General features: G+C 42.6%; 1 protein-coding gene across 2 annotated transcripts; it reads right to left on the minus strand.

Annotated features, from left to right (window-relative positions):
- Nucleotides 1–518: 518 nt before the first annotated feature.
- FBLN1 (fibulin 1) lies at nucleotides 519–60,414 on the minus strand. Of its 2 annotated transcripts, XM_069763310.1 has the most exons (17): nucleotides 60,298–60,414; nucleotides 40,687–40,798; nucleotides 32,102–32,240; nucleotides 29,036–29,183; nucleotides 28,892–28,954; nucleotides 28,288–28,389; nucleotides 23,346–23,483; nucleotides 23,002–23,139; nucleotides 21,375–21,518; nucleotides 20,818–20,946; nucleotides 18,908–19,033; nucleotides 18,649–18,768; nucleotides 17,433–17,564; nucleotides 17,199–17,322; nucleotides 8,990–9,126; nucleotides 7,441–7,575; nucleotides 519–1,117 (listed from the first exon to the last, which is right to left on the minus strand). In XM_069763310.1, exons 1-17 carry the CDS (start codon nucleotides 60,353–60,355, stop codon nucleotides 978–980), a joined length of 2,085 nt encoding a protein of 694 aa, XP_069619411.1. In that variant the 5' UTR covers nucleotides 60,356–60,414; the 3' UTR covers nucleotides 519–977. The 2 variants fall into 2 exon arrangements, with proteins under 2 accessions (XP_069619411.1, XP_069619413.1); XM_069763312.1 differs by lacking the exons at nucleotides 519–1,117; nucleotides 7,441–7,575; nucleotides 8,990–9,126 and adding an exon at nucleotides 12,252–13,320.
- Between the last annotated feature and the right edge of the window lie 534 nt (nucleotides 60,415–60,948).

The following is a 60,948-nucleotide window of genomic DNA, read 5'->3' on the forward strand; positions in this document are numbered from 1 at the left end:
TCTTTAAATTTTTGTTAGAAATAACAAAGCTCCAAAATAGGGGAGCGGTGATGTAACTTGACCCCTCACTGCACAATCTTAACAAAGATCCAAAATAGGGGAGCGGTGATGTAACTTGGCCCCTCACTGCACAATCTTAACAAAGATCCAAAATAGGGGAGCGGTGATGTAACTTGACCCCTCACTGCACAATCTTAACAAAGATCCAAAATAGGGGAGCGGTGATGTAACTTGACCCCTCACTGCACAATCTCCAACAGTGTCGGCCAACTATAACAGGCATTGGCCTATTATTAGGAACCAAAATGGCTTTTTGGCGCCCCCTAGGATCCAGGTCTCCGGCGCACCTGCTGTCCACTCTACCCACTCTAGAGGGTTAGAAAAACTAGTACAAATTTTGGTGTTACCAATGTCAGCCAATCATGTCGTAGCTGTCCTTCTGCCAGCTAAAAATGACTAGCAGACATCCCATGGGGGCAACGCTTACATTTTTCCAAGCATTAGGGTTTTTTTTTAAATTCCCTCCAACGAGTTTTGGCCATGATATAAGGGGGTCATTTTCATATGTTGACCTTGTACAATAGCGAACCAGATTCACACCGGTTTAGAAGTTTTGGTTAGTTACGGTAGGTTGTACCAAAAATTTGTAAAACTAAAAAAATTAGGCCCATTATTTGACCAAAACGTAAAAAATAAAGCTCGTATTATACTTACGACGATCAATTGTTTTGGTAGGGATGTTGTACACGCTAATTTTTGTAGGTTTATTTTATGATTACGAGGATCAACTGTTTTGGTAGTGATGCTGATCTTTGTACGTGTGAGGAGAGAGGCAAAAGAAAAGGTTTGAAGGACCCTATGGACCCCTGGTGCAAGAGGCCGGAAGGTAGAACATATTTAGAGTCACAATGTTAGGATTTACAAGACAGGTGAGGAATTATATGATTACTGGTGGAAGGAGAAGATTCTGATATCACTTAGAACCAGAATTCTGATACAAATATGTTGACGTTGACAATGTTCTTGTGGGACACAACTCCACCCATGACGTAACTCATCTCCAGCTTCAGGACCGTATGGAATGGACCTACGATGGGTTTAACTTGACGAACAACACCTGTGTAAAGAGAGGGAAAAAAAAAGCTGGTGAGTGAAGAAGTTCTGTTCTCGGAGAAAATGTGTCCTTGAAAAATTTATAGGCAGATTTTCAGGGTATTTTCCGAATGGACCTGTTGAGGCTGAGGAAACATTAACTTGGGAGAATGTTCCATTACTCTCTCTGAACAGATTTTTTAAAATTAAAGTCAAAGGATACTAGAATCTTTGACCCGAGGTCTACTTTTCCTTGTAGTTGAGGGTTTGGTCATTAGAACATAGCCAACCCTGTCATTCTAGGATTCTAGAATTGTAGGCCAAAAATAATGTTCTTCTTAATTGGAGATATCCTAAACGCCAAATTAACAGGGTCTGGCTAAACTCCACACTCACCAGGTTCAAGTTCTGATAATGTCTGGAGGAACTAGTAGTCCTCATGCTAATGAGATGATTTAGCGAGAGCCATTAGAATGTGGTGACTTCTTCAAACATTTTCCACTGCCCAGTTGACATTAATGGGGGGTCCAGTTGTAAAGCAATTGATTTGGAGCAGAGGGCGACAGTACGGTATATATTGTACTCTAAATGTAAAAATAAAGACTCCAAAGATTAAATAAAGGAACACTTCACTTTTCTACAACAATAAATATGGCTCATTACGGTATATCAGAGCTGTCAAAAAGAATATAGAAAGTGGAGGAGGGTCTTTGTCTCTCTACAGGAAGTGGGGGGCGTGTCTTTGTCTTCCTTCAGGAAGTGGAGATGGGTCTATGTGGTGTCTCATCGGGAAGTGGAGGCTGGTCTTTCTTTTCAAATGAAGGGGGATGGGTCTTTATTTCTGCTCAAACTGGGGATGGGACTTTGTTTTTCTACAGGAAAGGTGGGTGTGTCTTTGTCTCTCTACAGTAAGGGTACACTGGTCTTAGTTTCTTTACAGGAAATGGCTGCTTGTCTTTGTCTCTTTACAGGAAATGGCTGCATGTCTTTGTCTCTTTACAGGAAATGGCTGTGTGTTTTTGACTTGCTACAGGAAGTGGAAGCGAGTGTATATCTCTGTACAGGAAGTGGGGGTGGGTCTTTGTCTCTCTACAGGAAGTGGAGGCAGGTCTTTGTCGCTCTACAAGAAATGGGGCGGTTCTTTTTCTCTTCACAGGAAGTGGCTGCATGTCTTTGTCTTGCTACAGGAAGTGGAGGTGAGTCTATGTCTCTCTACAGGAAGTGGGGGTGGATCTTTGTCTCTACATGAAGTGGGGGTGGATCTTTGTCTTTACATGAAGTGGGGGTGGATCTTTGTCTCTACATGAAGTGGGGGTGGATCTTTGTCTCTACATGAAGTGGGGGTGGATCTTTGTCTCTACATGAAATAGGGGTGGGTCTTTGTCTCTACAAAAAGTGGGGGCAGGTCTTTGTCACTTTACAAGAAATGGGGCGGGTCTTTGTCTCTTTACAGGAAGTGGCTGCATGTCTTGGTCTTGCTACAGGAAGTGGAGGTGAGTCTATGTCTCTCTACAGGAAGTGGGGGTGGGTCTTTGTCTCTACATGAAGTGGGGGTGGGTCTTTGTCTCTCTACAGGAAGTGGGGGCAGGTCTTTGTCACTCTACAAGAAATGGGGCTGGTCTTTGTCTCTTTACAGGAAGTGGTTGCATGTCTTTGTCTTGCTACAGAAAGTGGAGGTGAGTGTCTCTCTACAGGAAGTGGGGGCAGGTTTTTGTCTCTCTACAGGAAGTGAGGATGGTCTTTGTTTCTGCCCAAACTGGGGATGGGTCTTTGTCTCTCTACAGGAAGGGTGGACTGGTATTTGTCTCTCTACAGTAAGTGGAGGTGGTGCTTTGTTTTCACATAAACTGGTTACGGGTGTTTGTCTTTATACAGGAAGTGGGGGGCGTGTTTTTGTATTACTACAGGAATTGGGTTCCAATTGTTGTGTCTCTACAGGAAGTGGGAACATGTCTTTGTCTTCCTTCAGGAAGTGGAAGTGGGTCTATGTCTCTTTACAGGAAGGGTGGGCTGGCCTTTGTCTTGCTACAGGAAGTGAGGGTGAATCTCTGTTTCTCTACAGGAAATGAGGGCATGTCTGTGTCTTCCTTCAGGAAGTAGAGGTGGGTCTATTTCTCTTTACAGGAAGTGGGGGACTGGTCTTTCTTTCCACCCAAAGGGGGATGAATGTTTCTCTTTCTACAGGAAGTGTGGGCAGGTCTTTGTTTCTGCAAAGCGGGGATTGGTCTTTGTCTCTACATGACGTGGAGGCATTGCTTTGCCTCTCTACAGGAAGGGGAGGGGGCTCTTTGTTTCAGCACAAAGTTGGGATGGGAGTTTGTCTCTCTAAAGGAAGTGGGGACATGTCTTTGTCTTGCTACAGGAAGTGGAAGTGGATCTCTCTATCTCTACAGGAAGTGGAGGCATGTCTTTGTCTTGCTACAGGAAGTGGGGTGGATCTATGTTTCTCTGCTCCTATTTTTTTTTCTTTTAAACTGCATACAGGCAGAACAGAAATGAAAACTTTTAGTTCAGGGCAAACAAGCCATTGGACAATAGCATAATCAATGCATGCTAGGTAGTGAAAGCAAGTAAGTTCCAGCACCTATAGTTCTGGCAGAGTTGTCCACTGAAAATGAATGGATGGCAATTTACAAACGAACAAAATAGAGACTGTTCCTTGACATATTAGATGAATTGATAAAAACAATAAAAAAACAAAAAGGCTTTCAAGAATGGAAATTCACTTGAAAAATGTAGGAAGCCATAAAGAAAAGAATAGCTGAGTCATCAGTGAGGGTCAATTAGTCTATATATTTGACAGTTGGGTATATTTCTTGTATACATGACACAATTTATTGAAAACCTCAGTGAATTTGAAGCTTGAGGCCAAAACCCAAGCAGACATTGTTAAGTTCACCGGCAACACACTGGACATACAGAAGTTAGAGCTGAAATTGAAGTGAGGTTTGGGCCTGGGACAAGCATTATGATCCCAATAAGGAGTAGTACTAACCTCAGAGGCGTATACGTATCTTTAGGGTTTGGCGTGTGTAAAATGGATTCAGAATTCGTCTGCTTTGGCAACCGGGGAAAACCAAAGTTCTTTAAACTGACAAAAATGCAGCTATCTGGAATCACTCAAACTTAAACAAGGTTTAACAATGTCTGGCATTAATGCTTCTGGGATCAAACATCTGGCCCGGCTTCCATCGGAGGCTCGGCACTGTGGCCAGAGACTTCTCTGTAGCTTTCCAGGGACAGCGTGATAAATGTGTCAGCAGCTATACACTTACAAGTCACTAATAAGTAAATTTAAAGGGGAGTTCCATAAAAAAATATGTTGAGATCATGTGAGCCATGTATAGAGTCCTTTTTTATTGGATTCTCATGGGGCCTCTTTTGGATTTTCTGAGTGGTTAATTGAGAGAAGGAGCGCATTAACTGGCACCCACAATAAGTGGATCTGTCCCTTTAATCAGGTTGTCTTACTATACAAGCCCTTTCTATATGGACATCATAGACAAGGGCCTCCTGCTAAGAACACTCCCTTTATGTGTCAGGGTGGGGAGCTTCTTCTGCTGTGGTGGACCCTCCTTGCTCTTGTGTTAAAGGCTTAAAGGGGTTTATGTAAATTTGAAGAAGGAAATTGTGTAGATGTGAAGGAAATGCTGCTGAGGTGTTTGCCAGCAGACTGGTCTTAAGTCTGAGCAAAGTGTCATCAGTGCTAGCTCCTCTCTGTAACTCAACTTTCCACGTCTGTTTAACGGGATTATCTGGGATTTTTATATTGATGGCCTATCCTAAGTATTGTGATCGTTGGGGGTGCTACCGTGGAGATCAGCTGTTCCCGGTGCCAGTGGTGGATGTATGTGCTGAGTTGCAGAGCTGCAAATTAATAGAAGGTAGCTCCAAAGCTCAGTACATTCGGCCCCTGCTGACATAGGGAACAGCTGATCGGCTGGGGTGCCGAATGTAGCAATCCCACCTAAGGATTGTCCATCAATATAAAAGTTCCAGACAACCCCTTTAAACAGAGGTATAAAGTTTGTTTACATAGACAGGCTTTAACACTGATGAAACTTTTCCCAGACTTGCGACCGGTGTGCTGGCAAACACCTCAGCAGCACTTCCTTCACACCTACACAATTTCTTTGTCTTCTTCACATTTGAATAGGATAGATACCAAATATTTAAAACCCAAAATTGGGAAATTTAGGTACCACCACCAAAACTGACACTTCAGGGCAAGTTTACTAAAAATCTTGCCCTGCTTTCGGTTTGGATCATTAGAGTCTCCTGGCAAAATAGTGACATTACTTTCATCCAACGAAGGCTCAACTGTGTGGCTGATTGTCATTTTGGCTCTATTTCAAAAACAGTTGGTCCTAATGTCGCTACTCATTTAAAGAGGACTTTCATGAAAATTGATGTCCTATCCCTAGTATTGCCCATCAATTTAAAGGGGTTGTCTGGGATTCTATAAAAGTATCCTCATAGCAGCATGGAAGCTTTAGTGCCCCCCACCGGTCTTTGTATAGTTGTTCTACATTCCATCTTGATAGAATATGCTTTTTTTTGGCATTATTTCTTTTTTTACGTTATTGTGATTACTAGAAGGATCACTGGACTTTTATAGTCCTCAGTGGTGGAGGATTCAGGGTGATTTACAGTCCATGAAGTCATACAGAAGTATGTATTGAGTCCTTCATTGTCTTTTAGGTCCTGATAAGGATCTCAGACATTTCTTAACCTGGGAGCTGTCAACACTTGCGCTACTTAAAAGGGCTGAGACGTTACTTTGGCTAAGAAGAAAGGACATTTTTCCATCCTCTGGTAGCCAAAACATGAACTTTAACCTCCGTGTCAATTAGTAATTGTATTTATGAAGGCCTCGGGTACAAACAAATGTTTCCCCCTGTGTGGGCTACTCTAATGTTGGTTATGATAGCCGTATGGCTTTTTGAGCAAAGAGTAAGATGTTGTCACACCATGTAGGATGATATAAGTCCTCATCGTAAATTATAAGCTTATTACAAGACACTGAAGAGTCTTGGAAGCTATGAAGATGCCACCATCTTCCCATGGTATCATTTAGGAACTTCTACATTGGGGATTATTTTTGCACTATTTTGTAGCATCATGTGAGTATGTTACGGTACTATTATTTAGCAGAAAGTGGCAGTATTATTTATTTCCCCTATTTAAATAATACTTGCCTGGATCTTCTGGGAGAATTTTTGGAAGAGATATAAAAGTTCCTAGGGTTACCAAGAACCTCCAGACATCTCCTAAGGAAGCAGTGCTTTCAAAAGATTTCTTATGTGGGACATGAGATCATGACAAGACAAAGACCAATCTCACATTCAGGGGGCAGGTAACAGGCTGCACAGGAAGAAGGAGCATAAAGTGGTGTAGCATAGAATTGGGAACGTGGCCTCAAGGAAGTACTGATACCAGTATAAGAGGTGCAACACACTGGCATGGCAAGCAGCAACCTCAGTATAATTTACAGGATGGCCTAGGCTAAGGATTCGGCTCTCGGGGTGCCGTAATGCCAACATGAGACAGTGTTTGGACAGTGGTATCTTTACTTGATATGAGGCACAATCATGAGCATAACTTAAGGTATTTTCAGTTCTTGGAATAGGCAGTGGCCAAACACACAATTCAGGGCTTCATCCGGCATCCAGCGTTTTGCTCACACTCTTCTTCAGGAGTTTCTTCCTTTTTCAGTCCACCTACGGATCGATCTCACTCTGGTCATCTCAGCAACTTCATCAATCTCATACCTCAGGCACTAATCCCCATAGCGGCACACTCTTCACCTACAGTATGGTCACTCCTGTTACGCACTTGTCCCAGATCCTGGGTGTGGTCCCCTCACTCCTACAGCACTGTACATGGTGTCAATTAATGATAGAGAATGTTCCTTAATCTAATTGGACCAAAGATTGCTTTTACTAGGTAGACATGCCTCCACGATCTAGAATTAGGTACTACGTACTATATATTTTCCATACCACAAATTTACAGACGTCACATCTGTATAAGCTGACATGGTGGTGGGGAGTGGGGGATGAATGACCCCCTAAAATTTAAAATTGGTCCTCCTGCTCCATTCATCTGTTCTAGGTCTCAGATAACTAAGAAGTGGCTGAGTGGCATTTTATCAGCCTGACAGCTAAAAAAAAATCATGTGTAATACTACATTTCACCAGTAGTGGCCACTGTAGCTGACTACCAGAAGTTAGAGAAGCCAAATCGGTGACAATAATTTGATCATGACCGTGCCCTTAATTGTGGTTTATCTAGATTTTTGTAGGAAATGCCCGTTGATCATCTTGGTGGAAGGGAAATAGTACTTACCGACTATGTTTCCATCCATATAACGTTTTTGGATATCAAAAGAGTCTCTTACATTTCCCTCTGTGATATGAAATATAATGTCAGGCTGAGGGCCAGGTGAATATGCAGGAGTCACGGCGCGGAGGAAGATAATCTCTGCGGAGAGACAACAGGTTAGGTATGTTATAAGAAGGAAATGTGAAAGAGAACTGCACTGAGATCCAGCCTTGGGTCGATTGGTGCCCTCTGTTGGCAACCCCCCCTAAGTAATGTAATGTGTGCTGATTCTGGCCAAGGTGTATCATTAGCTGACGTCTGGTTGGCTGCAAAAAAACATTCATTTTATTATCTGTTCTGGTTCTGAGAACTACACATATTCTTGTGACAGACTGCTGGCAATCACTTCAGCAGCACTTCCTTCATACAAACACAATCTCTTTGTCTCCTTCATAGTGCAGCACAGCACACAGCCACATTGCTGGTCATGATAACTTCTTATGGTCACCATTCTTGGTAGTGGTACGGTACCCTGTAATAGGTCATGCATACTTGTACCCTACTCACTCAGTTACTGCTTGACAGTTTCTCACACAGGAACCTTTATCTGGTTGTCTCTGATGTGGTAATTTTCCCACCGCTACAGGGCAAGTGGCAAGAGCCGGGCAAAGAGCCAGAGTTGGCGTATCTAATAGATGTGCCTTTTCTGGGCAGCTGCGGGCTGCTATTTTTAGGCTGGGGGGCCTATATCAATTGTCCCTTACCAGCCTGAAAATACCAGCCCTCAGCTGTCAGCTTTAGCAAGGCTGGTTGTCAAAAATGAAGTGGGACCCCACGTCGGTTTTTTTAAATTATTTATTTAAATAATTTAAAAAATCAGCGTGGGGACCCCTCTATTTTTGATAACCAGTCTTGCTGAAGCTGACAGCTAAAAGTTGCAGCCCCCAGCTGTGAGTTTTGCCTGGCTTGTTATCAAATATACAGGGGAACCCACACCAGGTTTTTCATTCATTTATTTTGTTCTAGCGCAGGCGGCGGGTGAGGAATACGCCCATCATCTGTTCTTGCTGTTACTGTTATTAGTAGCAGCAGGTGTAGGTTGATGGGAGTAATAATCCCAAAAGCCCCCACCTGCTGTCATTGTTCAGCGATCGTCGCGAGCAGGGGAGAATGATGAAAGCCATCTTCAGCACCCGGTGCCGGGGAACAGCACTTACTGTAGCGCTTCTTCCCTGGTGCCGGTGTGTGTCACACGAATGAGATCAATGCGTGTTCTCCATGTGCGGGACGTTTTGCGACTCGTGCTGACTGTAAAAAATGGACATGGCTACATGTGGGGCACACAGTCCATGGAAACATACTGACATGTGTACAGACTCATTCATTTGAAAGGGTCTACGTGTGTCATTGTCTCCGGTACGTGTGTAAACTGTCACTACACGTACTGGAAACATGGACGTGTGAAAGAGGCCTATGACATCACTACTGCTACTGGCCCGTTGCCCGGTCAAGTGAGGCCCGTAGAATTTCTCCTATAAATGTACTGATGCACAACACAATTCAGCGAGCTCACCTTCTGGGCGACTGAATTCCCGAGAAGTGGGCAGAGAAAGGACAGTGTTGGATATGGAGTGCACGGGATCTGTTATGCAGCTGAAGTCGGTCGGTTTGCAGGATTTAATACAGCGGCTGTTGTCTGATCTCTCATATCTAGAATGTGGAAGCAGAAGAAAATGTCAAGCAGGGCCCATATTATAGTTATAAACATGTTCGAAAACATGGCGTGGCCATTGTCAGTGCCCCCATAACATTGACAGCCCCCATCAGTGCCCCATAATAATGACAGCTACAGTCAGTGCCCCATAATAATGACAGTCACAGTCAGTGCCCCGTAACATTGACAGCCCCAGTCAGTGCCCCCATAACATTGACAGCCCCAGTTAGTGCTCCATAATAATGACAGCTACAGTCAGTGCCCCATGATAATGACAGCCACAGTCAGTGCCCCATAATATTGACAGCCCCAGTCAGTGCCCCATAATAACAGCTACAGTAAGTGCCCCATAATAGTGACAGCTGCAGTCAGTGCCCCATAATAATGACAGCCGCAGTCAGTGCCCATATTAATGACAGCCGCAGTCAGTGCCAAATAACAATTACATCCAGTCAGTGCCCCATAACAATGACAGCCCTACTCAGTACCCCATAACAATGACATCCCCAGTCAGTGCCCCATAACATTGTCAGCCACAGTCAGAGCCCCATACCAATGACAACCACAGTCAGTGCCACATAACATTGACAGCCTCAGTCAGTGCCCCATAATAATGACAGACATAGTCAGTGCCTCATAACAATGACAGCCACAGTCAGTGCCCCATAACAATGGCAGCCACAGTCAGTGCCCCATAATAACAGCTACAGTAAGTGCCCCATAATAACAGCCACAGTCAGTGCCCCATAACAATGGCAGCCACAGTCAGTGCCCCATAATAATGAAAGCCACAGTCAGTGCTCCATAACATTGTCAGCCACAGTAAGTGCCCCATAACAATAGCAGCCACAGTCAGTGCCCCATAATAACAGCTACAGTAAGTGCCCCATAATAACAGCCACAGTCAGTGCCCCATAACAATGGCAGCCACAGTCAGTGCCCCACAATAACAGCTACAGTAAGTACCCCATAATAACAGCTACAGTCAGTGCCCCATAACAATGACAGCCACAGTCAGTGCCCCATAACAATGACAGCCAGTCAGTGCCCCATAATAATGGCAGCCCCAGTCAGTGCCCCATAACATTGACAGCCCCAGTAAGTGCCCCATAATAATGACAGCTACAGTCAGTGCCCCAGAATAATGCCAGTCACAGTCAGTGCCCCATAACATTGTCAGCCACAGTAATTGCCCCATAACAATGACAGCCATAGTCAGTTCCCCATAATAATGACAGACCAGCCAGTGCCACATAATGACAGCCACAGTCAGTGCCCCATAATAATGACAGCCACAGCCAGTGCCTCATAATGACAGCCACAGTCAGTGCCCCATAATAATGACAGCCACAGCCAGTGCCACATAATGACAGCCACAGTCAGTGCCCCATAATAATGACAGCCACAGCCAGTGCCACATAATGACAGCCACAGTCAGTGCCCCATAATAATGACAGCCACAGCCAGTGCCACATAATGACAGCGACAGTCAGTTCCCCATAATAATGACAGCCACAGTCAGTTCCCCATAACAATGACAGCCACAGTCAGTTCCCCAGAATAATGACAGCCACAGTCAGTTCCCCATGCTAATGACAGCCACAGTCAGTGCCCCATAATAATGTCAGCCACAGTCAGTTTCTTGTAATAATGACAGCCACAGTCAGTGCCTCTCTCATTTTCTATATACTCCACTCAGAAAACTGAGTAACGAGGTCTATATTGGATGTCTCACTGGTGGGAACCCATAGTCTTACATCTATGAGCCGTCACCCATAGCAACAAAATACGATCCCAGCCCTCACTATTCCGAGGCCCTTTGGAAAATGAAAGTAGTGACCTGATTGGTTGTTATGGGTGACTACTACACTTTGCCATGCACCAGTTTGGACATAGGGCTCCCATAGGTCTCCCTGACAGGCAGCACTAGACCCCTAGGCCTCCATTATACATGGTGGGCCTGCAGCCTCCCTCAAGTAACAGACATTTTACAATATATACTGTGGACGACCCCGGAGTATGTCCCTTCTCTCTCATATATAGACCCTTGAAACATCCTCACATTGCTAAAGAATGACTTATTTATGTCATCCCTATTTTTTGGAAATGTAGTTGATGATCAAAATGGCCATTATTCCTCTACAGGTGCATAGATACCAACAGTAGTGTTGGAGGAAAAGGGACACTAAGGTCGACCAAAAAATCCGGGACCTTCTTGGGAATGCTCCGACCCCATGGACCACACACTTTTGGGGCAGAGTTTATGCAAACCCCACCACTTTTAGGCCAGGGTTGGCCCTGAATTCTGGGCTCTTTGTGAGATCTAAGTGCTAACGTTTCTCCTTGCGGAGATTGACATGCCAAGCCTGACATGTCAGAGTGAGGAGACTTATAGGCCATGCAATGCTCCTCTAGCAAATTAAATATGCAAATTGCCTAAGGAGGAGGAGGACTAAAACGCTAGCGCCACCTATTGGAAGCAGTGATCCTAAAAGTTACTACTGACCCTTTATCGAGCCTTGCCATATGACTTGGGATAAAAACCAAACCAGAATCTCAGTTTTCAGCACGGTGTTTAGGGGTGTTGCCCCCTCATCAGTGCAAAGAATAAGATCTGATTTGGCGCAGTGAGAGGCTCTGGACTGGAGTCTAAGGGTTAACATTTCTCCTTGTGGAGAATGACATGCCAAACCTGGCATGTCAGAGTGAGGAGACTTATAGGCCATGCATGCTCCTCTGGGAAATTAAATATGCAAATTGTATTTTCAGAGAGGAAGAGGACTAGAATTCTAGCGCCACCTATTGGAAGCAGCGATCCCTTCTGAAAATGTGGGAAAATCCCAGCAAATTCAGGACAGTTGACATGCATGTAGGTGGTCATGTAACTTTTCCTACCCCCATAGTTATCAACTGTCCCAGAGGCTCAGGGATACCTGGGTGTCATGGGGGGGGGGCGCAGATTCATGTAAACCCCACCCAAAAGTGGCTTATTCAGGGCAGGTCGGAGGAGCCGGGGTGATCTAAAGGGGGGATTTAAACACCTTCAATATAACAGCTATGTCAGGAAAGAGGACAGATCCTCCGTGTGCATGAAAATGAAGAAATTATGATATGTCGCATCTTCCCATCACAAACCAACAACCTCATGCAACTTTATTGAATCTGAGAAAAAGTGGGAAAAAATATATATCACAGAGTCACAGAGCGCACGTTGTTTCAGAATTCTAGTTTTCAATTTCCCAGCAGCGCCCCCACAGGAGAAATGAGGTATTACACAATATAGGTCCTCCTCATTAAAACAACTTTTTTTTGTAAAAAAAACTTTTATTTCTAATAAAATATGGTAATGAATACCATCTCTGATGTTCCTCTTTTATTTCTCCAGGAAAAAGCTGAAAAGTTGGGTGTTACAATTTTTCTTCTTAATAAAGGTGGTGTCCCAACACACCGACACTGTGGACAGTGCGGATAGTACATATGCAAACTACTGTATATTTCCAGAAGGAATAACAGAGGAACTGTACAATTCGTAATTCGAAGGGGAACGCCCTGCTCATATATATATATGGGAATAGTGACACCCCTTTATCCCTTAATTTTTTACATTTGCAGGAGGTTCAACAGAGGAACTGTACTTTATTTTCTTTTTTACAATTCACAGGGTCAACACACAAAAAAGCAAAGTTCTAAGGAAAGATCTTTGCCTTTTTTCCAACCAGACCAACAACCGCATGCAACAAAGTCAACTTTATTGAATCTGGAAAAGTGGAAAAAAAAACGAATTAAAATAATAATAAAAAAAATAATAATGAGGACGAGGCGCGGAGCGCAGAACGCTTCAAAGCTCCGCCGTGACAAAGACGTGCAGTTTGGCTATAAACGTGTTCAAGGTCCCATGTCGAATGAGATCCATCTGGATAATTAGGAGGAAGTCCTGGGGCTCTGTGATTGGCTGCTGGACGGCCACAAGGCCGCTGTGCGAGTTCACGTTTTTGGTGACGAAATAACCCTTCTCGTTTCCGCTGGTTATGGAGAGCTGAATGTTATCGCCAGGAAGAGCATGAGAGGGGCCCATGCGGAAAATGTCGGTGGGGACGGGGACGTTGGTGGGGAAGGAGAGGTGGTGATAGGTAATTCTCAGGGGTTGGCTCTGGCACTCATTGTCAAAACAAGGCAAGCGCTCGCAGCGGCTGCAAGAAAAGTGAGAGACAAGAGAAGAGAAGAGTTAGTGTGGGCGAAGCGAGCGGGGCAGCGGAGCAGAAGAGACCACCCATCAGGGGGCCTAGAATAAAGCAGCTCAAGCCATCGGAATACTGGTTCTACACTTATTTTACAGGTCACATGTCGTCCCCCCCCAAAAAAAAAAAAACTCCAAAAAACATTCTAACTCTCTACTCACATCCAGAGCTGCAATCACAAAGCTACTAACTCCTAAGCGCTATACAGACAGTGAGGCAGCGGAGAGGCTCGAGGGCATGTAGCGGATGGGCTAAACGGAAGCTGAAGCTTTGGATGTGAATGGAGTAGAAGACAGGAAACGAATCAAAAGAATCAAGAGGATTCACAAGAAACGTCCCCGAGCCCTGCAAATGTCCTCCGACCTATGGAGAGGTGGAGGGGGGGGGACAAAATCCCAGCCCCTCTTCAGACCGGGACATGCCCAAATGTGTCCGAATTTTTGGAAAAATTTAGACAATCCCCCCAAAATGTAGGACACTTATGGCATCCACAGTCTGCAGTAGTGATCAGAGATCTGGCTGGAGAGAAGTGACCTCACACTCACCACTGTGGGATTATATATATATATATATATATATATATATATATATATATATATATATATACACACTGTATATATATAGCACCTAACTCCACAGGAAAATATGAAAGTAAGAAAAACTATTGCAAGAATTGAAAAGGAAACATCAAAAAATATAATAAATATATATATATATATATATATATATATATATATATATATATATATTTATACATATATACAGGTGCATCTCACAAAATTAGAATATCATCAAAAAGTTAATTTATTTCAGCTCTTCAATACAAAGTGTGAACCTCATATATTATATAGAGTCATTACACACAGAGTGATCTATTTCCAGTGTTTATTTCTGTTAATGTTGATGATTACGGCTTACAGCCAATGAAAGCCCAAAAGTCATTATCTCAGTAAATTAGAACACTTTATAACACCAGCTTGAAAAAATGATTTTAAAATCTGAAATGTTGTCCTCCTGAAATATATGTTCAGTAAATGCACTCAATACTTGGTCGGGGCTCCTTTTGCATCAATTACTGCATCGATGCGGCGTGGCATGGAGGCGATCAGCCTGTGGCGCTGATGAGGGGTTATGGAAGCCCAGGTTGCTTTGATAGCAGCCTTCAGCTCGTCCGCATTGTTGGGTCTGGTGTCTCTCATCTTCCTCTTGACAATATCCCATAGATGACATGGCTCCCCAAAACATCCATGATTGTGGAAACTTCACACTAGACCTCCAGCAGCTTGGATTGTGGCCTCTCCACTCTTCCTCCAGACTCTGGGACCTTGATTTCCAAGGTCTAGTGTGAAGTCTCCACAATCAGTGATGGTTTGGGGAGCCATGTCATCTGCTGGTGTAGGTCCACTGTGTTTTATCAAGACCAAAGTCAGCGCAGCCGTCTACCAGGACATTTTAGAGCACTTCATGCTTTCCTCTACCAACAAGCCTTTTGGAGATGGAAATGTCATTCTCCAGCAGGACTTGGCCCCTGTCCACACAGCCAAAAGTACCAATACCTGGTGTAAAAACAACAGTATCACTGGGCTTGATTGGCAGCAAACTCTCCTGACCTTAGACCTATATAGAATCTATGGAGTATTGTCAAGATGAAGATGAGAGACGCCAGACCCAACAATGCAGACGAGCTGAAGGCTGCTATCAAAGCAACCTGGGCTTCCATAACCCCTCAGCAGCGCCACAGGCTGATCGCCTCCATGCCACACCGCATTGATGCACTAATTGATGCACAAGGAGCCCGACCAAGTACTGAGTGCATTTACTGAACATACATTTCAGTAGGCCAACATTTCGGATTTTACAATCATTTTCTCAAGCCGGTGTTATAAAGTATTTTAATTTACTGAGATAATTACTTTTGGGTTTTCGTTGGCTGTAAGCCATAATCATCAACATTAACAGAAATAAACACTTGTAATAAATTACTTTTGTCTCCTACCTTTCTGTATTTGTAATGACTCTATATAATATATGAGTTTCATTTTTTGTATTGAAGAACTGAAATAAATTAACTTTTTGATGATATTCTAATTTTGTGAGAATCATCTGCATATATATATATATATATATATATATATATATATATATATAATATATATATATATACATACACACATATGCTGAACATACACACATATATATACACACATATATATATATTTATATATATACACACACATATATCTATATATGTACAGTATATATTCTTGTCTATTTATTTTTTCTCTTTCTTTTTCAGATTTGCCAGATTTATTTATATATACATACATATATATATATATTGAATGTAAATCTGAAAAAAGATATTAAAACGAAAAAGAAAAAATAAAGAAAAAAAAAATATTTTTTCTTTTTAATTATCATTTGTTTATTTTTCTTTAGAATCGTCAGATATTTTTTCTTATCTTTTTTCAGATTTGCCAGTTAGGTGTTGTATATAAATATTTTTTTCCCTTTCGTTTTAATATTATTAATTTATTTTTTCAGATTTACATTCAAAATCATGATATATATATATATATATATATATATATATATATATATATATATATATATATATATATATATATATACAGTATAATATATATGTATATCTTTTTTTATTTTCCATTTGATTTATTTTTTTGTAGATTTTCCAGTCGAGTTAGGTGTTAAAAAATATTCCGGAGAGATGGCTTGGCGTGGCACTTAGCCTGGAGAAACGGAAGTGAAGCACCTATAGGATATACTCTATATACGCAAGTGAGGCGTCTAACACAAGAATTAAAGAACCAGGGGAATAGGAATGGGCATTTGGACTACAGATACCAGCAAACCCCAATAAGGTAACATTGTGGGGTCAGATGTGCTGCTCCCGGCAGTCAGCTGGCGATTGCCCACTGCTGCGCTGCCTGCAGCCTCTCCTGTGCCGCACTCCTACATCTGCCCTCTCCAGCGTCCTGATGGCAATTTTTGGTATTAGTTACGTAGCTTTGGCTTCTAATGTCACTCGGTGCGGCCTGGACAAGGCATCCTGGGACATGTAGTCCCCGAGCTAAAATCTGCAGCAGTGATTCCTATTCTCTTCTGGAAAAGTAATGGGAGGAATTGAAGACCCCTGTTATAAGGTGGCGGGAAGGATTTACTGTGTCTGTTGGAAGTTTTAGGCAGAGCTAAGTATACACTCTATGGGAAAAAATTAAAAAAAAAATGTGAAAAATTTGAATTTTTCATGTTTTTTTTCCCCAAGGTTTAATCAGTCAGTATAAAACAGATGGGCCGGTGGTTAGCTATGTCACATGCCATCACCATCTATATAGTATAGTCCAGTCCTCATTTACATATAGTATCTATAGGAACGGACAGATCACTGCCTCCTATAACATCAGCATAATTCTCTCCTGAAATACTCTGTGCTGCTGCCTCCCACAAGATTAACTCACTAATTTCCAAAAATGCTCTGTGCTGCTTTCCCCCCACCATTCTCACCCAGTAACACAGTCCCTGTTCACATTTAGCCCGGTAATCACTAACATAACCAAATAAGTGGACAGGTCACTGCCCCATACAAAACCAACACACTCTTCTCCCGCCGCTGCTTCTCATGATTTGATTGGTTGCACATACTCTCGGAAAAGAAGTACTGAGTTAAAAAAATACTTTGACTTGGCCCCTTCCCTGTCAGCATCCATCGCCTTTCATGTGAGTTTCCGTACAGCAACAATCAATCACATGTGTCTATTACGATCCTATGTATCAGCTAAAATCCGCCGGATATGATGGATTTTACTTACGTCTCTATCGCTTTGCGGTAATTCTTGGGACATTCGAACAGCAGGCACTTGTATCCTCCCTGGACATTGAAGCAAGTCTCAGAACCGGAGCAGTTATGTGTCCCGGTCACACACTCATCCACATCTGGGAAAGAGATGACAAGTAGGAGGAGTATACACTGCCCAGAAATATATACACAGTATATACTGCACTGAATATTGATTCTTTCAGAGGTTTCTTGCCCTTGTTCTTACCTTGACAGTTTCGGCCATTAGGGGCCAGTGTGTATCCGGTGGCGGGGCAGGTGCAGCGGAAGCTGCCGGGGACATTGCTGCAACGGTAGGAACATATGTGTCCACCGGTGGGGAGAGCACACTCATCAATATCTGTACAGGGGAGAATAGTATTAATCAGGATAGGCAGATAACAGATAGATAGATAGATAATAGATAGATGGATAATAGATAGATAGATAGATACAGATATTGGATAGATAGATAGATAGATAGATAGATAGATAGATAGATAGATAGATAGATAGATAGATAGATAATAGATAATAGATACATAGATAACAGACAGATAATAGATAGATAGATAGATAATAGATAATAAGATAGATAATAGATAGATAGATAGATAGATAGATAGATAGATAGATAGATAGATGATAGATAATAGTTAGATAGATGATAGATATAATAGATAGATAGATAGATAGATAGATAGATAGATAGATAACAGATAGATAGATAGATAATACATAGATAATAGATAGATGATAGATAGAAGGTAGATAGATAGATAATAGACAGATAGATTATAGATAGATAATAGATAGATAGATAATAGATAGATAATAGATAGATAGATAATAGATAATAGATAGATGATAGATAGATAATAAATAGAGAGATAATAGATAGATAGATAGATGATAGATAGATAGATAATAGATAATAGATGATAGATAGATAATAAATAGAGAGATAATAGATGATAGATAGATGATAGATAGATATTAGATAGATAATAGATAGATGATAGATGATAGATGGATAGATAATAGATAATAGATGACAGATATGAGATTTATAGATGAATGATGAATACATTGTATGTGCTCTGTATATCTTTCATTAACCCTGCTGTTCTGTTGGTCAAAAATGACCGACCTTGAACTTCAATATTCTTTAAAATATTCAAGATGCGGCTCTGAAACCCGTGGCCGACCGACCCATCCTCATTTAAGTCAATCAACCACAAGTTTCAGAACCGCATCTTGAACACCCCAAAAAATACCAAAGTTCAAAATAGGTCTCCCCAGACCGAACAGAACAGCAGGGTTAACAGTCTAATGCCCCTGTAATAAACAATAGTTTTCTGCTGTACAATAGACTGCCTCCCTGTGCTGTACAGACTTGTATTAGGTCCTCAGCATTTCATCTACAGGAGCCAATATTCCTTTACCTTCACATGTGATTCCGTCCACATCGCTCAGCTGATAGCCTCGGCGGCAGTAGCACTGATAGGAGCCATAGACGTTGGCGCACTCCTGGCTGCAGGGATTGCTGCCACATTCATCCACATCTAAAGAATAAACAAGAAAAAAAAAATGAACAGACTTGTCTCTGGCTGTAGGACAAGTGACTGCAGCAGGAGCCTCCTCCCACTTCTCTGCCATCAGTCACCTGTAGCTGAAAGCTGAGCACCTTCCTTCAGCACTCACCTTCACAATTTCGACCGTCCAAGGCTAACTTGAAGCCGGTGGAACAACTGCAGTAGAAGGAGCCATCGGTGTTTTCGCACTTGTGGGCGCAGATGCGACCTGAGTATCCTCGGCACTCGTTAATATCTGGAATTGAAAGGTAAGTTAATTCACAGAACAGTGTTATACTGCATGCACCTCCCACAGTCAGAAGCTAAAAGACTGCAGCTGCATCTCCCTCCTCCATTCACTGCATAAATATCATAGGCAGAAGCTGAGAGGCTGCAGCTACATCTCCCTAATCCATTCACTGCATAAATATCATAGGCAGAAGCTGAGAGACTGCAGCTGCATCTCCCTCCTCCATTCACAGCATAGATCTCATAGGCAGAAGCTGAGATACTGAAGCTGCATCTCCCTCCTCCATTCACAGCATAGATCTCATAGGCAGAAGCTGAGAGACTGCAGCTGCATCTCCCTCCTCCATTCACAGCATAGATCTCATAGGCAGAAGCTGAGAGACTGCAGCTGCATCTCCCTCCTCCATTCACAGTATAGATCTCATAGGCAGAAGCTGAGAGGCTACAGCTGCATCTCCCTCCTCCATTCTCAGCATAAATATCATAGGCAGAAGCTAAGAGACTGCAGCTGCATCTCCCTCCTCCATTCACAGCATAGATCTCATACGCAGAAGCTAAGAGACTGCAGCTGCATCTCCCTCCTCCATTCACAGCATAGATCTCATATGCAGAAGCTAAGAGACTGCAGCTTCATCTCCCTCCTCCATTTACAGCATAGATCTCATATGCAGAAGCTAAGAGACTGCAGCTTCATCTCCCTCCTCCATTCACAGCATAGATCTCATAGGCAGAAGCTAAGAGACTGCAGCTGCATCTCCCTCCCAGTTTTACAGCATAAATCTCATAGACAGAAGCTAAGAGACTGCAGCTTCATCTCCCTCCTCTATTCACAGCATAGCTCTCATAGGCAAAAGCTGAGAGACTGCAGCTGCACCCTCTATTCCATTCAGAGCATAAATCTCATAGGCAGAAGCTGAGAGACTGCAGCTGCATCCCCCTCCTCCATTCACAGCATCGATTTCATAGGCAGAAGCTGAGAGACTGCAGCTGCATCCCCTTCCCCCATTCACAGGACATATCTCATACTCAGGAGCTGAGAGACTGCAGCTTCATCTCCCTCCCCAATTCACGGCATAGACCTCATAGGCAGAAGTTGAGAGACTGCAGCTGCATCCCCCTCCTCCATTCACAGCATCGATTTCATAGGCAGAAGCTGAGAGACTGCAGCTGCATCCCCTTCCTCCATTCACAGGACATATCTCATACTCAGAAGCTGAGAGACTGCAGCTTCATCTCCCTCCCCCATTCACGGCATAGACCTCATAGGCAGAAGCTGAGAGACTGCAGCTGCATCCCCCTCCTCCATTCACAGCATCGATTTCATAGGTAGAAGCTGAGAGACTGCAGCTGCTTCCCCTTCCTCCATTCACAGGACATATCTCATACTCAGAAGCTGAGAGACTGCAGCTTCATCTCCCTCCCCCATTCACGGCATAGACCTCATAGGCAGAAGCTGAGAGACTGCAGCTGCATCCCCCTCCTCCATTCACAGCATAGATCTCATAGGCAGAAGCTGAGAGACTGCAGCTGCATCCCCTTATTCCATTCACAGGACATATCTCATACTCAGAAGCTGAGAGACTGCAGCTTCATCTCCCTCCCCCATTCACGGCATAGACCTCATAGGCAGAAGCTGAGAGACTGCAGCTGCATCCCCCTCCCCCATTCACGGCATAGACCTCATAGGCAGAAGCTGAGAGACTGCAGCTGCATCCCCCTCCTCCCTCTCTTCTAGTATATACATACAGATATATTTTTTCCTATAGTCCTGGTGGATCATGCGACACTCACCAACACACGATCTGCTCAGGGTGTCGAAGTGATATCCAGCTCGGCATTCGCATCGATAGGATCCGGGCACATTTAGACAAGTGTGCCCCTCACCACAGGGGTTCTGGATGCTGGAGCACTCATTTATATCTAAAATTAACACCAGGGAATTCCGCATTAATAAAATTCATTTGGGTGCAGCATTGCCAAGATCTTTGCTTGCTGTCAGTGAATGGAACGATTCTTCTTTACACCTAGGGGTTAATAGTTCTCACAGCTGAGTGTTTGGCGCAATTGTACCCAGTGTAGACAATCCTCCATAAGGTATATACTGTAGATACAGATTCTGGATCAAGACAGGATGGATGTCAAATGTATGATTTCTGGCGTCCCGGCTGCTAAGACCACCACCAATTCCGAGAACTAGAGGATCAAAGTCTCCTTGTGACTGCAGCAGTAGTGAGCATGTGCGAACATCAAACCTATAGACAGACGCACATGCTCACTGCACAAAGGAGATTTTGTGACCCCCCATATGGCCACTGCTTGCATGCAAGGAAAAAAATGGCGCCACCTACCTTCACATTTTGTTCCATCAGCATTTAGGTGATATCCTCGTCCACAGTTGACCACGTGCCGCTGACAGGTGTAGGAGCCTTCGGTGTTGATACAGGTCTGACCCGGGGGACATGGCGCACTGTTGCTGACACATTCATTAATATCTGGAGAGAAAAAACACAGGGTAATAAAGGGTTAAAGGGGCTTTTCAACCATAGAGATCTGACCACTGGGATTCCTCAATAATCTTAAAAGTGGGTCAGTTATAGTCAAAGTTATAGGCAATTACTGCACCAGGAACCTCCCCCCCACTTTTTTGCTGTAGACCTAATAATGAGCCGGTTATAGTTCCACTTACAGGTGGTAAGATAGGCAGCTAGCTGCACCAGGAACCTCCCCCCATTACTTTGCTGTAAGGGACCTAAGAATGGGCTGGTTATAGTTCCACTTACAGAAGGTGAGTAAGGCAGCTAGCTGCACCAGAAGCCTCCCCCCACTTCTTTGTTGTAGGAGATCTAAGAATGTACTGGCTATAGTTCCACTTACAGAAGGTGAGTAAGGCAGCTAGCTGCACCAGAAGCCTCCCCCCACTTCTTTGCTGTAAGAGACCTAAGAATGTACCGGCTATAGTTCCACTTACAGAAGGTGAGTAAGGCAGCTAGCTGCAGCAGGAGCCTCCCCCGCTTCTTTGCTGTAAGAGACCTAAGAATGGGCCAGTTATAGTTCCACTTACAGAAGGTGAGAAAGGCAGCTAGCTGCAGCAGGAACCTCTCCCCAATTCTTTGCTGTAAGAGACCTAAGAATGGGTTAGTTATAGACCCATTTACAGTAGGTGAGTAAGGCAGCTAGCTGCAGCAGGAGCCTCCCCCCAACTCTTTGCTGTAAGAGACCTAAGAATAGGCCAGTTATAGTCCCAATTACAAAAGGTGAGAAAGGCAGCTAGCTGCAGTAGGAGCCTCCCTCCACTTCTTCGCTGTAAGAGACCTAAGAATGGGCCAGTTATATTCCCACTTACAGGTGGTGTGTAAGGAAACAAGCTGTAGCAGGAGCCTCTCCCCATTTCTTTGCTCCTGAATGGGCTGGTTATAGTCCAACTTACAGAAGGTGAGTAAGGCAACTAGCTGCAGCAGGAGCCTCCCCCCACTTCTTTGTTGTAGGATTCCTAAGAATGGTCTGTTTATAGTCGCGATTACAGGCGGTGAGAGAGCAACTAGTTCCAGCAGATGCCTTCCCTGACTTTGCTGTAGGAGATCTAAGAATGGGCTAGTTATAGTCCCACTGACAGGCGATGAGTAAGGCAACTAGCTGCAGCAGGAGCCTCCCCCCACTTGTTTGCTGTAGGTGGCCAAGCACGGTTTTGCTGCTGAGGACACCACTTATTTCCCTTGCCACTTAGCAAGAAAGGGAAACCAAGTAAAGCTTTGGGCATGGTATCTGGTGAGCTTTGTGGAGTCAGCAACGTGGCATCACAGTAGGGGGGGTCTGAAGGTTTCTAGGTAGCCAGATCACCCACCCCTTTTGGATTCATGCAGGACTTTTGAGGTCATGTGATTTCGGTGGGTCAATCAGTGGCACGTCACCATGCAGGAGTAGTAGTTGACGTCCAACAAATGCCCAGTAACACAAAAAAGCGCTGTGCGATCTTACCAATGCAATTGCCCAGTGCATCTTGAATAAACCCAGTGCTGCACTGCACTTTAGGGCGACAGCGGAAAGATCCGGGCGTATTCTGGCAATTGAAGGTTGGGAGACAGTTGTGGATCCCGGTGGTACACTCATCGATATCTGCAAATCACAAAATAATACAACTTTTGGGATTTTTTTTTTTTTTTTTTTTTTTAGTAAGGGTCAGTTCCAGTCCACAGCCACTAAGGGGCGCCAATGCACTGCGGAATAGAGATAATGACTCTTGCCACCAGGGGGCAGTGTGCTAACGGCTTTACTATGGATGACATTCTAAATGTTGGACCAACCTCCCTCTCCCCATATACCTATACAGTTGTTATCATCGGTGAGCTCGTAGCCGGTGCCGCAGTTCGCCTCTCTCTGACAGCGGAACGATCCGTGGAGGTTGATGCATCTCTGCCCGACCTTACAGTTGTGCGTTTGCTCGATGCATTCATTTATATCTGTGTAAACGGGAAGAAAGGAATGGGGTGGGTGCCCAAGGGCATGCACACTTTCCCTCCCCTAGACCACCAGGGACTATTTACTCATTATTTAGGCATTATATGGCGGTATTATTTATTGAAGGGCAGTTTTATTTTGGCATTGGATAGCAGTATTGTATATGAAATATAATGCACTGTTATGTGAGCACTATATGGTCCGTTTTTATATGGGATGCTGTAATATAATATTATTTATGTATTGTATGGCGGTATTATATGGGCACTGATTAGCAGTAATGTATTTAAAAAAATATGGCGCTATTATGTGGCCATTTTAATGTAGTATTTTATAATGGATACTATGTAGAAATATTATATAGGCATTGTATGGCAGTATTATATGGGCACTGATTAGCAGTAATGTATAAAAAAACAATATATGGCGCTATTAATGTAGTATTAGATAATGGATACTATGTAGAAATATTATAGGCATTGTATGGCGGTATTATTTAATCATTAAAGGGCAGTTTTATTTGGTCATTGAATGGCAGTAGCGTATGGGAAATATGTAGTGTTACGTGGGCACTATATGGCCCTTTTTTGTATTGAATACTGTAAGACAATACTGTAATAGGCTGTAATATAATATTATTTATGTATTGTATGGCGGTATTATATGGGCACTGATTAGCAGTATTGCATAAAAATATATATGGCGCTATTACGTGGCCATTTTAATGTTGTATTAGATAATGGATACTATGTAGAAATATTAGATAGGCATTGTATGGCGGTATTATTTAATCATTAAAGGGCAGTTTTATTTGGTCATTGAATGGCAGTAGCGTATGGGAAATATGTAGTGTTACGTGGGCACTATATGGCCCTTTTTTGTATTGAATACTGTAAGACAATACTGTAATAGGCTGTAATATAATATTATTTATGTATTGTATGGCGGTATTATATGGGCACTGATTAGCAGTATTGCATAAAAATATATATGGCGCTATTACGTGGCCATTTTAATGTTGTATTAGATAATGGATACTATGTAGAAATATTAGATAGGCATTGTATGGCGGTATTATTTAATCATTAAAGGGCAGTTTTATTTGGTCATTGAATGGCAGTAGCGTATGGGAAATATGTAGTGTTACGTGGGCACTATATGGCCCTTTTTTGTGTTGAATACTGTAAGACAATACTGTAATAGGCTGCAATATAATATTATTTATGTATTGTATGGCGGTATTATATGGGCACTGATTAGCAGTATTGTATAAAAATATATATGGTGCTATTACGTGGCCATTTTAATGTTGTATCAGATAATGGATACTATGTAGAAATATTATATAGGCATTGTATGGCGGTATTATTTAACCATTAAAGGGCAGTTTTATTTGGTCATTGAATGGCAGTTGCGTATGGGAAATATAATGCAGTGTTACGTGGGCACTACACGGCCCTTTTATGTATATGATACTGTAAGATAATACTGTAAAATACTGTAATATAATATTTATGTACTGTTTGTCGGTATTATAGAGGCACTGATTAGCAGTAATGTATACAAATATATATGGTACTATTACGTGGCCATTGTAATGTAGTATTAGATAATGGCTAATACAGAGAAATATTATATATTCATTATTTGGCAGTATTATTCGATAATCATTGCAGGGCAGTTTTATTTGGGCATTGAATGGAAGTAGCATATGGGAAATAATAATAATAATGCAGTGATAAGTGGGCACTAAATGGTCCTTTTCTGCATTGGATACTGTAATATAATACTGTAATATACTGTAATATAATATTTATGTATTTTATGGCGGTATTTAATGGGCATTGATTAGCAGTATTGTATAAAATATATATGGCACTATTATGTGGCCATTTTAATGTAGTATTAGATAATATATACTATAGAGAACTAATATGCAAACATTATATGGCGGTATTATTTGGGCACTAAATGTCAGAATCGTGTGGTAATATTTGGTAATATCATATGGACACTATACGGTAGTATTTTTATATTGAACGTTGTGGAGAAGTTTTATTTTGCGGCTGTATAGTAGAATTATTTGGGCGGTATTGTGTGGGAAATACATGGTAGTATTAGGAGAGCATTATATAATAGTTCTCACTACTGAATAATGGGAAATATTTCAGCATTGTATGGCGGCATTATTTGGACACTAAATAGCAGCATTGTATGAGAAATATGTGGCACTATTACGTGGCTATTTTAGTGTAGTATTAGATAATGAATATTGCAGAGAAGGATTATTTAGGGATTGTTTGACAGTATTGTTTAGGTACTGAATATCGATATTGTGTAGGAAATATATGGTAACATTATGCCAGCATTATATAGTAGTATTACACATAGAATTCTATCAAAAGTACTTAGGGATTGTATGGCGGTATTATTTGGGCACTGAATACCAGTAATGTGTGGAAACATTTGCTAATGTTATGTGGACACCATATGGTAGTATTTCATATCAGACACTGAAAGGAAGTTTTATTGTTGGCTGTATGGTGGTATTATTTAGACAGTGAATGGCGGTATTGTGTGGGAAATATTTGGTATCATTCTCTGAGCATTTTATAGCCTTAGTGATAGATGTTGTATACTGTAAAAATATATATTTAAGGTTGTAAGGTGGAATTATTTGGCACTGGATGGCAGTACTATGTGAGAAATAGATGGCGGTATTATGCACTTATGTTATAGCAGAGTATTAGATAATGGATACTTTAGGAAATATAATTTAGTGATTTGGTCACTGAAAGGCAGTATTGTGTTCAAAATATATGGTAGCGTTATATGAGCACTATCTAGTAGCATTAGATCTTGGATATTATAAGGGGGTACTATATGAGTATTGTTTGGTGGTATTATTTGGATGAGAAATAAACGGCACAGTTATGGGGCCATTTAGTGTAGTATTAGATATTGATTACTGCAGGAGAGTATTATTTTAATATTATATGGTGGTATTATTTGGTAGTGTTGTGGGGGAAAATATATGGCGGTATTACGTGACCATTATATAGTAGTATTAGATATTGGGTATTATAGAGAAGCATAGCTTGGGGACTGTACGGTACTATAGTATGGGTACTGAATGGCAGTATTGTGTGGGAAATATATGGCGGTATTACGTGAGTATTATTTAGTAGTATTCGATATTTATATCATAGAGAGGCATAGCTTAGGGACTGTACGGTACTATAGTTTGGGTACTGAATGGCAGTATTGTGTGGGAAATATATGGCGGTATTACGTGAGTATTATATAGTAGTATTAGATATTTATATCATAGAGAGGCATAGCTTAGGGACTGTACGGTACTATAGTTTGGGTACTGAATGGCAGTATTGTGTGGGAAATATATGGCGGTATTACGTGAGTATTATATAGTAGTATTAGATATTTATATCATAGAGAGGCATAGCTTAGGGACTGTACGGTACTATAGTTTGGGTACTGAATGGCAGTATTGTGTGGGAAATATATGGCGGTATTACGTGAGTATTATATAGTAGTATTAGATATTTATATCATAGAGAGGCATAGCTTAGGGACTGTACGATACTATAGTTTGGGTACTGAATGGCAATATTGTGTGGGAAATATATGGCGGTATTACGTGAGTATTATATAGTAGTATTAGATATTTATATCATAGAGAGGCATAGCTTAGGGACTGTACGGTACTATAGTTTGGGTACTGAATGGCAGTATATAGTTTGGGTACTGAATGGCAGTATTGTGTGGGAAATATAAGGCGGTATTACGTGAGCATTATATAGTAGTATTAGATATTTATATCTTAGAGAGGTATAGCTTAGGGACTGTACGGTACTATAGTTTGGGTACTGAATGGCAGTATTGTGTAGGAAATATTTGTTATTATTCTGTGATCATTTGATGATATCACTAGTGTTGGATCCTGCAGAAAAGCATTTTTTAGGGATTGTATGGTGGTAATATTTGAGCATTAAGGTTAATGTCATGTGGGGATATTATAGCAGTATTATTTGCGCATTATACAGTAATATCAGATATTGGCTACTATATGAAGTTTATAAACTGTTTGGTAGTTTCATTTAGGCACTAAACGGGCAATGTATGGCAATATTATATAAGAATGATATAGTAGTGTTAGACATTGGATTCAGTAGGAAAGTATTACTTAGGGATTATATGGTGGTATTATTTGGGCACTGAATTTCAATAGCGTGTAGCATACATACGGGTGTATTATCTGGGCACTATATGGTTGCATTAGGTTTTGCAGATGTATGAAAGTATTATTTAGGGATTATATGGTGCCATTATTTTGGCACTGAATTTCAATAGCGTATAGCATACATACGAGTGTATTATCTGGGCACTGTATGGTGGTACAAGGTTTTGTAGATATATGAGAGCATTATTTACCAAGATAAAGTAATGAAGAGGTTAATCCTCTAGGACCACACAATGGAAGCAATGAGAAAAGCAGATGTAAAAAAAATATGTAAATAGCGCCTCCGGGAAATGAAGATACCTGGACCCCGTCCAATATGTCTTCAGAACCCCCCACCCTCTTCGCTGACCCCAGGTTAAATTCCGGAGCAACTGGAATGAGCCCAAGCGGTTGGAAGGTTTTATATTACAAGGGTAAATGAAAGAGTAATAAAAAAAAAGGTGACGGGAGCTCTATAGACATGCACAGCACTGCGTTGCTGGGAGTTGTAGTACATCCCTGCAGTTGGTTTGGTTTATACCAACACACATCCATAAAACTGATACCATTGCAGGTGACTCCATCAGGTTGGAGCTGGTAACCGGCGTAACAGGAACAGATCACACTGCTTCCGGTATCTCTGCACTGCTGGGTACACCGTCCGCCACCTACAGGTAGAAAAGCATCAAGATTACAAAATTAAAGGGGTATTTCCATTTTCATACATGAGCATATTTTGGATAGAGCTTGTAAAAACAAGCACTTTTGCAATTTATTGCTTGTTAAAATTTGCAGCCGTTCTTGAGATATTAACACTTTTCTGTTGCGTATAGCTCGTTGCCTAAGAGACCGACCACCGCTGCTGTCTAGCTTCTAAGCACCGTGCTGAAGCTAGGGAGTAACAGCGCGCTCCAGGGATCCTGTCCAACTTCAAAACAAGGCATAAAAGTTCAATAGTCAAAAGCTTGTAAGCTCTGCTCATGTTCTGCTGTTTAGAAGCGGTGGTCGGTCTCCAAGGCAACGAGTTGTAAGCAAAACAAAAGTGTTGATATCTCAAAAACGGCTGAAAATTTTAACAAGCAGTAAATTGCAAAATTGATTGTCTTTACAAGCTCTATCCGAAGATACCAATTTCTTAAAAATTGAAAATGTCCCTTTAAAATTTCTCACCTCTGCATCTGTCATTCAAGGAGGGGTCTTCATTGTCCGTGTTGGAACCTAAAGGTTTGTTGGCTTTGGGAATAAAAATATGTATTTTAGTTACGTCTAGCAATGACACCTTTTTTTTTTTGCATGTTATGTAGATTATTGCACCTTCATCCTGGTTGGGGGCATCGTTGCCCTCCTGTTTTACACAGCAGGCTCTGAACACCAGGCTGCACTGGTAGCCCAGGAACATCTGCTCGCAGGATTCTCCCCGAGCCTGGGCCTCTTTACCCAGCAGGCAGCATTTGCAGCATCTCTGTAATGGAAATAATACAGAATCAAGAAGAATCCATTAATGCTCTTATAGTATGTGCCTTATTATTAGCCGCGAAGAAAAAAAAGTGGCTTTTATAACTATGCTACAGGTCTGTGGTATGAGACAGTCCCAAATAGGAACCTTTTCCATTACCTGCTGTGATATTAACAAAATGGCTACCTGCAGACACCACTAGGGGGAGCTCACTGCATACTGGACGTACACAGTGTTCAGATCTGTGACACCACAGCGCCATGCTTTGTGTAGTGGCCGTTTTTAGGTACTGCAGCTCATTTTCTATTCACTTTAATAGGAATTGGACTGCAGTACCCAACAATGGCCACTAGACGGTGTACAGAGCTATGCTGTCCCGTCTCCGTACATTTAGGACCCAATTTATTATTGCATTTATGCTTTTTTTCCCCTAGATTTTGGTGTTTTGCACCTTTTTTTTTTTTAAATCTGCTTTATGTGTCTATTATTGAGGGTGGATTTTTTTCCAAAGAGTTTTGTGCTGGGTCATCAATTGCGACGTTTTTAAAAAGTCACATTTTTAGTGCAGATGTACTGCGCCCCTTTCCTTCCCTTACCTGGAGTGATTTTATATACCCCAGATATTCCACCCCAACACGGAAAAAAAATACAACATTTTACGGAAAATGCGACTTTATGTGTTAACGTTTTTGGTGGATTAATTAAAAGGTTGGAAGAATTCCAGTCTGAAGATGCCATAAATGCAGCGTTCAGAGGAGATGGGTCCTCCTCATGCTTTATGCTTCTAAAATAGTATCCACTAGGGGGCGGTCATAAAAATGAGTATCAACTAGGGGGCAGTAATAAAAATTAGTATCCACTAGGGGGCAGTAATAAAAATTAGTATCCACTAGGGGGCAGTAATAAAATGAGCATCCACTAGAGGACAGTAATAAAAATGAGCATCCACTAGGGGGCAGTAATAAAAAGGAGCATCCACTAGATAGAGGACAGTAATAAAATGAGTTTCAACTAGGGGGCAGTAGTAAAAAGGAGCATCCACTAGGGGGCAGTAATAAAAATAGGTATCCACTAGGGGGCGGTGATAAAACTGAGTATCCACTAGGGGGCAGTAATAAAAATGGGTATCCACTAGGGGGCGGTGATAAAACTGAGTATCCACTAGGGGGCAGTAATAAAAATGGGTATCCACTAGTGGGCGGTAAAAAAAATAGATATCCACTAGAGGGCGGTAATAAAAATGGGTATCCACTAGGGGGCAGTAATAAAAATGGGTATCCACTAGTGGGCAGTAATAAAAATGGGTATACACTAGGGGGCGGTAATAAAAATGGGTATCCACTAGGGGGCGGTAATAAAAATGGGTATCCACTAGTGGGTGGTAATAAAAATGGGTATAACACTAGGGAGTGGTAATAAAAATGGGTATCCACTAGGGGGCGGTAATAAAAATGGGTATCCACTAGGGGGCGGTAATAAAAATGGGTATAACACTAGGGGGCGGTAATAAAAATGGATATCCACTAGGGGGTGGTTATAAAAAATAGGTATCCACTAGGGGGTGGTAATAAAAATGTGTATACACTAGGGGGCGGTAATAAAAATGGGTATCCACTAGGGGGCGGTAATAAAAATGGGTATCCACTAGGGGGCGGTGATAAAAATGAGTATCCACAAGGGGGCGGTAATAAAAGTGGGTATCCACTAGTGGGCGGTAAAAAAAATAGATATCCACTAGAGGGCGGTAATAAAAATGGGTATCCACTAGGGGGCAGTAATAAAAATGGGTATCCACTAGGTGGGCGGTAATAAAAATGGGTATCCACTAGGGGGCGGTAATAAAAATGGGTATCCACTAGGGGGCGGTAATAAAAATGGGTATCCACTAGTGGGTGGTTATAAAAAATAGGTATCCACTAGGGGGCGGTAATAAAAATGGGTATACACTAGGGGGCGGTAATAAAAATGGGTATCCACTAGGGGGCGGTAATAAAAATAGGTATCCACTAGGGGGCGGTAATAAAAATGGGTATCCACTAGGGGGCGGTAATAAAAATGGGTATAACACTAGGGGGCGGTAATAAAAATGGATATCCACTAGGGGGTGGTTATAAAAAATAGGTATCCACTAGGGGGTGGTAATAAAAATGGGTATCCGCTAGGGGGCGGTAATAAAAATGGGTATTAACTAGGGGGAGGTAATAAAAATGGGAATCCACTAGGGGGCGGTAATAAAAATGGGTATCCACTAGTGGGCGGTAATAAAAATAGATATCCACTAGGGGGTGGTAATAAAAATGGGTATCCACTAGGGGGCAGTAATAAAAAATAGGTATCCACTAGGGGGCGGTAATAAAAATGGGTATCCACTAGGGGGCAGTAATAAAAATGGGTATCCACTAGGGGGCGGTGATAAAACTGAGTATCCACTAGGGGGCGGTAATAAAAATGGGTATCCACAAGGGGGGCGGTAATAAAAATGGGAATCCACTAGGGGGCGGTAATAAAAATGGGTATACACTAGGGGGCGGTAATAAAAATGGGTATCCACTAGGGGGCGGTGATAAAAATGAGTATCCACAAGGGGGCGGTAATAAAAGTGGGTATCCACTAGGGGGCGGTAATAAAAATGGATATCCGCCAGAGGGTGGTAATAAAAATGGGTATCCGCTGGGGGGAAGTAATAAAAATGGGTATCCGCTAGGGGGCGGTAATAATTTGTAGGCAGGTGAGACCTAATGGATATGCACCCAGTTTGCAGCTATACTCTAACACATAGATAGGGGATGAATTCCTGATTTCTGGGGTCTGACTGATCCCAAAAATGGTGCGCTCTTGTGCACGTGCCCCCCCATGACCATGCATTGTTTCGCTACTTCTCCAACTTGTTGTAGGATCACAAGTCTCAGCAGATCTCCGCTCACCTGCACAAACCGGGCTTCACAGCTGGACGCCTTCTCCTGGTCACTCGCATCACAAGAGTTTTTCTCGTTGGCAATGTTGATGCCGGTCGTACAGTGCAAGTCCTCCAGCTGATTGAGGCAGCATTGCTCCTGGATTAATCTAGGAAAACAGTAAGACAAACAAACATCTGATATTTCATGAAAAAAAGTCAATGTAATTCCTCATGGCAGGTTCTTACAGGAACAGCGCCACACCTGTGTACAGGTTGTATGTGGTATTGCAGCCTAAACCCATTGTAAATACAACTCATGGCCAGTAGTGGCGCTGTTTCTAGAAAGAAGCAATGTTCTTGAGCATTGTAATAAGTAAGTAAGTAATAAAAAAAATGCAGTTTCTAAATAAAGTTCTTTATTATTAAGGGAAAAAAGAAATCCAAACCTACAGGATCCTGTGTGAAAAAGTGATTGCCCCCTATCTTTGCAGAATTGTTGTAATTCAGCCACATTGGAGGGTTTCCGAGCATGGACCGCCTTTTTAAGGTCATGCCACAGCATCTCATTATTAGGGCTCATCTCCACTTGTGAGAAAAACGGACGAGTGCAATCCGATAAAAAATCGGATTGCACTCGGACCAATGTTAATCAATAGGTGACATTCCATTTGCGATTTTTTTCCCAGCCGAAATCGGACTGAGAAAAATCTGTGTCGGCTGAGAAAAAAATCGCAGCATGCTGCGTATTGCTGAGATTCTCGGACGAGACTCGCCAATGCAAGTCAATGGGTGCGAGAGAAAAAACGCACAGCACTCGCACCATGTGAGTGCTGTCCGATTTTTACGCACCCGTGTCCTTAGAAAAGCCGGCAATTCAGCGCAGAGTACAGTAAAATCACACTGACAGGTTAGATGAGAGTAGATATATACACATAGAATAGGTATGTATATATCTATATATATAATTGCCTAAGGGTTTTTCCGTCCGTCTGTCTGTCTGTCTGTCTGTCTGTCTGTCTGTCTGTCTTGGAAATCCCGGCTCTCTGATTGGTCGAGGCCGCCAGGCCTCGACCAATCAGAGACCGGCACAGCATCGACGTAGAAATCCCACGTCTCTGATTGGTCGAGGCCGCCAGGCCTCGACCAATCAGCAACAGGCACAGCGACGATGATGTCATAAAGGACGTAGAAATCCCGCGTCTGATTGGTCGAGGCCGCCAGGCCTCGACCAATCAGCAACGGGCACAGCGTCGATGATGTCATAAAGGACGTAGACATCTCACATTTCTGATTCAGCGATGGGCACAGTATCGACGTAGATGTCATAATGGTTGCCATGGTGACGATGATGTCATAAAGGTTGCCTCGACCAATCAGCGACGGGCACAGTGTGCCGCGAATTCTGGAATCATCATTGTCCATATACTACGGGGACATGCATATTCTAGAATACCCGATGCGTTAGAATCGGGCCGCAATCTAGTATATATATATATGTCAGGGAGACACCTATATATATATATTTATATTTAATGCAGCGTGAGAGAGCTTTAAAGCTGTTAATTCAATTACCGGCTTTTGCTTTCTCCTTCCTAAACCCGACATGATATGAGACATGATTACATACAGTAAACCATCTCATATCACCATTTTTTTTGCATATTCCACACTACTAATGTCAGTAGTGTGTATATGCAAAATTTGGGCGTTCAAGCTATTATATTTAAGGGTTAAATGGCAGAAAAAATTGGCGTGGGCTCCCGCGCAATTTTCTCCGCCAGAGTAGTAAAGCCAGTGACTGAGGGCAGATATTAATAGCCTGGAGAGGGTCCACGGTTATTGGCCCCCCCCTGGCTAAAAACACCTGCCCCCAGCCACCCCAGAAAAGGCACATCTGGAAGATGCGCCTATTCTGGCACTTGGCCACTCTCTTCCCATTCCCGTGTAGCGGTGGGATATGGGGTAATGAAGGGTTAATGCCACCTTGCTATTGTAAGGTGACATTAAGCCTAATTAATAATGGAGAGGCGTCAATTATGACACCTATCCATTATTAATCCAATTGAATGAAAGGGTTAAAAAAAACACACACACACATTATTAAAAATTATTTTAATGAAATAAAATCAAAGGTTGTTGTAATATTTTATTTAACGCCCAATCCAATCACTGAAGACCCTCGTTCTGTAAAAGAAAAAACATAATAAACCAACAATATACTTACCTTCCGCAGATCTGTAAAGTCCAACGATGTAAATCCTTCTGAAGGGGTTAAAGGGAACCTGTCACCTGAATTTGGCGGGACCAGTTTTGGGTCATATGGGCGGAGTTTTCAGGTGTTTGATTCACCCTTTCCTTACCCGCTGGCTGCATGCTGGCCGAAATATTGGATTGAAGTTCATTCTCTGTCCTCCGTAGTACACGCCTGCGCAAAGCAAGATTACCTTGCACAGGCGTGTACTACGGAGGACAGAGAATGAACTTCAATCCAATATTGCGGCCAGCATGCAGCCAGCGGGTAAGGAAAGGGTGAATCAAACACCTGAAAACTCCGCCCATATGACCCAAAACTGGTCCCGCCAAATTCAGGTGACAGGTTCCCTTTAAAACATTTTGCAGCCAGGAGTTCTGCTAATGCAACGCTACTCCTCGCTGCAAAACCCCAGGGAATGAAGGTAAAGTAGGTCAATGACCTATATTTAGCTTCATTTGCGGTGAGGCGCCCTCTGCTGGCTGTTCATAGATCGTGTGAACTTTCCTAGAAAGCCTGGGAGCTTTCTAGGAAAGTTCCCACGATCTATGAAAAGCCAGCAGAGGGCGCCTCACCGCAAATGAAGCTAAATATAGCTCATTGATCTATATTTAGCTTCATTCTCCGGGGTTTTGCAGCGAGGAGCAGCCTGCATTAGCGGAACTCCTTGCTGCAAAATGTTTTAACCCCTTCAGAAGGATTTACATCGTTGGACTTTACAGATCTGCGGAAGGTAAGTATATTGTTGGTTTATTATGTTTTTTCTTTTACAGAACGAGGGTCTTCAGTGATTGGATTGGGCGTTAAATAAAATATCACAACAACCTTTGATTTTATTTCATTAAAATAATTTTTAATAATGTGTGTGTGTTTTTTTTTAACCCTTTCATTCAATTGGATTAATAATGGATAGGTGTCATAATTGACGCCTCTCCATTATTAATTAAGCTTAATGTCACCTTACAATAGCAAGGTGGCATTAACCCTTCATTACCCCATATCCCACCACTACACGGGAATGGGAAGAGAGTGGCCAAGTGCCAGAATAGGCACATCTTCCAGATGTGCCTTTTCTGGGGTGGCTGGGGGCAGGAGTTTTTAGCCAGGGGGGGGCCAATAACCGTGGACCCTCTCCAGGCTATTAATATCTGCCCCCAGTCACTGGCTTTACTACTCTGGCGGAGAAAATTGCGCGGGAGCCCACGCCAATTTTTTCCGCCATTTAACCCTTAAATATAATAGCTAGAACGCCCAAATTTTGCATATACACACTACTGACATTAGTAGTGTGGAATATGCAAAAAAAATGGTGATATGAGATGGTTTACTGTATGTAAACCAGGTCTCATATCATGTCGGGTTTAGGAAGGAGAAAGCAAAAGCCGGTAATTGAATTACCAGCTTTTAAGCTATCTAGCGCTGTATTAAATATAAATATATATATATAGGTGTCTCCCTGACATATATATATGTATATATACCTATTCTATGTGTATATATCTACTCTCATCTAACCTGTCACTGTGATTTTACTGTACTCTGCGCTGAATTACCGGCTTTTCAAAGGAGACCCGTGCGTAAAAATCGGACAGCAATACGGATGTCATACGGATGTTGCGATAAAAAAAAAATCGCATGACACTCGCATGACACTCGCATGGCACTCGCATGGCACTCGCAGACGTTACATCAGTTTTTTCGGTCCGTAAATCGGACCATTTTTTTCTCACACAAGTGGAGATGAGCCCTTAAGGTCAGGACTTTGACTAGGCCACTCCAAAGTCTTAATTAGTTTTTTCTTAAGCCAGTCAGAGGTGGACTTGCTGCTGTGTTTTGGATCTTTTTCCCGCTGCATAACCCAAGTGTGCCTCAGCTTGAGGTCATGAACAGATGGTCGGACATTCTCCTTCAGGATTTTTTGGTAGACAGCAGAATGCATGGTTCCATTTACCACAGCAAGTCTTCCAGGTCCTGAACCAGAAAAACAGCTCCAGACCATCACACTACCACCACCATATTTTACTGTTGGTATGGTGTTCCTTTTCTGAAATGCTGTTACTTCTATGCCAGATGTAATGGGGCATATACTTTCAACTTTTGTCTCGTCAGCCCGCAGAGTATTCTCCCAAAAGTCTTGGGGATCATCAAGATGTTTTCTGGCAAAACTGAGGCGAGCCTTTATGTTCTTATTGCTCAGCAGTGGTTTTCGTTTTTGAACTCTGCCATGCTGTCCATTTTTGCCCAGTCTCTTTCATATGGTAGAGTCATGAACACTGACCATAACTGATGCAAGTGAGACTTGCAGTTCTTTGGATGTTGTTGTGGGGTCTTTTGTGACCTCTTGGATGAGTCGTCACTGCACTGGTAATTTTGGTGACCAGGTCACTCTAGGAAGGCTCACTACTGTTCCATGTTTTTGCCATTTGTGGATAACGGCTCTCACCGTGGTTCTCTGGAGTCCCAAAGCTTTAGAAATGACTTATAACCTTTTCCCGACTGATGGATCTCAATTACTTTGTTTCTCATTTGTTCCAGAATTTCTTTGGTTCGCGGCATGATGTCTAGCTTTTGAGGATCTTTTGATCTTCTTCACTTTGTCAGGCAGGTCCTATTTAAGTGATTTCTTGATTGAGAGGAGGTGTGGCAGTAACCAGGCCTGGGTGTGGCTAGGGAATGTGAACTCTGCTTCCCAAAGATGTGGTAAACCACAGTTAATTTATGTTTTAGAGGGGAAAATCGCTTTTTTCACACAGGATCCTGTAGGTTTGTATTTCTTTTTCCCTTAATAATAAAGACGTTCGTTTAAAAACTGCATTTTGTTATCTTTGTCTAACATTTACATTTCTTTCGTGAATGGAAACATTTAAGTGTGACAAACATGCACAAGAATAGGAAATCAGGAAGGGGGCAAACACTTTTTCACACAACAGTAGATAAAACAGGATCCACAGTTTAGTATTGGGGCCCAGGAGCTTCATGTTTCGCCCAGAGAGTAGCAGACGGCGTATCTGGACATCAGATGCTCGCCAGCTCCAGAGCAGCGCTCACATGTGGTTCCTCGTCTCCCAGGAGTGAACTTTCAAAGGGAAGAGGATTTCCTAATTCGCTTCTCTGAGCCGTTTCGCCGTTTCCTTGTGTTTAGCTAAAGGCTTAGAAAGATCCCTTTTATGTAGCGCCAGGGAGCCCCCGAGCCAACAGATAGCAGACTCCGACTCATAAGATTTGGAGAGTCGTGTTCTTCTAACCCTACATCTGCACCCCCTAAAGTATAGGACGCTGGTGAAGGATTTACGAGGATCAGGTAGATAAGGAATTACCCGTGAGCGCTCAGGATACATTCATCATTCAAGCTCTCACTATATCTTTAAAATCCTCTTCTGCAGTTATTATTTTTTGCCTTTGGCAGTACCTTATTAGTTTTATTCAATCTTTGTAGTTTTTTTTTTTAAGAAGGATTTTCTTTATTTTTTATTTTAAACAGCGCCACTAACATCCGGTGGCTATGTCTGGTATTGCAGCTAATTTAAGTGAATGAGTTGCAATATCAAGCACAGCCACAGGAGCGGCGCTGTTTTTTGTTTTTTTTTTCAAGGATCATAAAGGGGATGTCCATTACATATATATTTTATTTTGTCTTATTGCGTACATCACCATTGGAAAAATAGGGATATGTCAGTTCTAGTGTCTATCAATATAACCCTGTATATGGGAAAGCTGAATGATTATGCCCACTTACTTAAACCCCACACTTTTTTGGCACATATTTACTAGGATTGTGTTTGAAAGTGCACGTGCTGCAGCGTTTTCAGCATTTTATGTTTTTGAAAAGTTGGATGTGGCCTACCTAAGATTTATTTGTAGACAATTTATTACATCATTTCATTATGTTTATAGGTAATTAATTTATAACCCTAGCCCTAACCCTAGTCAAACTCTTACACTAGCCCAAACCTTAGCATGACCCTAACCCTACGGTAATCTTTACCCTATCAAAACCCTAGCCCTAACCCTGACCTAACCCTAACCCTAACCCTACTGTAACCTTTACCCTAGCATTACACTAACCCTAACTCTAGTCTGTCACTAGCCCAAACCCTACCATGTCCCTAACCCTACTGAAACTTTTACCCTAGCAAAACCCTAGCCCTAATGCTAGCATAACCCTAACTCTAGTCTAACGCCTACACTAGCTCCAACCCTATCATGACCCTAACCCTGAAGTAAAATTTACCCTAGCATAACCCTTGCCCTAACCCTAGCATAACCCTAACCCTAACCCTATTTTAACCTTTACCCTAGCATAACCCTAACTGTAGTCTAACTCTTACCCTTGCCCTATCCCTACCATATCCCTAATCCTAGTCTCTTATCCTAGGCCGAACATAACCCTAACCTTAGCATTAATACTATTGTAACCTTTACCCTAACAAAACCCTTTAAAACTCATACCATAGCATAACTCTACATCGAGCCCTATTCTTACCTTTACCCTAGCCCTAACCCTATTCTAACTCTTATCCTTGCCCTAACCTTAACATAGCCCTAAGGCTACGTTCACACTAGTGTTGCGCCGCCCTGCGTCGGCGACGCACGAAAAAACGCGCAAAAACGCGTGCGTTTTGCGACGCGTGCGTCGTTTTTTGACCAAAATCGGACGCACAGAAAATGCAACTTGTTGCATTTTCTTGCGTCCGACGCTAGCATCGGAAACGACGCAAGTGTCGAAAAACGCCACCCTAAAAACGCACGCGTCCCCTATGTTAAACATTGGGGCGCGTCGCCGCTGCGTCGCCGGCGCAACAGCGACGCACATTGGCGGAACGCCAATGTGAACGTAGCCTAACCTTGGCCCTAATCCTATTGTAACTTTTAGCCTAACATAACCATATTCTAACTCTTACCCTAGCATAACCCTACACTTAGCCCTATTCTCAACTTTACCCTAGCCCTAACCCTATTCTAACTCTTACCCTAACTCTAACATAATCCTACACCTAGCTCTATTCTCACCTATGCCCTAGCCCTAATCCAAGTCTAACGCTAACCTTTGCCCTAACCCTAGCATAAATCTAAACCTAGTCTAACTTGTACTCTAGCCCTAAACCTAGCACGGATTAGAAAGAAAGAGTGTAAAATTGTAAAATATATAATAATAATAATTTTTATTTATATAGCGCCAACATATTCCGCAGCGCTTTACAAATTATAGAGGGGACTTGTACAGACAATAGACATTACAGCATAACAGAAATACAGTTCAAAACAGATACCAGGAGGAGTGAGGGCCCTGCTCGCAAGCTTACAAACTATGGGGAGCTAATTTCATTGACAGCTCTCTCGGCAGGTTGCTGTCATAAAATTACAAGTGAGATGAGGCTCAAGGATCCCTTCCTGACTTTTCACCAACGTTTTCAACCTTTTCTGTTTTTTAAAAGTTAGCTATGGCCTGACATTAATTTGTAGATAATTTATTACATTATTTTTAGATAACTATTTTATAACCCTAGCCCTAACCTTAGCCCTAACCCTAGCCTAACTCTAGCCCTAACCCTAGCCCTAACCTTAGCCGTAACCCTAGCCTAACTCTAGCCCTAACCTTAACCCTATCTCTAGCCCTAACCCTAGCCTAACCTTAGCCAACAATAACTCTATCCTTAACCCTAGTCCTAACATTAGCCCTAACCCTAGCACTAACTTTAGCCATAACCCTAACCCTAACTTTAGCCCTAACCCTAGCTCTAACCTTAGCCTTAACCCTAGCCCTAATCTTAGCCCTAAACCTAGCCTAACCTTAACCAACAATAACTCTATCCTTAAACCTAGCCCAAACATTAGCCCTAACCCTAGCACTAACTTTAGCCGTAACCTTAGCCCTAACTCTAGCCCTAACCCTAGCTCTAACCCTAACCTTATCCTTAACCCTAGCCCTAATCTTAGGCCTAACCCTAGCCTAACCTTAACCAACAATAACTCTATCCTTAAACCTAGCCCAAACATTAGCCCTAACCCTAGCACTAACTTTAGCCCTAGCCCTAACCCTAGCCTAACCTTAGCCAACAATAACTCTATCCTTAAACCTAGCCCTAACATTAGCCCTAACCCTAGCATTAACTTTAGCACTACCCCTAGCCCTAACATTAATTAACAATAACTCTATCCCTAAACCTAGCCCTACCGTTAGCCCTAACCCTAACATTACCATACCATAACTCTGGACCTAACCTGTCACTTCTATCTTGATCAGAGGAGACAGATATTATTTTTGCCACATTCTGTGAGACATGGAGGACACTGCAGTATTACTTTGCTGTTAGCTAACCCCTTAAAGTTTTTAGTGGATGGCACAATTGTATTTCACTCACCTGCACTGTTTGTCTGAGTCTGAGAGAGTAGGGAGGCTGGCACAGTCCTGATTGAGTGATGCCCACTCGTACCCGCTGGTGCAGCAGACATCGGCCTTCACCTCAGCAGCAGCTGCAACAGACAACATATTATTCATCATTTTCATCATTTTCGCCTTTATTGTTTTTTTTTTCCTTGTTTTTATGTTTGTGCCATATTCATCCTTTTTTTAAAGTTTATTTTATATGTGCTAACCTGTTTTTCTCTAGTCACCTTCCACGACGGCATATGGAGGTTGTCTCTTTGCCCTAATGGGGAACAGGAAACACAGAGAGGTTTAAAAGGACCTCCCACCTCCCACCTGCCAGTGTCTTTCCTGTTCCCCATGGGACAGGGAGAGGTCTCCAGGTGCTGTTGTGGCCGGCGACTGCGGTACCTTTGTGCAGGCTCTGCCTGTTATAGCCGGGCAGCTGATGGTCGCGCTCCGCCTCCTCCCCTGCTGCTCCCGTCGTCCTGCTATGCAGGTGCCTCGGGACCCCCTCCCGGCCTTCCCGCGCCCCCACGAGGGCAAAGCAGGCCTGGGATCCCTCGCCGGGCTCCTCCATGAGCTGCTCGGCGTTCTCCCCCTCCATTGCATCACTTCCGGTCCTTCGTTCTCCTGGAGGCCGCTTCTTCCGGGTTCGCCGGCCGGCGTGTCGGACTGATGGCGTCCCCTCACATGGATCCCGGAGGGGGAGGGGGAACTGTTGATTGCTGGAGGCAGGTGCGGACAGCGTTCTTAAACCCTGCTGAACCACCACTGAGGTAAGACTATTTTTCCCAGTATGGATGGTTCCTTGTGCCCTGCATCTGCGGAGCCCAGCGCTACCCCTGCTACAGTAAGTGTTTTGCAGGGATAGGATCCGGGAGGTAGTACCTATAGGGGGTTTAATGTCCTCACTCCCCTCTCCCTTGTCATTTCAGGTAGAGAAGTCTGCCCCTAAAGCCGCTATTAAAAAGAAGTGCCCAGTCTGTTCTACTAAATTCCCTCTTAACTGGGACAAAAGACTCTGCCAGCCATGTACTGACAAGATTGTAAAAGCTGAGCAACCATCTCTGCTGGATGAAATTCGCTCCTTAGTAAAACAGGAGGTGCAATCTTCGTTAGCAGCTTTTACTACTCCTCCACCTCCGCCACCACATTCCCCAGCTAAAAAGAGGAAAATTCAGGTGGTCGAATCGGACTCTGATTCAGACCTCTCCCATACTTCATCTGTGGGCTGGGAAGATCCTGTATCACCTAAAGCTGAGGTCAGGAAATACCTCTTTTCCTCAGATTATATTGAGGATTTAGTATCTGCTGTCCGTAATACTATGGGCCTAAAAGAGGAATATGAACCACAGTCCGTACAGGATCAGATGTTTGGTGGACTCAGATCGGAGAAGAGAGTGGGGTTCCCGGTGCACGCTAACATCGTTAGTATGATTAATCAGGAATGGGAACAGCCTGAGAAACGCCTCACTACCCCTGCAGAAATGAAGCATAGATTTCCTCTAGAGGGTGAAGTAATCAAATTGGACATTCCAAAGGTTGATGTGCAGGTGGCTAGAGTCGCCAAAAGAACAGCACTCCCTTTTGAGGATTCTTCACAATTAAAGGATCCTATGGACAGAAAGATTGAAAGTCTCCTAAAGAAATCTTGGGAAACTTCTACGTCTATCCTTAAGGCCAATGTCGCTTCCACTTGTGTTGCCAGGGCCCTCTCCTGCTGGTTGGAGAAATTAGAGTCTCATATATCTCAGGGTACCCCGAGAGGTGAGTTATTAGATTCACTTCCCATCCTGCATAGAGCCTCTGGGTTTCTGGCTGACGCTTCTCTAGAATCTGTTAGAGTGGCTGCCAGATCTCTCGTACTCTCCAACTCTGCTAGAAGAGCCCTCTGGCTTAAAATATGGAGCGGTGATATCACCTCAAAGGCCAAGTTGTGTGCTATACCCTTTAAGGGAGATTATGTTTTCGGTCCGGCCTTAGACGATATTCTTGACAAGGCTACTGACAAGAAAAAGGCACTCCCGGAGCAAAAACAACCGAGAAAACGGTTTTTTCGTGCCCCACAGTCTCAGCCCCCTCAAAGAGGGAAAGGCAAAACCGGCAGGTGGAGTTACGCAAAAGGTAGAGGGAAAAATATTTTTGTCCCCCAGCAGCAGCAGCAACAGTCCCAACAGGACAAGCAATGACTCCGACCCGGTAGGGGGGAGACTCTCGAAATATGTGGGTCAGTGGGAAAATATCACCAGTTCCCACTGGGTCCTCAATGTCATCAAGGAGGGCCTATTAATAGAGTTAATTTCTTCCCCCCCCTCAGGGTCTAAAAATTACTACCCTGCCGACTTCAAGAGATCACAGTTTATTGACGTTAGGTCTCAGGGATCTTATGAAATCAAATGTGATCTCCCCAGTTCCACTTTTGGAACAGGGAAAAGGACATTATTCCCGGCTGTTCTTAAGGTACCGTCACACTTAGCGACGCTGCAGCGATACCGACAACGATCCGGATCGCTGCAGCGTCGCTGTTTGGTCGCTGGAGAGCTGTCAGACAGACCGCTCTCCAGCGACCAACGATGCCGGTAACCAGGGTAAACATCGGGTAACTAAGCGCAGGGCCGCGCTTAGTAACCCGATGTTTACCCTGGTTACCATCCTAAAAGTAAAAAAAACAAACAGTACATACTTACCTACAGCCGTCTGTCCTCCAGCGTTGTGCTCTGCACTCCTCCTGTACTGTCTGTGTGAGCACAGCGGCCGGAAAGCAGAGCGGTGACGTCACCGCTCTGCTTTCCGGCTGACCGACGCTCACAGCCAGTACAGGAGGAGAGCAGAGCACAGCGCTGGAGGACAGACGGCTGTAGGTAAGTATGTACTGTTTGTTTTTTTTACTTTTAGGATGGTAACCAGGGTAAACATCGGGTTACTAAGCGCGGCCCTGCGCTTAGTTACCCAATGTTTACCCTGGTTACCAGTGAAGACATCGCTGAATCGGTGTCACACACGCCGATTCAGCGATGTCTGCGGGGAGTCCAGCGACCAAATAAAGTTCTGGACTTTCTTCCCCGACCAGCGACAGCACAGCAGGGGCCTGATCGCTGCTGCCTGTCACACTGGACGATATCGCTAGCGAGGACGCTGCAACGCCACGGATCGCTAGCGATATCGTCTAGTGTGACGGTACCTTAAGTACCCAAACCCTCAGGGGATGTAAGAATTATTATAAACCTAAAAGGTCTAAACCAACATGTGAAATATCGCAAGTTCAAGATGGAGTCTGTAAGATCTGCAATTCCTCTGATAGGACATCACTCCTTTATGGCAACCATCGACCTAAAGGATGCATATTTTCACATCCCTATCCACCCGAGACACAGAAAATACCTCAGGTTTGCGATACAGGGGAGTCATCGTGTGGAGCACTATCAGTTTGGAGTCCTTCCCTTCGGCATTTCCTCAGCACCAAGAGTATTCTCCAAAATCATGGCAGAAGCAGTGTCATTTATCCGGAGTCAAGGTGTCTGCATAGTGCCCTACCTGGACGATCTCCTGATAGTAGCCCCCACCGAGATGACCCTGATGTCCCATGTGTCAACCACTTTGGAGATATTGAAGTCTCTGGGTTGGATTCCAAATATGAAGAAATCACAGCTTCAACCCTCAAAAAACAGAAAGTTCTTGGGTGTGGTTCTGGACTCAGCAAAACAGATGTCCTTTCTCCCAGACGATCACAGGCTACCATTAGTAGCAAAAGTCAGAAGATTCAAGGAGACGAGATTTCCTACTCTTCGGGAGGGAATGTCTCTCTTAGGCTCCATGACAGCCTGCATACAATCAGTGGCTTGCGCTCAAGCTCACTCGAGAATTCTTCAAACCCACATTCTAGACAGATGGGATGGTCGTCCTGGCACTCTAATAAAAAGGATTCACACACCCGGTCGAGTGAAAGCATCCTTAACATGGTGGATGAATTCCACAAACCTCCTGAAAGGTGTAAGTTGGATTCAGCTTCCGCTAGTCACAATCAAGACAGATGCCAGCAGGAGGGGCTGGGGAGCCATAATAAATCATGTTCCTTACCAAGGTCTTTGGAACCAGTCAATCAGCAACAAATCGTCAAATTTCAGAGAACTCAAAGCTGTGGAAGAGGCCCTGTTGGCAGCAAGCCGTCAGATTACTGGTCAACATGTCCAGATCTATTCAGACAATATGACCACGGTGGCTCATATCAAGCACCAGGGCAGTACAAAAATCCTCAGTCTGAAAAAGATCTCCGCTTGAATTTTTTATTGGGCCGAAAAACACTTGCTGTCCCTGACGGCAATTCACCTAAAAGGGACTGCAAATATTCAAGCAGATTACCTGAGTCGCCAGGACATTCATCCTGGCGAATGGAGCCTGGATCTTCAGACGTTCAATATGCTAGTTCAAAAGTGGGGTCTTCCAGAGGTCGACCTCTTTGCCTCTTACCAGAACGCAAAAGTCAAAACCTTCTTTTCCTTGAACCCAAGAGGCAATCCCAGAGGTCTGGATGCCCTAGTCCAAGATTGGCACTTCCAGCTTGCCTACGCATTTCCGCCAATCCCAATCCTGGCAAAGGTTCTAAGGAAGATACGATCAGAAGGGACTCCGACTATCTTGATAGCTCCTTTTTGGCCCAAGAGAAGTTGGTTCAACTTGGTCATCCAACTACAAGTGGATGGACCGGTAATATTACCTCAAAAGAACAATCTCCTCTCTCAGGGTCCTATTCTCCACGCAGACCCTCAGAAATGGAACTTAGCAGCGTGGTTACTGAAGCCCACGTGTTGAAAGCAAAAGGTCTATCGGACCCCGTCATAGCTACTCTCCAAAAGTCGAGAAAGCCAGTAACCAACGCCATATACAACAAAATATGGAAAAAGTTTTCGTCTTTTTGTTTACCTAACCTTCCAGACCCTCTCAAGCCTAATATACCTAACATCTTAGATTTTTTACAAAAAGGCTTAGAAATGGGTCTTAGGCCCAGTACTCTCAAAGTCCAGGTCTCGGCACTTAGCTCCTTTTTTGATCAAGATCTAGCAGGTCATCGCTGGATCAAAAGATTCTTAACATCAGCAACTAGGATGAATCCTAGAAAACAGATAATAGTTCCCCCATGGGATCTTAATGTGGTGCTTCAAGGTCTTACAGGCCCGCCCTTTGAACCTTTGTCCTCCTGCTCTCTTCAAAATCTTGCCTATAAAACTGTATTTTTGGTAGCCATAACTTCGGCTAGAAGAGTGGGTGAACTACAAGCCTTATCTATAAGAGAGCCGTATCTTCTAGTGAGAGATGACTCAATAGTACTTCGTCTAGATCCTTCTTTTCTTCCGAAGGTAGTCTCTGATTTTCATCGTTCCCAAGAGATTGTTCTACCAACCTTTTGCCATAATCCTGCAAATTCGGAAGAAAGAAGATTCAACACTCTGGACGTCCGACGTATTGTGCTGCAATACTTAGATCAGACCCGTGCTTTCAGAATCGATCATAACCTCTTTGTCCATCCCTCTGGGCAAAATAAGGGTAAAAAAGTAGCTAAAAGTACCATTGCTACATGGATCAAAAAGGCTATAACGGAAGCCTACCTTGCTCAAAACAAAATACCTCCAGTAGGGATCAAGGCCCATTCAACAAGATCTACGTCAGTCTCCTGGGCAGAAAGAGCAGGTGCATCCCCAGAGCAGATCTGCAGGGCAGCAACGTGGTCTTCACTTCATACTTTCTCTAAACATTACAGATTAGATGTATTGTCCAATAAGGACTTAGTCTTCGGCCGTAAAGTTCTGCAGGCCGTTGTCCCTCCCTAGTGCCAAATTAGTTGGTATTCCTCCATATGCCGTCGTGGAAAATGACTAGAGAAAATAGAATTATTCTTACCGTTAATTCGGTTTCTAGGAACCTTCCACGACGGCACTAATTTCCCACCCGATACATATTCCTGGACTAGTTCTGGGATTCAGAAGGTAAACCGGTGCTATGGTTTCAGTTGTAAGTCACTGGCAGGTGGGAGGTGGGAGGTCCTTTTAAACCTCTCTGTGTTTCCTGTTCCCCATTAGGGCAAAGAGACAACCTCCATATGCCGTCGTGGAAGGTTCCTAGAAACCGAATTAACGGTAAGAATAATTCTATTTTTATTTATTTGTTGATTTATTTATTGCCATTTTACAATTCAGGGTTTTCAGATGTTTTAGCCGACTTCATCATTTGCCACTTTTCGAAAAAAGAAAAAAAAAACATTAAAAAAATTGCCACAAATTTGGAACAAATATTTTTGTGCAATTGGTTCATCCTTTAGTGAAACGTGTGACTTTTTGCCCTAAAAAGTTGCAACAAAGGTTAAAGACAAAAAAATGTTGACTTTGCACAAAATTCATGAACCGTGCGTGAAATTTTTTAAGAATTTGGAGCATAAAACCTGCAGAAAAGAAAAGAAAAGTGTATTTAAAAAAATAAAAAACGCGAGTGATGAATCAGGGCCCTGTATGACTATTTCAATACAGAAAGTTTTTGTGGCTGAAGAGTAATGATGAGAGGGGCTGCAATATCAACGACGGACCCCCTATTCCCCTCCCACCAGTTATTGGGCTTGGGTTTTATAACCGTATTGTTGTCCTTGCTTCAATGACTCTGACTCTGGAAATTTATTTAATGAGCAGTAAAGGTTTCAGACGGCATTTCCCAGCTCAAAACAAAAGAAGTTTCTTGGAAGAGAAGGAAAAAAAATGTTACGGTTCCAGTAATATCTTTTTTTTTTTTTTTTAATGCAATTCTGGTCACTTTGGAAGTGTCCTGAACCAGAAAGGGATGTTTTTTGTGTAAACCCCACATAAAAGTGTGTGGTCGTGTCAGAATTGAGGGAATGCTGTAAACATCTCTATACTATCATTTCTAATGTTGGAAAGTATGTTTACAGTTTTCAGCCCCAGATGAAGCCATTTGGCGAAACACTCACCAGACATGCATTCTTCTTAGTGGATTTTCCCTGCCTTGTTTTTACTATCTCCATGCTTCTTATTACCCCTGTACTGGATTGGATAATGCCCTGAGCGGTACAATATGTTGGCACCCCCATATCATGCACTGCCATATAGTAAACCATATAATGCCGATATATCAGCACCATTCAAGATAGTACCTAAATAACAGTGCAATACACTGCTACAGTTGTGCTGCCACCATCTGTAAAAAAAATGTATACTACCTGTAATATCTTTGTTTTTCGGATGCAATTCTGGTCACCTTGGGAGTGTTCTGAACCAGAAAGGAATGGTGTTTGCTTAAAATCTGCTTAAAAGTATATGGTCATGTCAGAATTGAGGGGATGGTGTAAGACATCCCTATACTATCAATTCCAATGTTGGAAAGTATGTTACAGTGCTTCAGCCCCTGATGAAGCCATTTGGCGAAACGCTCATCAAACATGCATTCTTCTCAATGGGCATTCTCCTCCTTGTGTTCCTTGTGCCTACTATCGCCATACTTCTTATTACTCCTGTACGGCATTGTATAATGCCCTGAGCAGTACAATTATGTTGCATCCCCCCTTATAGTGCACTGCCATACAGTAAACCATATAGTGCCAATATATTAGCATCATTCAGGATAGTGCCTAAATAACAGTGCGATGCACTGCTATAGTCGTGCTGCCATCATCTGCAAAAACATTATACTACCAGGAATGCTTTCATTTTTCAGATGCAATCCTGGCCAATTTGGGATGTTCCTGAACTAGAAAGGGATTGGGTTTGTGTAAACCCCACCCAAAAGTGTGTGATCAGGCAAAATTGAAGGCATGGCTTAAACATCTTTATACTACCAACTTAAATGTTGGAAAATATATGTACAGTATTACAGCCCCAGAAGAAGCCATTTGGCGAAACGAGCATCGAGAATGCATTGTTCTCCTCCTTGTGTTATATGTACCTACTCTCGCCATGCTTATTATTATTAATAGAACATCTATATTTCCTTATCAACTGGGTTCTGCACCTTTTGATTTAGTATATGGGTATTTATGTATTTCGAGCATATAGGACATTCACATTATTGATGTTTGGGATGACTGTCTTTTTGGCTTTGCTTAGTAAAAACTTCAAATAATACCAACATACAGTGCTCCAATAATTGCTCTATACATAATATCTGATAATAGTACTATAAAATAACTAAAAAAAAACACTGATATTGGTGGTCTGTGGTCCATGGGTCTACACACAAGCTGCTTGCCCCTAAACTACCATCTCAAAGCCATCCAACGTTGTAGACCCAGTAAGGTAAAAAAAAGCCAAAAATCCAACATAGGAAAGAAACGTGTTGCAAGGCATGGGCATCCCAATGTGTCTGTGAACGGAAGGAACGGCCACTTCTGGAGCCTCCTACGACATTGACTTCCAACCTGTGGTTTTCTGGACGTTCCGGAACCACAACTGCTATCATGGCCAAGTAGATATAGAGATTTCCACCAATTTAGTCGCCCAATGTTCCCCAAATCAGATCATTTCTTATGTTAAGTATTAAGGAATATTTTTCAGGAGCCTGTATGGATATTCCAGAAATTCCATGTAGAAGTGTGAGGCTGTCAAATGTCCGCCACGCTCGATGTATGGACGACTTGGCAGGAAAACGTAACACATCATTCATCATCGTTACAAGCATTAGATCCCTTTCCTGGGTTTATAATAAAAAGCAGTGATGATTAATACATTTTTTTGTAATTTTTGGTGTAAAATTTCAAATACGTTCTTAAATTTTGAAAAACATAAAAATGTCAAAAATTCTAAGGATTCTAATATTTCAGATCTCTTCTTAGGAATGTAACCGAGACATGTCCTCAAAAATTACCCTAACATTGGTACACCACCATAAACCACCAAAGCCAACCCACTGATATTGTCGACTTACCCCAACGAAGTCCTGCTACTTGACCAAGTACATTACACCCATATTTTGAGAAAAGGACCCTCAACCGTGGCATCTTCTCACCCTTTTAGACATACAGGACATTACCTTTAAAGAGAACCCATAAACCAGTTCAATCTGTGGGCGTCCTGTTATAGAGCAGGAGGCGCTGAGCAGATCGATATATATGCGAGAAGATTCAGGAATTTTCTCATTGAAACCTATGTTTATTTTAGGCTTAGGAGTCCAGTGGGCGGTCAGTCATCGAGTAAGAACAACCACCGGACTCCTAAGCCCAAATTGAGAAATGAATAAACTATTAGTAGTGCTGAATATTTTCTCACAAAAATATATATCCATCTGCTCAGCTCAATTTGCTCTAAAACATGGAGCCTACACATTAGACAGTGTGTCTGATTTCCTTTAAGTGATTTTTGACCCTCCCAACTGCCCAATTTTTGTTCTGTCTCCCTTAATTATGTTCCGATATATCTTGGAAGCCTTGTCCTATAAATCCCATATTTGAAATTACTTTCCTTTGGGTAGCTCCTTGTGTACTGACCATAAGAGTTTGTTGGGTGCTTTTTCATAAGGTGTGACTTGAGGCTTCTGGACCCAATGCAAACCCCATAGCAGGACCCTCCACCTGCCATTTTTGTTACTGGTAAAGGAAAATTTTGCGGCCCCTTACTCACCAGCTCCCTTGTGCAATGCTGCCCCTCCACCCGATATATCTACCCTATGCCTCAATTATCAGGATCCCTCTCTACTTTTTCCGCCCTCATGGTACCATCAAAGCTTCAGATGAGCATTAGTCTACACGTAACAGTCAAAAATTTACATAAACAAAAATCTCTTCTTCATCCAGACAAATAAATACACAAGCAGCCATTCGCGTCATCGTCTTCACTCCCACCATCCATCAGACACAGTGAATAATAATATTGTACAATCTCATCCAATGTCAGAGCCAAGGACACATTGACAGAGGAGCAAGAAACGCGTTACATGTTTTCGGAATCGGCCAAATGTCCTCATTTGAAAACCAAATTTCAGATACAAATTAAGTCATCAGGATAAACAATGACATGGGCGAAACCAAGATGTCAGCCAACTGGTTGATGAGGGATAAACATGGACATTCTTACATCATGCCCTAAACGCATTTCGGTCTACAGCTGTCTTCGACTTGAATGATTTATCCCATTGTATGCTTGATCGCGTGGAGAGGTTTAGGGCCAAATGGCAGACACTTTACAATAATGACATGAATCTTTGGCAAATCAAGAGGAGCCAGAGATTGTTACATGTCTGCCATAGAAGGAAAGAACGATGATAGTATAAAGCTAAGCCGGAAGAGAAAGGATAAGTAATGTAATGTATGTACACAGTGACTGCACCAGCAGAATAGTGAGTGCAGCTCTGGGGTATAATACAGGATGTAACTCAGGATCAGTAATGTAATGTATGTACACAGTGACTGCACCAGCAGAATAGTGAGTGCAGCTCTGGAGTATAATACAGGAGGTAACTCAGGATCAGTAATGTAATGTATGTACACAGTGACTGCACCAGCAGAATAGTGAGTGCAGCTCTGGAGTATAATACAGGATGTAACTCAGGATCAGTAATGTAATGTATGTACACAGTGACTGCACCAGCAGAATAGTGAGTGCAGCTGTGGAGTATAATACAGGATATAACTCAGGATCAGTAATGTAATGTATGTACACAGTGACTGCACCAGCAGAATAGTGAGTGCAGCTCTGGGGTATAATACAGGATGTAACTCAGGATCAGTAATGTAATGTATGTACACAGTGACTGCACCAGCAGAATAGTGAGTGCAGCTGTGGAGTATAATACAGGATGTAACTCAGGATCAGTAATGTAATGTATGTACACAGTGACTGCACCAGCAGAATAGTGAGTGCAGCTCTGGGGTATAATACAGGATGTAACTCAGGATCAGTAATGTAATGTATGTACACAGTGACTGCACCAGCAGAATAGGGAGTGCAGCTCTTGGGTATAATACAGGATGTAACTCAGGATCAGTAATGTAATGTATGTACACAGTGACTGCACCAGCAGAATAGTGAGTGCAGCTCTGGGGTATAATACAGGATGTAACTCATGATCAGTAATGTCATGTATGTACACAGTGACTGCACCAGCAGAATAGTGAGTGCAGCTCTAGAATTAGTACAAGATAAGTAATGTTTTTTACAAAGTCCAACATGCCCGCTCCCTACAAATTACATAGGCAGAAGGTCCTATTGAAATCAGCACGCTCGGACAACTTTTGTGTAATATGTTTCAGACCCTCCGTCCCCCTCGTTTGGCCTCTTACTTGGACATCCTTCAGCTGACACTCATCTCCTACTTTTGAATATCAGTTTTCTAAGCTTTTTCTAATGATTTTTAGACAAACCATACACCAACGTTCTGTCATGAGGCTTATTCTGAAGGACACGTTCTGAGCCCGTAAAACCTCAGTCACCGGAGAGGACGTGTTTGAAGATTGTCAGACATTTCCTTTGAGTTTGCTCTTAGATGCAGGTGTTCAAAGGGTTTTGTGTCCTTGTCATTCACTTTGGCTTCAAAGAAGCCACCGTCATCTAATCTGGAGTAATGGCTGACCGTTTAGGACAAGTGGTTGTTTTGAAATTTGTGATCAAAGCCCGAAAAGAAAAAATAGGTTTTGACTTAACAATAAAGGAAAACTTCCCAAAATCAGGACCTTCAGAACAAGAGATAAAGCAGATGGAGAAAAACTGTCTGAACGAGGGATGTTCCTAAAAAAAAGTGTTTTCGAAATTTCGAGAAACAAATTTTAAAGGCCACCATCATGAAAGCCACTTTTACAGTCTAGGAACTTATATATACAAGTCCCCCAAAATCCTCTGCAAATCCCTCAAAATTCCTCTATAATTCCCCCCATATGGTGCCGTCCGGTCCAATGTCTCCTCTCTCCTCATCCTCCTTCCCTTATTCCTACAGATGCTTTGAAAAGTCTCAGAAAAGTTTTTTTTTTCAACCTTGTGATTGGACTGCAGCAAAAAAAAAAGTGAGCAAAATGCCGACCAATGTAAAACTAACAGAGAGGGATTTTTTTATTACGAGGTTTTGGAGCAGAAACTCTCAAAATCCTTCTTGACAATTCAAGACCCCTCAAGATCTTGGAGGATCTGCTCAGTTTCTGCTGCGAAAAGTCTGATAAAAGGCTCCATGTGCAGATAAAGTTAGGGTACGTACACACAACGTCTTTCTCCCGGAATTCGCGTGATGACGTACCGTCCCGTAAAATGACATTGCTGTGCACATGTTCCATCTTACATCACTTCTTCGACAACCTCGGAGCGGCTTAAAGAAGTGACGGCCGCCGGGGAAGGAGTCTTTTTTTGCCGACTTTTCAGAACAAAAACTGAGATTTGGACATTCTATGCCCAGTTTCTCCTAAGTTTCTGTTCCAAAAACTCCTGGAAAAACTCAACTTTTTCAGGCGGATTTCTTGTGGATCTTAGTCAAACACCAAAAGCTCCAGGTTTTCGAGAAGTCTTGATTTTTTTAGGAGACTTTGCGCACCAAAAACTCTTAAAAAAAGTGTGAAACTCACAAGTTTATCAAGAGGAAGACATTTTGAAGCTTTTTTTTGCCGACTTTTCAGAACAGAAACTGAGCAGAAACTCATAACTCATAAGTTTTTAAGACGTTAAGGAGACGTTAAGGAGAAATGTTTCCCCTTAGACTTCATTAAACTATGGAAACTTTTGCAAAATTGCCCCAGCAATGACTTCCATGGAGAGCTGAGGACTAGCGGTCAGACAGCCCCATATTAAACATGATGTGGACATCCGCCATATAATTCCTCTGCAGAAAGAATATAAGCTCTGGCTGATAGAGAGGAGAATCATCATCAGGAAATGCGATATTGGTTAAATGAGGTTTTTATGTTACATGGTAAAGTTATCTTCCCATATTCCTCTGAATAAAGAAAAAGTGTTATTTTCCCTCTGGAATAATAGACACACTTCCTGTTCTGATCAGAAGACCATAAGACTTTTCCGCAGTTTCATTATCGTCAAAGACAGGATTATAAAAATGATAAAATCTCTTTATAGAGCAGAAACACAATTCTCAATAGGTGATGTCACAGCTCACCTCCTCTTCCTCCTGTACAATGACTGATAACACCTCTATATACAGTAGATAACACAGGATCCACCATTCACAATAGGTGATGTCACAGCTCACCTCCTCCTCCTGTACAATGACTGATAACACCTCTATATACAGTAGATAACACAGGATCCACCATTCACAATAGGTGATGTCACAGCTCACCTCCTCTTCCTCCTGTACAATGACTGATAACACCTCTATATACAGTAGATAACACAGGATCCACCATTCACAATAGGTGATGTCACAGCTCACCTCCTCCTCCTGTACAATGACTGATAACAGTTCTATATACAGTAGATAACACAGGATCCACCATTCACAATAGGTGATGTCACAGCTCACCTCCTCCTCCTGTACAATGACTGATAACACCTCTATATACAGTAGATATCACAGTTTGGTGTGAGGATTAGTGGGGGCGCAGTCAGTTCCCGGTGAAATCTGGTGAGTTATGCTCCTCGGTGAGATCATCGGCAGATCCTGACCTCTGACCTCTGGATGTCGCCTATATGGTGGGAGCTGATGTCAGATTATCTAATCTTGTCAGGTTCTTGGAAGTCGCACATGAAGATCTGGAATAAAAATCTCACATCTGGCTGAATGTATAATCCACTCTCCATCCAGAAACCCTCCCGAAAACCCACACTCACCTAATACTTCTCACAGCTGAGGGTTTGCTACAGTTGTATCCAATGTAGAAAATCCTCCATGAGCTAAAGAGACGCTCAGATATCTTGGAATGATGGTTTGTTACAATGTATCAGTGCAAGCAAAAGAGTTCTGGACTGGAGTCCACTCTGTAAAGCTGATATTGGAGCAAATTCTCAGCTCTGAGAAGGATCGGGCTCCATTCTGGATATAAATAAGATGGTTCCCATTCACTGACAGCAAGAAGAGATCCTGAAAATTAAGATTTAAAGCATACTGTGCCGAAACGTCATCAGAAAAATCTCACAGCTGAGGGTTTGCTGCAGTTGTATCCAGTGTGGAAAATCCTCTGATCAGTAGAAGAAAATCTATATACAGTATATATATCAATCCTATAGGAACAGGTGATGCCCTAAGGTGTAACACTTGGGGCGAGGAAGTCTCCAGCTCTGGACCTACAGTGTTATTCACACACCAGGTGTAAACAAACGAGAACCTGACAACTTCCTCCGGTTCCTGCACCACTTGTCACAGATCTGCGCCGGCTGCTCAGATTTTCCATTACTTTATTGAGACTGAATGTTACAAGGAATCTACGACCCGGCCCCGAGTCATCCTCCAGCTCCAGTCTCCGATGTCACAGAATTCTAAATTATCCCGAAATATCGGACGCTGTTTTGATTGTCCGCATCCATATTTTTTTTTTCTCACACCCTTCAGATTTCGGGCTGAAATCGCAGCATGTAGAATAAATATACAGATCTGCACTGATTCAATGATTTTTTTTATCGGATTGCACTCGTCCATAGGGTTGAGCGAAACGGATCGTTCATTTTCAAAAGTCGCCGACTTTTGGCAAAGTCGGGTTTCATGAAACCCGACCCAATCCGTGTGTGGGGTCGGCCATGTGGTACGCGACTTTCGCGCCAAAGTCGCGTTTCGTATGACGCGCTTGGTGCCATTTTTTCAGCCAATGAAGGAGCGTGGGCAGAGTGATGACATAGGTCTTAGGGGCGTGGACGCCTATCGCCATAGGAGAGAGAGAGAGAGAGAGAGAGAGAGAGAGAGAAAAAAAAAATATCCCATTGACTTTGCATTGGGTTTCGTGTTTCGGTCGATCCCCGACTTTTCGCCATAATCGGCCGATTTCACTCGACTCGACTTTTGAGATAGTCGAGTTTCGCGAAACCCGACTCGACCCTAAAAAAGTAAAAGTTGCTCAACCCTACTCGTCCAAGTTATTCGCCAGTGTGAGCGAGCCCTTAAAAAAAATGAAGAATTATCTAACTATTAACTATCTATTATCTGTCTACCTTTCCTTGTTGCATGTCCCACCCAATAAAATGTAGGTCAAGCCCCAAACTGCCTCAAAACTTATTCCCATTACACCTCCATAATAGTAACAGCCTTGTTGCTGTCGAGGAAGCGACATGATGCCTGCACAACACTGTCAGCCGCAGCACCCCAGGATAGTGCCAGCCATTGTGCCCCAGAATAGTGCCAGCCATAGTGCCCCAGAGTAGTGCCAGCCACAGCGCCCCAGAGTAGTGCCAGCCATTGTGCCCATGAATATTGAAGGCAACAATGCCCTCCAAGCTATATGTCTCCGCTGTCACAGTTCCGGTAGCTCTACTGTATTACATGGTCCTACAGGAGCTCAATCATCTTAATAATACAGTAGGAGATATCCTAGGAGACACCCCGGGGCCTCTTATAAATCTAATCAATGATGACGACTGGCGAGAGGATAAAATCATAATAAACGTTTTAGAAAGCCTGTGTGTAATCACTACCTGAAGGCCTCGCTCCTCCCAAAAATATGACTTTCTTTGAAGATAAGTTAAGTTTCTCTGTAACTTTTTGATGAAGTCTTTTGGTGCCAGAGGGACTTGAGAAACGTGACCCACTGAACTGTCAAGTGTTCCTCACTTTTTTCTTTTACAGGATCTTCTAAGGGTCTTTGATGTGAGGACAGGATGTAAACTGACACTTAAACCTGCCTTTAATTTCCCCCCTCAGTCAAGCACTCAATTTCCGCAGGCATTGATGGTCCAGGCTCTATAAACAGTAGTCAGCAGGAGATATTCATCACACAGTCCCCTGAATAGCCATTAATTGTAATTAAGTGGGAAGATTGTCATCATCAAGGAGAAGAAAATACTCAAGATGAACCTTAATTGTATGTCAGCCATATTACCAGAAGGGTAGAGGTTTTGACAAATTAGTAGTTGACCAGATCCCAGGTGAGGCTGACAGAAATGACGTATAAGTGTCTCCAAAAATTGGTCATAGTTGTCAGCAATTCATGGACGTTTATTGCCCCGGTTAAACAAATAATTTTGTCGTTAATTAGCGACTAGGACATGTGTTCCTTTTATTAGTAGTCTTCTTTTAAGTACGGACAGTTGTCAGGCTGATGCAAAAGGCGGTCGTTTCGACCATTCTAGTGGTGGGTTCTTCTAAGTCAACCTAGTCTTGGTGGACCATTCTAGTTGAGATGGTGGTTTCTTTTAAGTCAACCAAGTCTTGGTGGATCATTCTAGTTGGGGTGGTTTGTTCTTTTAAGTTAACTAAGTCTTGGTGGACCATTCTAGTTGAGGTGGTGGGTTCTTCTAAGTCAACCTAGTCTTATTAGAGAACCAGGTTGACAAGATAACCATAAGTGAAAGACAGTTACCTATTTTGCGGTAAAATTGAGGAACTCATTAAATTGTCTTCTCAAGATGGTCATGGACAATCCAAAGATTGCAGAATGATGTATCCATATGTGGGGCTGGATCACCTTTGGTAAAGCTAATAGGGATTTTCAAGGAGATCAAGCAGAAGAAAATACTTTAGGTGGACCACAACTGAATATTTGCCATACTTCTAGAAAGTTGGTTTTGACGAACTAGCACTAGATCAGATTATAGCTGAGACAGACAGAGATGACATATAGGTGGCACCAAAATTAGGTATAATTGTTACCAGTTCCTGGATGTTTATTGCCCTGGTAAAAAAAAAGCCATGTCTTTATTAGAAATCTTCTGTTTAATACATAGGGTTGTCAAGCTGGTGGCAAAGGTGGTCGTTTGGACAGCTCTAGTTGAGGTAGTGAATAGCAATTTAATTTTCACTGTCCTTGTCCAGTATCCAGCCCAGTCCTCCCACCATCTCTTGAAAATTACACTAATCACCTTGTCAACCTGGTTCTTCACTGAGAATAGGATTACTCTGGATGCCGAACCAGTCGAAATGTTTAGTGTTGAGTTAATCTAAGTCAACATATCGGTCTAGAACCAGGTTGACGGGGTGCTCCATGTAATTCCAGAGAGGACGGTCAGTTACACTTTTTTTTAGTCAGAAGAAGAAACTCAATCAATTGTTTTCTCAAGATGGTCATGGACGGCCCAAAGACTGGATATTTATGGAGCTATACAATGGATTGAATCACTGCCAATAGGGAACATAGGGATTTTCAGATATGTGGGAAGATGTCTGAAGGGATATCTGCCCTTCAACCATCCTAAGACATCGGGGTGGTGCTGGGTATGGAGGAGAGTCAAGTTAACCCAAAAGATATGTCAGCTGATCCTGCCAAAATAGGGGTCGATTATCTAATCTGTATGGCTAAAGTAAAGGTAGCCATGGACAAAAGATATATGCTCTCTAAATTTGGAGTCTAAGTTTTTTCATTTTTTAAGACCAGTCATTCCCTGTTTGTTCTCCGATCAAAAGGTTGAGCCGATGAAAATCTAAGAAGACAGGTGGAGTTTTGGCTAATAGGGTCTTCCAATACTCTGCGGGAGAAGTTAGACCCCATACACATAACAGCAAACTCATCCAAAGGTGAAGATATTATCAACAACCATTTTACGTGTATGGTGGCCTCCAGACTCTGCCCCGAGAAGGAGAAAGAGGGAAGGGACATGTTGAATTTAAGCATATAGGTAAGGCTTATGTCCTCATCCCCATTGAAACCAAATGTATGCCTAGTCAAGCCCAGCATGTTCATGTATGGATCGTCGGGAGGGAGGAGCGTTCAGCAAACAGCTATTGATGATGCATGGATATTTTGAATGGGAGGTCCAGGACTGGCCTGCTATAGTGTACGGAGTGGTGGTGTCCCAGTTCCGTACACTACCTACTTACAGAAGTCATGGGACCACGGTGTCGAAGCACCACCGATCTGATATTGATGACCTAGTCTCCAATATCTTAAACAACCTTTTTAAGATTCCTGTTATTTGCTGTCATTGATAAGAACCATCATAAGATTCCTCATAACTAGGTCTTATATCCCAAGGTTTATTGTTGAACCCATCTTGGCAAGACATGAAACGTATTCCTGTAAAGTCCCTTTAATGGCTAATAAGTCATCTTCTGTATGGTCATCTTTCCGTGAATCCTTCACCAAACCACCAGTGCCTTCCAATGTATCTATCAAGGCTCATTCAGCCATCAGCTATTCCTTCCCACCTTCCCAGACACATGCACACTGTTTGACAGAGAGTACATGTTTTTTTTAATAGGGAGAGGGGGGATAGACACATTTTTGCCCTTGAGAACAAAATATGCTCAATGCTTCTTTCCCCTAAAAACATCCATCAGGGGAGAGTCGGGAGACCCTTGAACACATGAGATAGTCATCCTGTCCTACCAAAGTCGGCACGTTTGTCCTGGGCTTCAAGGCAAAATTTACTTAATTTGCTAAAATATTGCAGAGGGACTATTGATCCCTTCGGGCCCCAGGTCCACCTTTATTTGGCCCCCAAGAATAAGGAAGACTGTCTGCCATTCTTAATGGGATGTAAGTTTGGGACCCTTTTTAATGGCTTTTGCCATAGTATATGCCCATATATTCAGCTGGAAGAAGGGGGGTACCCCATGCATACCCCCCAATAGCAGAAATCAACAGATAATACAGTAATAGTAGACTGGACTATGATGATAGCACCAATATTCTGCACCATGGGGTACATAATGCACTGTTGTCAGTCCCTATACTAGTATACTGTATATCATGCAAACATATGGAGAATGTTTTTTTTTTTTACATAGGACTGCTAAAACTATGCAATAGCAAACTAAGCTCTGCTACATCTGGATGAATAAACATCGTACTGTGTATATATATGCAGCTATACCCAACAGCCCATCACAGGGGCATCGGAAGCCAAGAAATTCCTTTATCCATTAACGATGATGATGACGATATTTCCGAATCGCACACTACTCCACTCTGGCACAGAGCGGCAAATGGATGTAGCAGCGCTGAATTTGCTGACTCTTTAGAGTTGCGTCATTTGTGTGTAGTGATAGATGCAAGACATTGCGCCGTTCAGTTGTGCCAAATGGCCATTTCAGCTCTGCTACATCTCTAAAATTACCAGTGTGAGATTTTGGAGGCAAAAAAGAAAAGTTCCCATCTTCGCAAACCTCTAGTGATTTTATTTGTCTATCCCATCAAGATAGGTCATAAATACAACTCTTAATACTTAGATTGTAAGCTCTTGGGGAAGAGTCGTTTTCCAAATAAACCACCTTGATGCGTTGCAACACTTTAATGGTGAGAGTCTCATGTCACGTGGCTTAGATATTACCTGATGTCATTTAGCTGCTATTTCTTGCCATAAATTAGCAAAATTAGTGCAAAAAAGTTCCATTAAAAAAAAAGCTCAAATCCGATAGGTAAAAAAATAATCCACAAAAAGTAGAAAATTCCTACTTAACGCACAAGGACAATGGAGACCTCTCGCTGCTCCAAGGAATTTATAAGGATTATTCCCAAGTCCACAAATAATAAAATGCCTAATAGAGGTAACTTTAGGGTCCCGCTGTGGGCACGTTTACTACCCCCCTGTGGACTCACCTCTGTGAAGCAGAAAGGGGAGAAGACTCAGTAGCAGCATCATTTCTGGAAGACTCATTCTGAAATACAGAAGAAGGAGACCTGGAATTGGGATCAGTCTGAGCTCAGTGTAGGAGGAGCAGGAGGAAAAAAGAGGAGGCAGGGACATTTCGAAAGCAGCAGGAGAGAGGGCTGCCTCCCTCTCCCAAATCCTCTTCCCTACAAACACTCAAGAGGGATCTGAAGAGGGGGACAGAAAGATACACAATGCAAAAGTCACTGCAAAATAACCCCAGAGTGTCAGTGTATGTTTCCTATGATCTACAACTATTAAGTCACTTTCCAAAAAGTTTCCAAAAAGACTAAGAACTGGTGAGGCAGGGAGCAACCCATCCACCGACTCTAGACCAGACCACATCAGTTTGCATGGATTTTCCCATTCATCACCTGTGGGCACTGCAAAAATCTCCAAACCACCCTTCAGCTGGTAATTATTGCCACATAGAGAAAAACTGGATCGGAGTACGACCCCCAAATTATTTAACTCTACCCCAGAGTCACAGATACATCCATTAGAGGAAAGTGAAAAATAAAAAAGGAAGGTAGCACTCCATAGATTCCAAGGTGAAAAAAGTGGATTTTATTCAGACCCACATAGCATGGCGACATTTC

The sequence above is a fragment of the Ranitomeya imitator genome, chromosome 4, assembly GCF_032444005.1.
Source record: "Ranitomeya imitator isolate aRanImi1 chromosome 4, aRanImi1.pri, whole genome shotgun sequence".
Taxonomy (NCBI): domain Eukaryota; kingdom Metazoa; phylum Chordata; class Amphibia; order Anura; family Dendrobatidae; genus Ranitomeya; species Ranitomeya imitator.

Excerpts from the sequence above, each read along its gene's own strand:
- FBLN1 (XM_069763310.1), bottom strand. The coding sequence starts at position 60,355 with ATGAGTCTTCCAGAAATGATGCTGCTACTGAGTCTTCTCCCCTTTCTG. Across the intron at positions 29,184-32,101 it reads GTGAAGCCCGGTTTGTGCAG|AGATGCTGCAAATGCTGCCT; the intron begins GTGAGCGGAGAT and ends TTTCCATTACAG. Across the intron at positions 19,034-20,817 it reads CCTGAGCAGATCGTGTGTTG|ATATTAACGAGTGCCGAGGA; the intron begins GTGAGTGTCGCA and ends TTTCAATTCCAG.